This window comes from Sminthopsis crassicaudata, chromosome 2 (genome assembly GCF_048593235.1).
Source record: "Sminthopsis crassicaudata isolate SCR6 chromosome 2, ASM4859323v1, whole genome shotgun sequence".
Classification (NCBI taxonomy): Eukaryota; Metazoa; Chordata; class Mammalia; order Dasyuromorphia; family Dasyuridae; genus Sminthopsis; species Sminthopsis crassicaudata.
In genome coordinates, this window is record NC_133618.1 from 400,497,099 (window position 1) to 400,569,187 (window position 72,089).

Sequence of the window (72,089 nt, forward strand, 5' to 3'; positions counted from 1 at the left end):
TGAATGAGAGGGGAAATCCTCAGATTCTTTCAGGACCAGAAATAAAAGAGAACTTAAATCAATATAACTTAGACAAAAAACATTTTTTTATGAAGCAGTTGCATTGTAGCCAAGGACCCCACACATTTCCCTAGGAGAAAAGAGTAACTGGGGGAGGGGGGAGAAAAGGATGGACAATTTAGAGGGCTTTTGTGTCCTAGAGGACTTAGGGGAAGTTGTCTAGAAGAGGTACTACAGAATGGTTAGTTTATTCTTTTATTGCTCCTCATCTCTAAAGAAAGGCTCTTGGAGGATAAGAGAAATTTTATTTTTGTTTATATTCCTTGCCTCTAGTAAAGCAACTTACACCTGATGGATTATCTACTGCTTAATGAATAAACAATCATTTTTGATAGGGCTGTCCTATAGGTTGGTTAGAGAATACCTAGATTTCAGCTAAATGCTTGACAAAGTGTTTCTAAGTATCCTTGAGGAAAAGATGGAAAGGTTGAGTTGTATGATTAAAGCATAATCAGATGGATTAAAAACTAGTTGAATACCACAGTAAATGAGTTGTATATTTAGTAGCAAACAGATGTTAACTTGGAGAGAGGATTTCCATGAGTCTTCTCGTAGTTAACATTTTCGATCATTCCTTGGATAAAAACAAAGACAGTCCACTTAGTCTGCAGATGACAGAGCTGGGATGGATAGTTTAGTAGGATGTATTAGTCATCCAAAAACATCTGTACATGTAAGAACAATGAGTCAAAACTAATACACCTAAAGTTAAAAGGAGTAATAAATAATAATGCTACCAGATATTTATAAAGCATTTGAAGCTTGCAAAGCATTTACACACATTATCTCATCTAAGTCTCCCAATCACCCTATGAGGTAGGCACTTGTATTATTATTACCATTTTAATGTAGAGGTTGCTTTTCAAAGAAGCGAAGTGATTCGCCCACGGTTATACAATGTCAGAAAGCAGCATTTGAATCTAAACCTTCCTAACTGCAAGTCCAGGACTTTATTCACTCCATACTTATTACTTCAAAGTAATACAGCTGGGTTTAAATGTCAACTATATAAATACAGGATGGTTTTACAATAGTTTGCATGAAGAAAAAAAAGGAGGAAGAGGGAATATGGGACTTCAAGCTCCCTATGAACTAATATTATATTAGAGAATAGGCCAAAAAGTCCAATGCAACCTCAGGTTGTGTTGAAAAGCACAGTGTCCAGAGTGAGGAAGAGAACCACATCTGGAGTCTTATGATCATTCTGAGATACATTTTAGAAAGGTTATGGATAAATTGCAACAGAAGAGTATAAAGAATCTTGAAACCACGATAAAGAGTTGAAGGAACCAGGAATGTTAGCCTGGAGAAGAAAAAACTTAGGAGAAAGACAAAATGAATGGACTAGAACCAACAGATGAAAGTTGCAGGAGATTTTAGCTGAATAAAAAAGGGTAAAATATTTCTAACAATTAAAGGTACCTAAAAATGGAATGCACTGCTTCAAAACAGTGAACTCATTGGAAGTTTTCAAATGGAAACGGATTACCATTTGCCAAGGACACTGCTTACACACATACTTTGAATTTCCTTCCAACTATGAGGTTCTCTATGATTGAAAGGCTGGGGAGTAGAACCCAGGGCTGTTTAGAATTGAATGAATATATTACAAAAGATAAACTAAATCATTGGGACAGCATGAAACTGAAAAGCTTCTGTACAAACAAAATTAATGCATCTAGAATAAGAATGAATGGGACTGAATGGGGAGAAAAGAGTTTGTAACAAAGGTTAAAGTTTAGTGAGGTGGAGCCTAGATGATGGAGTAAAAGCAGGAACTCCCAGAGTTCTCCCCCAAATGATTTCAAATTTCTTTAAATAATTACTCTAAACAAATTTTAGAGTGTCAGAATACCAAAAAGATGGAGTAGAACATTTTCCAGCCAAAGAAAAGTCAGCAGGAAAGGTCTTTGACTCCAGAGGGGGAATCCAACACACAGTCCCAGTACAGCCCCAGCCCCACCCCTGGCTTGGACACAAGCAAAACAGGAACAGGCCATGGGCCTCTGAATCAGTGGCTGTATTGGTGATTTCTAGACCTCTCCACACAGAGACATCAAAGATGACTTGAAAAGTCAGCAGACAAGGTTTGTCACTAGGGTGGGAGGACCTTGGGAAACTAGAAGTGGATATGAGCTGTAGTAGCAGCCATAGCTTTCAGAGACTTCAACTCACAGGTCTCTTTACTAACACTGAAGAAAGACTCTATTGCTTTAGCACACTACATCTTACAGCACAGAGGGGAGGGGACCATCTTCACAGTTTCAGGGCAAGAAAGAGGGTTTGTGGTCAGGTACTTAAAAGGACCTCTAAAAACAGTTGCACAAACCCCTTGAAACTTGGGACAGTGTATGCTCAATCCTGGAAACAGAGCCTTACTTTAATAAAGAGTGAAAAGGGAAGTAATAGGGTGGGGAAATGAGCAAACAACAGAAAAAGATTCTGACCATAGAAAATTATTATGCTGACAAGGAAGATCAAAATACATGCTCAGAAGAAGATAACAAAATCAAAGTTCCTATATCTAAGGCCTCCAAGAAAAATAAGAATTAGTCTCAGGCCATAGAAAACCTCAAAAGGGATTGTGAAAATCAAGTAAAAGAGTGAAAAATTAGAAAGAAAATTGAGAGTGGTACAAAATGAAATACAACAAGCTAATGAGGAAACTGCCTTAAAAAACAAAATTGGTCAAATGTGAAAGGTGATACAATAACTCAGTAAGGAAAATAATTCCTGAAAATGAGCAAATGGAAGTTAATGACTGGAAAAACAACTGACTTGGAAAATAGATCCAAGAGAGGTAACTCAAAAATTATTGGTCTAACCAATAATGGTCTGAAAACCATAATAATAATAATAAAAATCTAAACATCATCTTTCAAGAAATGGAAAACTATTCTAATATTATAGAACCAGAAGGCAAAATAGAAATTGGAAGAATCCACCAATCATTTCCTGAAAGAAGTTTCAAGAATTCTCAGGAATATTACAGCCAAATTCCCAAACTCCTAGATCAAGGAGAAAATACTGCAATTACCTAGAAAGAAAGAATCCAAATATAGTAGAACCAGAGTCAAGCTAAAATAAGATCTAGCAGCTTTTTCATTAAAGGACTTGAAATATATTTCAGAGAGCCATGGGGTTAAGATTACAACCAAGAATCATCTATTCAACAAAGCTGAATGTAATCCTTCAGGGGAAAAGGTAGAAATTCAATGAAATAGAAAACTTTCAAGCATTCATGATGAAAAGATCAGAGTTGAATAGAAAATTTTCAAATACAGGATTCAGGAGAAGCATAAGGAGGTAATTAGGAAAGGAATATTATATAGGAGTTAATAAGGTTTATCTGTTTATATTCCTACATGGGAAGATGATACTTGTAATCATAACAACTTTCTCACTATTATGGCAGTTAAAAGGAATATATACAAAGAGGGCACAAGTGTAAATTGAATATAAAGAGATAGTATTTTTAAAAAATAAAATTAAGGGGCAAGAGAATGGGAAAGGGAGAGGTGGAATGGTATAAATGATCTATCATAAAAGAGGCAAGAAAAAGCTTTTACAATAGAAGGGAAGAAGAGGGGAGGAATTACTCTCTCATCAGAATTGTCTCAAAGAGGAAATATGGATGTAGAAATCTATTTTACCCTTCAGGAAAGTAGGAAGGGAAAGGGATAGGACAATAGAAAGGAGGGCACAATGGGGGGGGGGCGGTTTGGAGAAAAACTTTTGAGCAGGGTCAGGGTGAAAAGAGTAAATAGAATAAACAGGGCAGAGGAAGAAATATAGTTAGCAATAGTAATTGAGAAAAGAGTTTTGAAGCAAGTTTCTCTGATGAAGGCATCCATTCCCAAATGTATAGGGAACTGAGTAAATTTATTAAAAAAAAAAAAAAAAAAGTCATTCCCCAATTGACAAATGATCAAAAGATAGGAACTATGCACAAAGAGCTATAAAATCATACATATTCTTTGACCTAAAACTACTATGCTTACATCACAAAAAAAAAAGACTTAAAAAAAAGAAAAGCATCTACATGTACAAAAATATTTATAGCAGCTCTCTTCTCAGGGCAAAGAATTAAGACATTGAGGAGATGCCCATCAATTAGGGAATGGCTGAATAAATTGTGGCATCTGACTATGATGGAATATCATTATTCTATGGGAAATGATGAGTAGGATGATCTCAGAAAAACTCAGAAAGTCCTCCATAAACTCAAAGTGAAATGTACTTTGTATAAAATAATAGCAATATTATGGAATGATCAACACAATGATCCAAAACTACACTGAAAGACCTCTAATGAAAAATGCTATCTCTACTCAGAGAAAGAACTAATTATGGCTAAATACAGTTTGAAGCATACCTTTAAAAAAAAACAAAAAACTTATTTTCTTGTGTTTTTTTGGGGGGGAGGGGGGAAACTATGTTTTCTTTCAAAACATGACTTTTATGGGGGAAAAAAAGATGATATTTTGGCATCTAAAATATTAAACAACTAATAGACATAAATAATCTGTCAAAAATCTTGGTATAGTTTTCTGAAACTTCATTAAAACTTTTGGAAGGTTTTATATTAAAAATTAAAAGCAATTTCTCAATGGATTTTGGTTAAAGGATGGGAATAGATGAGAACAGCCAATGCTATAGAAGCTGTGGAAAGATAAGCTCAACCATTTTAGAAATCATTTTGGAATTATTCATATAAAGTGGATAAAATGTACAATCTCTTTGACCTAGAGATTTTCCTTCTGAGAAAATATCCCAAGGAGGTTACAGATAAAAAGAAAATGTTTTTATATAGCAAAATATTTATAGTAGCACTTTCTAGGATTGCAAAGGATTGTAAATAAAGTAGCTATACAGTGAATGAGGAATAGTTAAACAAACTATGGTACACAAATTAATGGAATATTTCCATATTCTATAAGAAGTGATCAATATGATGGAAAAATGAAGCATGCAAAGTCTTAATTGAACTGAGGCAGAATGAAATAAACGAAGCTAAGAAAACAATACATACAATGATTATAATTTCAAATGAAAAGAAAAAAAATCACAAAAAAATGAAAGTGATTTTTATAAAATTGCAAAGAATAAGCAAGGCCTTAAATTAGAGATTTGATAATTCCCATTCTTTTGTAGAAGTAGGAGGTCCATGGATATGGAACATCACATATAATTTTGAATTTTTTTAATGTACTGATCATTTTTGCTGGTTTTTTTTCTCATTTTTAATTAAGAAAAAAGATTTTTAAAAAATCTTATATAGGATAGCTTTATTATGGAAATAAAGAAAGAGATATAGGGAGAAATTTAGGCAAAATCAATAAAAACTTATTTAAAAAAAAAAAAGTTAGATGAATACATTTCTAAGTTAATTAACCTGGGAAAGATGTTGGATGCAGGCATGCTGACTGCCTGAGATAAGAAACCACGCAAGTTCTTCTAGTTAACATGTCTTTAAACATTTATCAAAAAAATGGATCTAAAAAAGTCATCTTTAACAGACTGATGCTTGACTGCTTCTATCTGTCTAGAGATTTTGCTCATAATTGGCAGAACGATGGGGGAGAAAAGACACTGGCTCTGGAGCCTGGGGATGTAGGTTCAAATCCCACTTCTGACATTTATTATCTGTGTGACATTAAGACACAATCTCCCTGGGCCTTTGTATCATCAACTATAAAATGAAGGATTGAACTAGATAGCCTCTGAGCTCCCTTCCAACTCTTGATCCTATGAAAATGAGGGTACTGATGAAGATAGTATGACAGTGAATTCAGGGCAGAACAGCCTATGTGCTAAGATGAAACGGATTGGATTAGATCTCTAGAATCTCTTCCAGTTTTAAAGTGAGGCAGTTACACAATCTATTTTCTCTCTCAAGCTCAGACTTTAGATGATAACCAACCAGGCTTACGGTAGTTACAGAAATGACCATGACCCAACAAAGACCTGGTGGGAACAGAGCCAAGGGAATGTGATAAGAAACCAAACCCTTCATGAAGAGACAGATGGGGATGAGGGGCTGAGATCAATGGATCAAGCAAAACATCTTGAATAACCACCAGCTGGGGAAGTCAAGGTCAATGTCTCTTTTATCCCATGATATCTCCTAAATGAACCAGGTACCATAGACAGCAAAGTGGAAAAATACCACCGGCTATTTGGATAATTCCTTTAAACAACTGTTCTGAAGGACCTCTGCAAACTTTTCTAGGGCTAAGGTGAAGGAGCCTGCCCCCTGGTGACCAAGAGAGGGACTGTTATGTGGAAGAAAAGATGTCTTGTTCCATTTGATCTCAGAATGGGACTCAAATGATAGGGAAATTATAAGGGGATAGACAGATTTCATCCCCATGTAAGGAGCATTTTCTAACAATATAAACTGTCAAAAAATGGAATGAATCCCTTCAGGTGGTAATGAGCTTACCATCAATAGAAATGTTCAAGCAGAGGATGAATCATTACTTGGTAGAGAGGTTATAGGAAGATTTCTGCTCAGATAAGGGTTACAAGAGATGCTCTCTGAGTTCCTATTACAACTCTGGATTCTATGAACCTAAATGCTGAAGGCTTAAGGTGCTCAAAAGTAAGGCAGGAGCCAGGGAAAAACTGTAATTGTTCTTTAAGGTCCAGGTGAAATCATGCTCCCAGCATAAAGTATTCCCTGTCTCAGCGCACAATCTCTCACTACTCAGCACTCCCAGATTTAGGGGCGATGATGCTCGGTAAGTACTTATTGTTTTGAATGTTTATCTTCCTTGCTTGACTTCATACCTACTTTTTACCTCAAATGCAACTTAAACTCAAATCAATAAGTATCTATATTATTCTTATTTCCGTGTATCTCAAATAGTAGATATTTTTCTGTCTCTATAAGTTTTTTTAAGGGCAGAGATTATAATGTGTCTTCTATCTCCTTGTTACCCCCAGGGCCTAGAATAGTACTTTATACAGAAGACATTTATTGCCAATTGACTTACTTGCTTTCATAGGGATGGCTAGATCATAGACTTCCATGCATCGGCAGGAACCTCTCCTGCTGCCTTTTACACTGGGGATATTGAAAGGGATATTTCCCTCATATCGGGGTTCTCTCATTAGGGACATGAGAAGGCTCCTAAAGATCAGTAGTAGACTGTCACCCAAATGAGCTTGTAAAAAGGTCTAGTTAAGCTCCCTGAATTGGATGGAACCATTAGGTGTGAGGGCATGAAGGAAGAACTATCAGAAGCCTACTTTGCGGGGCCAATTTTAGGGAGTCACTAGCTACTTTCAATGTGACTTTGACCAGCTACTCAAACTAAGGTTTATAAATATTCCGAGCAATGATAAAAATCTAGCTCTCTGCCCCACTGTACATTAGTATTAGATCTTCTCTGTGGTTTTTGATTTCAGAAGTAATCCTATCACTGGGTCTACACAATCAAACCCAAAGCACCACCTGATGACAGCAACTGGGCATACTGTTGGCATATTGCTGAGAAAAATGGGGGTAACTAGATGGCACCGTTATTCAGCACTGACTCTGGAGTCAAAACGGCCTACGTTCAAATCTGGTCTCAGATACTAGATTGTGATGCTTGGAAAGTCAAAATCCCAATAATGCCTCCAAAAAAAAAGAAAGAAAAGAAAAAGAAAAATTATTTGTTTCTAATTGGCTGCTAGATGCAAACAAACAATGGCAAAAATCATCTTTTCTACATTTTCCCCAAAACTCCTTGCTAAAAAATTTCTCTTACTCCCATTGTGGAAGAAGGGGCTGCCTTGATGCAGAGGCCACACTGGTGGGGATTTGAATCCTGGGGTAGAAGAGACATTGATCTTGAATTTTCTCTCCCCTCCCTTATTTCTGTTCCTTGCTCCCTCCCCCAGTCCTCTTCACTCCCACTGTTTATTGAATGACTGCATAGGACTGAGGTGGCAGAGAGACGGAAATCCTATCATTTCTGTCTCTGGGTCAGCCTGTAGGGAACCAAAGATACAGAGAAGAACTTTTCCAGCAAAAATCAGCTCCGTTTTATTAGAGGGTGGCAAAGAAAGAGGGATAGTGAGCCGAAGGGCTCCCCTGGAACACTGTGGGCTCCCAGTCACTGATGCGCTCTTTCCTCTCTTTCCTTTCCACTCCCAGGTCTCCCTTCCTTCCCACATCTGGCCAGAATGGGAATGGATCCTGGGGAGCCTGCCACTCGGGCTCCTGCAAGCAGAGGAAGGAGAGGGAAAGTTAGGCAGGGCAGGGGCTCCCCCTGCTGTGAGCAAGGCAACATTACAGTGATAGCAGAACTGGTTACTTTGCCCCTCCCACCTCCCCCAAAGAGGATTTGCTCTGGATCCCCTCTCACCTGGATTTCTAATACAGGCATTTACTCAACAGTTCAATCAACAAATACTTACTGAGGGGGGATGGGTACAGCACCAGGGAAATAAGAAGGGTAGTGTACAACCCATACCTCCAACGGATAAAATGGTAGAACCCTGGACCAGGAACTGGACATTATATATACCTACTGCATGTAAAACACTGTACAATACTGTATACACCTAAGCTTAGTTCTATAAAACTAAGCAGAACTCTAACCCAGTCTCTTCACCTTATGCTTTTTACAAGCTTATGAGGCAGCTACATGGTACAGTAGATAATGTGCAAGACCCTGAAATCACTAAGACCTGATTTCAAATCTCACCTCAGCCGCTAGCTGTTTGAAGTCATTTAATCTTTCTCTGTGCCTCCTCCTTCTTCTCTATAAAATGAAGATACTATTATCTACCTGCCTTAAGGAGCTGTTATAAGATAAAATCACATACTCTGCAAAGCACTTTGCAAATTTTAAAGTGTTATGTAAATGTTAATGTTAATGATGATGATGATAACGATGGTGATGGTGGAACTGTCCATAACCCATAGGCAATCATTCCACTATCTTCAAAGAGGGTAACATTAAGCAGGAGACAGTCTCCAAGATGGGCTTTTGTCCCTCTTTTCCAAGAAGGATGCTTTGCATGACTTTACATGTATAATCCATATCAAACTGCTTGCCTTTTCAAGGCAAGGGAGCAAAGAAGGGAGAGAAAAAAATTGGAAATCAAAATTTTAATGTTAAAAAAATTTGTAATTGAGAAAAAATGGAAATAGATAAATATTATTTGCCCTAATCCATGCTTCTGTCACTTCACAAGTCCTTTAAGAATTCCCTAAAACTGAGGCCCAAAGACATGAGTTGTTGAAGGATACACAATAAATCTGTGGTGGAACCAGGCTTAGAAGTTAGGTCCCCTTGTGTGTGCAAGAATGTTTGTGGCAGCTCTCTTTGTGGTGGCCAGAAACTGGAAACTGAGTGGATGCCCATCAATTGGAGAATGGCTGAATAAATTGTGGTATATGAATATTATGGAATATTATTGTTCTGTAAGAAATGACCAACAGGATAATTTCATAAAGTCCTGGAGAGAATGACATGAACTGATGCTGAGTGAAATGAGCAGGACCAGGAAATCATTATATACTTCAGCAACAATACTATATGATGATCAATTCTGATGGACGTGGCTCTCTTTAACAATGAGATGAACCAAATCAGTTCCAATAGAGAAAAATGAACTGAACCAGCGACTCCCAGCAAAAGAACTCTGGGAGATGACTATGAATCACTACATAGAATTCCCAATCCCTCTATTTTTGTCTGCCTGCATTTTGGATTTTCTTCACAGGCTAATTATACACTATTTCAAAGTTCGATTCTTTTTGTGCAGCAAAACAACTGTTTGGACATGTATACATATATTGTATTTAATTTCTACTTTAACATATTTAACATGTATTGGTCAACCTGCCATCTTGGCGGGGGGGGGGGAGGGGAGGGGAAGGAGGGGAAAAATTAGAACAAAAGGTTTGGCAATTGTCAATGCTGTAAATTACAATTTATATGGTAAATAAAAACTATTAATTAAAAAAAAAAAAAAAAGTTAGGTCCCTTGACTCCTACGTCACTACTCTCCCCACTATGTGACATCACAATGCTTTCTCTCAGTTGGCTGAAGTTCACTTCTTGACCTTTTCCACCTTCTGCCCGTACTCTTATCTTATTCTTATCCAGGTACACACCCCACCATTTTAGGAGTGATGAGAAAGATGCATGGATTAGGACACATCTAACACATCTTGGGAAAAAAAAAAGAAAAAAGAAAAAAGTGCCCCTGGTAACTACATTTTCTGCTTAGTTGAATGCTAGCACTTGTTGAAGAGAATGGGATAACTACCTATGGATTACAAAGATTTTGAAGTTAGGAGACCAGGGTTAGATCCACCCTCCTCTAGTCACAAGCCTCTTGGCCTAGAAAGAAGTCATTTGTATATCCTGAGCCTCAGTTTTCATCATCTATAAAATGTTGATAAGTAACACGCACCACTCACTTCATTGGACTATTGGGAGGAAAGTATTTTTTAAACTGTGAAGTACCATCTATTGTAAGTGTACAAACCAAAATAAGGGGATGAAAGGGTCAGAAATAGCTCTAGAATTCTTTACTTTTGACAGGGCTTCGGGCAAGTGTTCTTGCCCTTCTGATGGGGAAAGGGGGAATGTGGAAGAATTGTTCCCGAAGCCTCAGGGCTCAACTGACCTGCCCCCTTTGGTTCATCCTGCTGGCTAAAGGATGGAGCTTCCTGCTACTTGGTCCCAAGGAAGGTGGTGGTCTTTCCCGTTTTCTTCAGAGTCTCCAGCAGTGTTTCCACATTATGCTCTGAATCGATGCACACTTTCTTGTTGGGCAGGTCGATGTCAAACTGGACCCCTGCCAAGGGGTGGGAGGGAACAACAATAATCAGAACTCCCATTTCTATAGTGCTGCATAGTTTACAAAGTACACTCTCCTTACAAATACCATATGAGGTCAGTAAGGATAATTTTATAGGTAAGGAAACTGAGGTTCAGAGAAGGAAGTGACTTGCCTGAGGTCATACATATTATACACAAAGTTGGACTGGGAGTCAGGAGATCTGGACACAGGGACTACTCTGATAACTGGCTGTGTTAATGGGAGCAAGTTATTTCTCCTCTTTGGGACTTGCTTTTCTTTTTTTATAAAATGAAGGGGTTAGAAGTGATCATCTCTAATGTCTATTCCAGGTTTAATAGTCCATCATAACTTTAGGATTCTCTAAGAGATGGAGCTCAATCCATTTTCTTCCAATCTGTCTTCTAGTTCAGTGCTCTTATTCCATTTTTCTTGTGAGAATCCCATGAAGGAAGGTTTCCAACTATCTGTCTCTAGCATCTTTTAAGTCAACACTTTGTTCTTCCCTTAAGGTTGACATTCCAGTATTCCTCTTCTCAACATCACTGGCCTATTCTTGTGCTATCCTCCAGACTGAGGGATGCCAACTCTGCCCCTTGGCAACTAGTTGGTACAATGGTTAGAGTATGGAGTTGAAATAAGAAAGATCTAAGTATGAATTTTACTTCAGACCCTTACTATCTATGTGACATGGGCAACACTTAAATGTTCTCCACTTCAGTTTCCTCATCTACAAAATATGACTAAAAATAGCACCAATCTCATACGGTTATTATGAGGATCAAATGAGATAACATATATAAAGCACTTTGCAGACTCTGAAGTACTATGTAAATGTCAGTTATTATTATTTCTCTATTCCTCCCACCTGGTGGATGGGATCTGTTGATTCAACCTTGCTGCCTTAGGTTGCTGATACAAGCGTGTAATTCAATTCAACATGAATTAAAAACTTGCAATAAAAAGCATTATAGGAATCGTTGGGGCAAAAACAAAACTGGTTCTTCCCTCAAGAAGTCTACATTCCCTAAGGTGGAAGGGAGAAGAATACAATATATACACAGAGAAGTAAATTCAAAATATTTCAACACAATTTCAAGAAGTACAGAGATCTTAAAACCAGGACAAATCAGGAAAGGTTACATGTAGGAAGTGGCACTTTAGAAAAGAAAGGGATTCTTAATAGGCAGGGCTGGAGCAGAAATGAATTCCAGATGTAAGGGACCACCTGTACAAAGGCATTTCAGCGAAGATGAAATGTCATATACAAGAATAGTTATTATACTAAATAAACAAATGAGTTAATTAAATTAAATGTATTATATTAAATAAGACTAGAAAAGAAGGTAGGTATAATATTTATAGAGAACTTCAAATGCTAGGTCAAATACTTTGCATTTTATCTTAGAGGTAAAATTATATAGACTATAGAGAGGAGAAGCAAAGACAGATTTAGCAATTATGTGGCTAAAGGGCGATGTGCGTCTGAACAAAGGTAGAGGCTGTATCAGTGGAGAGAAGGGGATGTATGCAAAACATGATGTGGAAATAGGATTAATGAAACTGGCAAAGCATGGGAGAAGTGAGAAGAAAGCGGGAAGAATCAAAAATGATTCTGAGGCCATGAATTTGAGTGACTAGAAGAATAGAAGAAACTTCTTTTGCTTCATGAGAAATAGAGGAAGTTTGGGGATAGGATAGAGGGAAAGAGAATGGGTTCCATTTTGGATATGCTGAGTTTGAAATACTGATTGAATATTCTGGAAATGTCAAACAAGCAGTTGGTAATTAGGAACTACATTTCAAAAGAGAGACTGAAGCAGAATATAGACAGCTGGTAATCTCGTGGGGGCGGAGAGTTGTGTGTATATGTCTGTGTTGAGAAAGAAGGTGATGTAGGTTTAAGAAGAGAAAAATGTTGCATTTGTGGTGAAAACAATATGTACAACTTTCCCTAGGAGTTTTTAGCAGGACATAAACTGCAAAAGAGAAACTATATGGTTGATGTAATCTAAGGCTGGGGTGTTGCAAAGCCTAACTGACAAAAGAACAAGAATACAAGGATCAAATGAGACCAGAAGAAGGATGAGAATGACAGTTGAATAGGAAAACAAAAAGATGTGGAGGAACTGGAGGTCACTGTGAAAATGAACTACAGGTTTAGGAGGCGTGAAGCAAAGGGAGAGACACAAAGATAAGAGCTTATAATTAGAGCAAAGAGGTGTGAAGTGCTAGATCAAGGAAGTTGAAGAGTTATGTCAGAGCAAAGATGTGTGTGTAGCTAAGGTGGAAGGACATCACCCTATATACTGAAGTCCCCAAGCATAAGCACAGGATTTAAGATACTGTGATCCAGGTATGGAAAAGGCTTGAGAATCACCATTACCATGTAGTCAGCTACCAAGGAGTTCTGATATCCCAGCAGTAGAGGAAAAATAAGACAATAATTAGATCCTTTTGGGCAGAGCCTATCCCAAGATGGTGGGGTCAGTATTGCCCACCCCAAAGATACTCTGAATATGATGCAGGTTTCCTGTTCCCAAACCCTGAGTTCCTAGAGGCCAATAACTTCTACATTCTGCCTTCCCTCCCACCAGTTGCACTCCAGATATCTTGATGCTTTGAAGATCAAGATTTGCTACACTTTAACCCTCCCTTTGGAAGTAGGTAGGCTAGAGTTCCTTTCAAGGAAGTGTTCTACTTCCTCTGGCTTCCAGAAGCCAAGATCTCTTATAAAATGTTATTGTTACTCAGTTGGCAAAGGTATTAAAGTAGACTATTTTCTCCCCCGACTTATTTTACAATGAAGAAATGAACCAAACAGGATTAAATGGCTTGCCAATGGTCACACAGCTAATAAGTAACCGAGGCTAGATTTAAACTCGGGAAAATGAATCTTCCTATCTCCAGGCCCAGCATTCTACCTACTATACCACCTAGTTGATCTCTCATAGGATAGAAACCATGATATGCCTGAGAAATTGCTAAGACAGCAACTGTTAACAAAACCAAGACCTTTTCAAGAGACTTCAGAGGAGCATGCAAACTAGAAGGGATGAGATCCAGGCCCCAAGTAAGAAGTTCCTGGTTCAGGGTCAGTCACAGATTCTTATATCTAGAAGACATCATTTGATTTAACACTTTTATTTTGTAAATGAAGAAACTAAGGCCTACAATGAAATAGATTTGCCTAGTAATGCACAGAGCCTGGCTCCTATTGTGAGAGCAGGGTGGGACACTCTCTCCCAGGCAATCTCCTCAGCCCTCAAGAGCTCAGGGGGAAAAAAAAAAAAATCAAACCCAATTAGCTAGCTCCCTTTACCTAACAGGTTCAAGATCTGGGATAATTTGTTTGTAAAGTTCAGGTCTTATATTCTTATCCTTATTTCTAAAATTTCTTTATGAAAAAGAGGAAAAGAAGCTTTTAGAGACTGAGATTTTCAAGCAGCTTTGAATTGCATATAATAAAATACATAGATTATAAAGGAAAACAATTATGTTGAAATAGTTTTATACACATATACACACATTCATAGATCCCAGGTTAAGAATACCTACTCTCCAAGTAACTCAGTCTAGCTTTTCAGAGAGCCTCCATCAGAGGCAGCTGGCTGAGTGAGGGGCTAACTATGAAGATACACTTCAGGCTTTATAATTAGCCTCATGCTTGAATCTGATCAGTCAAGTGTCCTACTCTCTCAGGTGGTTTTCATCTCTGCCTAATGCAGAGTATGCTCCTTGCAGCTGTACTTCTCAAGTGGCAGGGTGAAATCACTAGTATATTTGTAAACATTGGCACATACATATACCATCCTTTTTTTCTCCAAAACTTTTCAAATGCACATTTTACTCTTCTCCTAAAAGTTGACATCCTGAGATTAGAATTCAAGATGCTGGAATCCAGCTGTAACAAAGGGAGGGACAGACTCCTGTCTATAGCTTAAGCCCCTACCCAGACAGCTAGTATCAAAGTTCAAGCCTCTATGAAAATGCTTAGAAAAAAGGAGAGCTCTATTTTTGTGTTTGCTTTCCTAATGCCCAGAATAATGCCTTGCATACAATCATACCTAATAAATGTTTATTGAAATGAAAAATTGCTTAATAAATGATTGTATAACAAATGAATCAGTAAATTATTCAGAATCATCTATTTTCCCTACTAGAGATACAATTTGAAGTATTTGTTACCCTGACAATAGATCTTTGCCTATGATAAAGGCAGCCTGGTGTGATACAAAGGGTAACTAAATGAAGCCTTAGAATTTCTGGATTCTAATCCTTTGCCACTGTCTCATATGACTGGTCAAGTCACCCTTCTCTGTATCTCAAAAGGGCTGGATGAGCTGATATTGGAGCTTTGTATACAAGAAGAAAAGGGACTCGGCTCAAAGCTAAGTAGAAGAGCATAACTTACTTGAAAGTGGTCTCCGCTACTTTTATTCTCCAACCTACCCCCATTCACACTGTCCAGGCTCCTTGGTCCCACTTACCACCTAGCTTGTTGAGGACTCGGGTGACTGCATTAGCACAGCCCTCACAGGTCATGTCCACAGAGAACTCATGTTTCTGAAATCAACAAAGGAGAAAGGTTAACATAAAAAGGCCCCCAGGAGAGGCACTTCTCACCTGATCAGGTAGCATATGGAAGTTAGAGAAAACCCAGCCTCGAAATTTTGTTTTTTATTTAAAACCAGTCAGCTGGCAAGCATTTATTAAGCATCTACTATGTGCCAGTCACTATGTTAAGGACAAAGATACAAAGAAAGGCAAAAGCAGTCTCTGCCTTCTAGAAGCTACTAACCAATGGGGGAAAACCATGTAAAAAACTATGTACAAAGAAGATAGATACAGGATAAATTAGAAAAAATCAATAAAGCATTAAGGGAGATAAGGAAAGATGAGGTGGATTTTGAAAGAAGCCAGGAGATGAAGATGAGAAGGGAAGGTATTCCAGACATGAGAAAGAAACAGTAGATATGTCCAGAGTCAGAAAATGGATTGTATTGTTCAAGAATAGCAAAAAAGAAGAGCACTGGATAGAAGAGTTGATGGGGGATAGCGTAAGGTATAAAACTGGAAAGGGGGCCAGATTGTGAATTGTTCTGAATTCCAAACAGACCATTTTATACCTGATCCTAGAGGTGATAGGGAACTACTAGAGTTTAATGAGTAGGGGTATGACAGTCAGATCTGTGCTTTAAGATAATTTGATAATCAAGTGGAAGATGGATTGAAGTAGGGAGAGAAATGAGAAAGACAGACCCACTAGTGGTCTATTGCAGTAATACAAGTGTGAAGTGATGACCTGCACTAACTAGAGTGGAGAAAGAGGAAAAAGTGGGCATATGATTAGAGATGAAATCAAAGGACTTGGCAAAAAAAATGGATAGGGTATATATGTGTGAAAGAAAGTGAAAAGCTGGGCAGCTAGGTGGCACAGTGGATAGAGCACCAGCCCTGAAGTCAGGAGGACCCGAGTTCAAATCTGGTCTCAGACACTTAAACTGTCCCAGCTGTGTGGATCTAGGCAAGTCACTTAACCCCAATTGCCTCAGGGGAAAAAAAAGAAAATGAAAAGTTGAAAATGATACCCAGACTGTGACTGAATGACTGGAACGATGGGCTCCTGGGGGCAGGGACTATCTTTATCTTTGTCCATATCCCCAGTACTGAGCACTTGTGCATGGCACATCAGAACTTAATAAATGCTTTCTGATTGGTGTCTGACAGTAATAAGGAAGTTCTGAAAGCAGGAAAGGTTTTGAGGGAAATATAATGATTTGGAAGTTTTTCCAAATTGTTTGTCTTTACAACATTGCTATTATTGTATCCATTCTTCTCCTGATTCTGCTTACTTCATTCTGTATCATTTCATACAATTCTTATGTTTCTCTGAAACCAGCCCCTTCATCATTTCTTATGGCACAAAAGTATTCTATCTTTGGCATTTTTTCAGCCATTCCCCAATTGGGGAGTACCTCCTTGGTTTCCAATTCTTCATCACCACAAAAAAAAAAACCCAAAAATTAATGAAATATTAGTGATTTGTATGAAATAATGAATGTGAGAATTTACAGAAACAAGGTATAATTGATAAAAATAAACATAGTAGAGGAAATTATATATACACTGTGCAGATCAGTTTAGCTGAGCCATGCCATGTCAGATGGAGCTCCATTATTTGCCAGGAGATCTCTGACAAAAGCTTCATGATAGTCTAGCTACATCCCTCCTATTTCTAAAACTGATAGCTACCTATTAAAATTATATATGTGACTACAATAATATAAATAAGAAACAAAAAGGGTAAAGATAAATATAATTATAATGACTAATCTTGGCATTAAAGTAATGAGAAAATGCACTGTATATAAATTCTGTATCTATCTATATATGACTAAGAGCTATTACTGAATAGATTAAGTGAACAAAAGCATAATGAAAGTTTTCATAAGGCTGCAAATTATCAAAAGCTATTTCTTCCTTTTGAAGAAGTGAAAGACTATGATTGCATGATATTACATATTTGATCATATGGAATTGTTAACACAACTAGTTTTAACTATTACAAAGACTAGTTTAGATGGTTTCTGATGTCCCTTTCAGCTTCATGTCTTAAATTCTATAATCTCAAGGGAAAGTGAGATTCTTGAATGGAAAAGGTGGGCACTGGGTATTTTTAGAAATGACTAGGATGAAGGAGTAAAAAATTTCATCAAAAATGTTTTAAAAATTCTTGGAAATTCAGTGATCATCAACAAAACAAAAAAGTATAAAACAAGAAGTAAACTCTTAAACAGAATTCTTAGAATTAGCGATTTTCAACCGGAGGCATATATATATCCTCAGAGGGTACAAGAAGCTTTTAAAGAAAGCATGGAGACTATTTGGTAAGCAACTATATTACCTTACAGAATATACCGCAAAAGAAAAAAAAAAAAAACAACAAACAAACCTATGGACTGTGAATCTGCGATGAGGAAACATAGAAAGGGTAGGAAAGGGTGGAAATGTTAAAATGTAGCTAAAAAATTTGAAAGAAACAGTTGAAGGAATAATTCCTTTTTTTTTTTTTTGGCAAGGCAACTGTGACTTGCCCAGGGTCACATAGCTAGGAAATGTTATGTGTCTGAGGCTGGATTTAAACTCAAGTCCTCCTGACTACAGGGCCAATCCTGTGGCATCTAGCTGCCCCAGGAACAATTCCTAATGATGACAACCAAATAAGTGAAATTTTAACATCTTCTTTAATATAAAAGAAACCCTTTTCATGTTGACCTAGAAAAAAAATTGAAAAACCACACAGTTGAAAGATGAATATAAACTGAATTCCAAAGAACCAAAGACTCTGAAATGATTTACAATGAAGTTACAAGACTTTTGACATACCCTTGAAGAAGCTCACCTCAAGAGCACCTTAATGATCACCAAGTGTGCTCATTAAGGTCTGGCTCCCATTTATGGCAACTCATCTCTGTAAATCAAGATTTTTCAGTCCTGTTTTCAGTCAAATCCAATGCAAGAAACAAACTGCTGGCTGAATATGATATTGGGTATCAATTTCAAAAAACAAATAAGCCAAAAAACTATACTAAGAATAAAACTATTTTTTGACAGGAAAGAGGATCAAAAGCTTTAATAATTAATTAGATTCTGTTCCTGATAAATATTTAACTTTATGTTATTAAAAATGTGTACTGAATATAATTTTCTTTATGAAAATTTCATCTATTTTACTTCTTGTTCCATATGTATGGTAAAATCTAGAATTTATTTTCTTTCATAATGAATAGGGACTGTAGGGTAAGCAGGCAGAAAGGCAACATGAATTATTAAGTACTTTATATATGCCACCATTGTACTATGTGCTTAGGATAAAAACACAAGCAGCCATCCCTTCTCTCAAACTTACATTCTAAAGAAAAAAATAATACATAAAGAAGGGATGAAGAGGGGATGAAGAAGGTGGGAAGGAGAAGGTATCCATGAGAGTACAGTGGTAAAATTAAAGTCAAAAGTAAGGCTGAAGGGGAATGAAGGTTTGGGCTTTTTCCCAAAATGAAGGCTCCAGAAGAATTCATAGGAAAAAGGGGACTGGCAGGATAGAGGGATATTCCAGAGTGACAAGAAAGGTGTGAAAGTCAAGATGTATGGGGACTGAAAAAACTGGAGAGCCCTGCCCAAATGAATTATCAAATAATAATCAGTCACCAAGTCACCAAATTACAGTGGTAGTTTTTTTTATTTGTTTCATCTTTACCATAAAATATCATGATTACTTCAATCACTCACAAGTAATTGGATATTTAGGTGGCTTCCTTTTTTTGTTTGGTCTTATGTCTGGATCAGCTATGATTTATACAGATACTTTTTTATTTTTTATGATTTGGGGGAAATCCCAATTTTTTTTTTTTTGTAATATGCAATGAAATCAAAGTGTCCAATGTACAACATGGGGATTTAAAAAACTGTCCAATCTGCAAGAAAAATCACTAAGGCAGAACTCTAAGCTAATAGCACTTTATAAAGGGTGCATGGTCCTTTCTAATGAGGTAGACTCCAGATCTTGCTCATAATCTGAGATGCCCCCTTCCTTCAGAGCTTTAGTTTTATAGTGCTTGATACCCAGATAATATAGGTAGAGCAGGCCAAAAATGGAGAGACTGACTGGTAGATAGATTTGTCCTTGACTCTTCAGGAGGGTCTACAAAAATACAGAATCCCATTTGTAGACAAAAAGGCTAGTGAGCAGACCTTAACAGATCTATCTTGACATTCCAGGAGATCCTACCAAGCCACTTATGAGGCTGTGCTGATGAATGGATGTCAAAATATTTACATGGGTCAATAGGCAAGTAGGACAGACTGAAGTCCAGCAACCAGGCTCACTCATTGGTTATATGTTCATGGTCATCTCCCCTTGTTGGGCAATAAAAGGGACGACAAGGATGACAAAAACAGCTGGGGGACTTTCCATGTAATTGAGTCCCCTGTCACAATGGTTTTTGTCACCAAAGAAAAGAAAAACAAGAATAGAAGTCTTTTAGTTAGCTTTCTATGATTAAGCAAGGGAACTTAAAATCTTCAATTCATAGCAATTAGGCCTGCTATCAGAATTTATAATCACCACCTTTATGGAGTCATATAAAATTGATTAATACTTATTGGAATAAAATAGGGGTCCAATAAATCATCTATTACTTATAGGTAATAATGTGTTTCTTATTATTAATTGTACTAATGCTCTCCAAAATGTCTGAAGCAATTGATAAGTGACACTATTAATAGAATAAAAATACTATTTTATCTTGAAGAACTTCCTAAGGCTTTCCCACTATGGGGTAGGCATCTTGTCCTGAATTCAGCAGATGAATACTATCTGTTCCATTGAACTCAGGACTAGTCCTCCAGATTGATAGAAAACAGGGGAGAGGAAGTAAAGAACTATTGTCTGATTAGAAAAGTTCCTTCAGAGTGTCTGCCAAGGGGCCTAATTCACCAATCAATCAACAAGATACTAAACACCTATCATGTACCATTGTACACTGAGGACACAAATACAAAGAATGAAACAATCCCAATTCTCCAGTGGAAGAAAATAATGGAAAAAACAACTAATATATATAAAATGTATGTAGTACAAATATAAAGCTAATAAATACACACCTATAACTAGTGGTTAAATACAAGGTAGTTTGGAATGGAGGACACTATTGGTTGGAAATGGAGGTAAGTGAGCTGTATCTTAAAATGGAAAAGAGGGCCTCTGGAAAGTAGAAGGAGGGAACACATTTCCAGGAAGGTTCCAGGATCAGAGCAAAGGCATGTATAAAAGAGATAAGAGTGTTATGAATGAGAAATAGAGAGGACAGTTTTGGCTGGGTTGAGTAAGTGAGAGAGGAGTAATGTCTAATAAAGCTGGAAAGTCAGGGTGGACTTTACCTAAAAAATTAAACATAAGAGTTTATATGTTATCTTACAAGCAATAGGAAGCTACTGAAATTGGTTAAGTAAGGGAGTCACATGGTCAAATTTCCAATCTAGGATAATTACTCTGGTAGGAGTGTGTAGGATGGAATGGAGAGACTTGAGGCAGAAAGACTAATTAAGAGCCTATTATAATAATCAAGGTGAGAATTTATAAAGATTTAAACTAAAGTGGAAGTGGTAGCTGTGTTAGATAGAGGAAAAAAAGAGGTTAGATATGATAGATGTTATAAAGATAGAAATGGAAAGATTTGTCAACTGATTGAGTATTGTGGAATGAGGGACAGAGAGGAAGTAAGAATAATGCTAAGGGAAAATAACAACAAACAAGGACAATTTGGAAGAAGGGAGGACTTAAAATAAGAATTCCTAAGTTGATGTCCTGGAACTTATTTATTTTTAAATTCTGGTAACTATTTTAAACTGGTTTATTTTGTAATTCTATGCATTCAAAAACATACTGTGAAGGAGTATATAAGTTTTTTTTTTGTTTTTTTTTTGTTTTTTTTTTTAAATCAAACTACCAAAGGAGTTTGTGACACAAAAAGTGAAGAACTTCCAATATAGGAGGAAAGATCATCCATTCAGTTTTAGACATAATGAGCCTGAGATATTTATGGTACATATTTTTTGAAATATCTAATAGGCAGCTGGTAAACTAGGGCTTAAACTTCAGAGAGAGACTAGGATATGATAAATAAACCTGAGAGGCATCTATATTAAGATAATAGTTAAATCCATGATTAGGGTCCCAAGAGAACAAATATAGAAGGAGAAAAAAAGAGAGTACAGATTAGAATTTTGGGAAAAATCTCAATTTACAGGATATGATAAACCAACAAAGAAAACTGAAGTCAGTCAGATAGGAAATTCACCAGAAGAGAGAAGTTAGGAAAAGTCGGAGAACAAAGAGTATCTAGGAAAGAGAAAGTTGGCCAACAGTATCAAATTCAGTAGATCAGTTGAAAAGGTTTAGGATGGAAAAAGGACTACCAGATGTAGGAATTAAGGGTTTACAGGTAATTCTAGAGAGAGCAATATCAGTTGAATGATGATGTCAAAAGCCAAATTTCAAAGGGATGAAGAGTAAGTGAAAGGAGAGGAAGTAAAGGTAATATATACAGGCAAATTTTCCCACTATCTGTCCTTTTTCTGGACCAAGGTGAGAGCTAATCTACCTATTGGTTTATAAATCATAAATAGCTGGTCAAGTAGAGACTACATAAGACAGAGAGACATACTTTGTTTCATTGTGCTTCACAGATTTTTTTTTTTAAACAAATTAAAGGTTTGTGACAACCCTGCATCAATGTGGCAACCAATCTACTGGTGCCATTTTTCCAATAGTATGTCCTCACATTGTGTCTATGTCACATTTAGATAATTCTTGTAATATCTCAAACTTTTTCATTATTAAATATGTTATGGTGATCTGTTGTTACTATTGTAATTGTTTTGGGAAGCTATGAACTGTGCCCATATAAGACAGTGAACTTAACAGATAAATGTAGTATGCGTTCTGACTGGTCCATTGAATAGTTCGATTATCTCTCCTTCATCTCAGGTCTTCCTATTCTCTGAGACACAACAATTAATGAAATGAACTCAATCAATAACCCTACAATAGCCTCTGAGTGTTCATGTGAACAACTCTATGAGTGAAGCAAACTTATCTTAAGAAACTGCCACAATTCCCACATTCCATGTGCTAATGGTAAGTGAAATCATCTTTGTAAAAGTTTTTGTACATTTTTTTTGTGCTTCTACCACAGAGTAGAATCCCCCACCTGCTATGGTGAGCATGCCAGGGTTAGCAGACAATTTTAGGGCACCCTTTCCTTATGACAGGAAGTCATTATAAAGACTGCTCAGATACCCAAGGGGCTATTGAATCCCTTCAGTCCAGTGAGATGATCCTATGACCTAATCTGCTCAATTGTAGGATTGTGACTATAGATCCCAGGATATCTGCATCTCCTTGCTTCATTACTTACCTGTTACCACAAGACTCTGAGGTAGGTAAAAATGGTAAAATGGTATGGATAATATCTTTTGATTGCGAATAAATTGGAATTAATTGAGGCAGAGTTGTGCAAAGTCTTCAGTCTCACTATCTCTTCCAGAGTCATCAAAATCCAGTGACAAGACAAAAGGCAAGAAGATTGATGATAGCTCAGGATGCAGTGGAAGACCTTGGCATCTTTGATGTCTGATCAAACTCCAAGAACTCCAAAGCATCTACTTCAGTCACTTTCATGGCCTTTGGGACAAATTGTTTTTATTCACTCATTATACTGGGAGATGTCTTTACATGCTTAGAATAGATAACGCCACCCCCCCCAATTCACTGATGAGTTGAGGCCCATTGGTTGCCCTTAACCTGGTTTAGCTATCTGCCAAAATACTTTACCAAGATGTGGCTGCTATGCATGCTATAATTTCTTTTCTTTTCTTTTCTTTTCTTTTTTTTTTTTTTTTGGTGAGGCAATTAGGGTTAAGTGACTTGCCCAAGGTCACATAGCTAGGAAGTATTAAATGTCTGAGGCCAGATTTGGACTCAGGTCCTCCTGATGTCAGGGCTGGTGCTCTACCCTCGGCACCATCTAGCTGCCCCCATGCTATAGTTTCATGGGAGTCACAAGTGATAATGGGGTAAGTGGTGGAAGCTCTGAAAAGGGCAGGCAGCCCTCACACCAGAGATACTAATTTTCCCTGAACATTTATACACCCCACAACCACCCCCAATCTTCAACAATTACCATCCTGATCAATAGTAATCATCAACAGGGAGGCAAGACCCTTTATCAGGAAAAAGATTATTCCACTCTTTCTAACTAAAGACCTAAGCTATTTTTTTTGCCAAAGAAAAAGGGGCCAACCCTAGCAACAAAATATTTGCTTATTCTAATTCATTCATTCAACAAAATTTTATTTGATATCTACTACATATGCTGGTGATTTAAAGATAAACCTTTATGTCCTAAAAGAGTTTATAAAAAATATAGCCTGCCAATCATTCTGGAGAGCAATTTGGAACTATGCCCAAAGAGCTATCAAACTGTGCAAACCCTTTGACTCAGCAATGCCTGTACTAGGCCTATAACTGGAGATTATAAAAAAGAGAAAAGGACCCACATGTCCAAAAATGTTTGTAGTAGCTCTTTTTGTAGTGGCAAAGAACTGGAAACTGAGTGGATGTCCATCAGTTGGAAAATGGCTAAATAATTTATGGCATATAAATGTTATAGAATATTATTGTTCTATTAAAAATGATCAGCAGGATTTCAGAAAGGCCTGGAGAGACTTACATGAACTGTTGCTAAATGGAGTAGAACTAATAGATCATTGTATACACCAATAACATGTAATCAATTCTAATGGATGTGGCTCTTTTCAACAATGAGGTGATTCAGGCCAATTCCAATAGACCTGTGATGGAGAAAGGCACCTGCAGCCAGAAAGAAGACTATGGATCACAACATGTTTTTTTTTTGTTTTGTTTTGTTTTACCTTTTTTGTTGTTGTTTGCTTGCTTTTTGTGGGTTTTTTTCCCTCATTTTTTTTCTTTTTTTGATCTGATTTTTCTTGTGCAGCATGATAAATGTAGAAATATGTATAGAAGAATTTTACATATTGGATTACTTGCTGTATATGGGAGGGAGTGGAAAAAGGGAGGGAGAAAAATTTGAAATGCAAGGTTTTGCAAGGGTGAACAAACGTTGAAAACTATCATTATATGTATTTTGAAAATGAAAAGCTATTATTCACTTAAAAACAAAAAAGTTATCAAAAATATAATCAGAAGGATAAAAAGATTAAAAACATGTATGCAGATTAAAAAAAAGACTGTTATGAGAATGTAAAGGGTAGAGGGAACTCAAAAAAGATATCAATCAGCATTTATTAAGCATCTACTATGTGTCAAACTCTGGGTTAAATGCTGGGACTACAAAGACAAAAGTGAAACAAATACTACTCTTGAAAAACTCACCATCTAGTTGAGTATATGTGTGAGTATGCATGTGTGAGTGAGTGAGTGAGTGTGTGTGTGTGTGTGTGTGTGTGTGTGTGCACGCGCGCACGCGCACAAAGGCTTCATGTATAGTAAAAGCACTTGAGCTGAACTATGAAGGAAATTAGGGATACTGAGAGGAAGAAGTGAAGGAGTGATTTCAGCCATGAGTGATAGCCCAGAGATGGAAGAGGAAGGAAAAGGAATAAGGTTTTATATGCTATCTACTCTATGCCAAGCATTGTACTATGCATTTTACAAATATTATCTCATTTGATCCTCACAATAACCTGGGGGAATAGGTGCTGTCATTCCCATTGTAGAGATGAAGAAACTGATGCACAGAGGTTGTGACTTTCCCAAGGTCACACAATAAAATTTGGTGTACATTGTAAAAGGCTTTAAATATTAAGCTGGGGAGTTTGGCAAAATTCTTACATATAAATCCTTATATACAAATATATTAAATTTGCAAATCATTTCAGCTTCTCTCAATCACATTCATTCCTTCCTTTCACTCATCTCACAAGTGGAATTAGTCATTGAGTCTTGTTGATTTTCTCTCTCTAATTTCTTTTCTTCAACTCATATACCTAACATCTAGTCCAGTTTTTCATTATGATCACCCAGACTATTTCATCAGCCTTCTAACTGGAGTTCTTATCAGCTAGTTAGGTGACACAATGAAGTTAAGAAGACTTGACTTCCAGAGTTCAAATCTGGTTTTAGACACTTAAAAGATGTGTAACTCTGGGCAAGTCACTGTTTGCCTCAGTTTCCTCATTCTATAAATGAGCTGGAGATGAAAATGATAAGTCACGCCAATATATTTGAAAAGAAAACCTGAAATGAGGTCATGAAGAGTTGGACATGACTAAAAAATGACTCAACAACAAAATTGGTCTCCCTGTGTCTAGTCTCTTCTCACTTTAGTAAATCTTTTACACACATAGACACAAGTAATTTTCCTAAAGCATAGGTCTAATCATGTTACTTTCCTCTAAATAAACTGAAGTTTTTTTTTCCCCCTAAGATAAAATATAAACTCCTTTGGCATTAAAACTCTTTATGATCCAATTCTTTCCTATGTCTCTAGTTTCCCTACCTGCCATTCCCCCATGCTTTATATGACCTATTGTTCTCCATACTCATCTCCACCTTGATGTTCACACCACCTTTTATCTCTGTGGCCTTGTCCTGGCTGGTGGACCCCAGACCTGGAATGCTCTCCTTCATGGATTCCTTCAAGATTCAGCTCAAAGTGTTACATTCTATAGGAAGCCTTTCAAAATTTCTTTAACTGCCAAAACCTTTCTATCAAAAGTTATCTTGTGTCTGCTTTGTATATGCTGTTTCTCTTAGTAGCATGTAAACTCCTTGAGGACAGATTTTTATTTTTTCTGTATCACCAGCATTCAGGATAATATTTGCCACATAGTAGGCTATTAATGCATGTTTCTTGATTGATTTTAATAAATCACAACATACAGTAAATGCTTGAAAATATTTGCTGAATGAATATATTTATCTTTGATCTTGATATAGATCAGTGATTATAAATGTATGATATGAGGAAGGAACTCTGGAGATCCTAAGACTCTTTCAGGATGTCTTAAAGGTTAAACCTATTTTCATAAGAATATTAAAATGTTTTAATTTCCAATATGGTAAACCTCCTGGGGATCTTCAATTTTTTTTTAATTACAGCTTTTAATTTTCAAAATATATACATGAATAATTTTTGACATTTACTCCTACAAAACCCTGTGTTCTAATTTTTTCTCTCCCTTCCCCTCCATGCCCTCCCCAGTTTTTAAGAGTGTAAAAATATCCTAAGACCAAAAAAAAAAAATTGAGAACCACTAGTCTACATCAGAAATGTTACACAGCCATGTGTGACCCATAATACTATGGGTCCTAGTATGAGTTCCTAGTAGAACCTGAACGATATTAAAATGTAATTGGGAAATATTTAATAAAATAATAAAAATACAATCAAATATAAAATAACATTAATACATAGTTCTCTAAGTCAATATGCTCTCACAAGGATGCTTATATATATTTTTGTGGTCCTGTTTTTATTTGAGCTTAACATTCTTGATCTACATAATACTCCTAAAAACCAGTCTTTTCTCTCTTCAAAATTTCAGAAAAATTAAAAATTTTTTTATTAAAGCTTTCTATCTTCAAAACATATTTATAGATAAATTTTAACATTCCCCCTTGCAAAACCTTGTATTCCCTTCTCCCCACTCCTTCCCCTAGATGGAAAGTAATACAATATATGTTAAACATTTCAGAAAATATTTAATGAATACTCATTATAGTTATTGTCTAGAACTTGCCCCTAGGTCTTCTTTCTTTAGGAAGGCATTGGAATGAGAGCTGTATATCAATTATAAGATTTCAGTTTACATAGAATCTTAGAATTGGAAAAGTCTTTCTTAAATATTACATTTGGATGTTCTATTAAGTAGAAAATTTATGTTCAAGTGAAAGTCCACTCACACTATAATCTACTTTTCATAGAAATCATAAGAAAGCAGACTCAATATAAAGAATAGCTAACAACCTGATGGAGCCCTACTATAAATGAGTTTGTTTCCATATGGAGTGAGCCCCCACTAGTGGGAAACTTAAAACATAAGCAAAGGGATCCCTTTTCAGGGAGGCTGTAGTTGGAAGATATTAGATGATCTTTAATATTCCTTCCAATCTGGGGATTTTATGTTCTCTGGGGAGGAGAAGGGAGGAGACAGAACCATTCCAAACCCATACCCTGCTTATTCTAGGGATGAGGGTTATCTTGTGTTCAGCATCATCACGACAAGGTCATGAGGTTCAAGAGAATAATAAACACAGCTAACATTAATACAGTGTTTACTATATGCCAGGCACTGTGTTTATGCACTTTACAATGATCATCTTCAACATGTTATCCAGTATTTATATAGCATTTAACTATATGTCAGCCATGGTGCTAAGAGCTTAACAGGTAATATCTAGTTATGAAAAAGTAGATAATAGCTAACATTTATATAGTAATTATTATATGCCAGGCATCGTGCTAAGTGCTTTACAATTATTATTTTAGTAATAATTATAAAAACCTAACATTTATATATCTCTTATCATTGTGCCACTGTTAAGTACTTAACAATTATCTTCTTAATAATAATAGCTAACATTTTTCCCCTTGAGGCTGGGGTTAAGTGACTTGCCCAGGGTCACACAGCTGGGAAGTGTTAAGTGTCTGAGATCAAATTTGAACTCGGGTCCTCCTGAATTCAAGGTTGGTGCTCTATCCACTGCGCCACCTAGCTGCCCCTAATAGCTAACATTTATATAGAACTTACTATTTGCTAGGTACTGTGCTTATTGCTTTACAATTATTATCTCATTTGATCCTCACACAATTACCCTGAGAGATGTGTATTATCCCCAATATATTTTATATATTGGGAAACTGAGGCAAACAGAAGTTAATTGACTTGCCCAGGATTATACAACCAGTAAGTATTTGAGGCCATTTTTGAAGTCAGATCTTCCTGGCTCCCAGCCTAGTGTTCTGTCCACTGCCATCTAACTGCCTATTTTGCAAACTTTAAGCTACTTAAGGATATCATATATACTTTAATCATATTAGCTATGACTCCTATTATTGATCAAGAATGCTTTCTTCTAGCCTGACATATACCTTTCCCCATCCCCTTCCCTCTTTAGTGGAATTGTACACAGGCAAAAACTACAAGGACAGGAAGAGCAACGAACAAGGAGTCAGGTGATTGTTGTCCTAAATCCCGGTTCTGTCACTGATTCACTAGAAAAATCACTTCCTTTCTCTGGGCTTCAGTTTCCTCCTCTGCAAAGTGAAAAGTTGGGTGAAATGATCTCCCAAGTCATACTCCAATATTTCTTTTGTCTAATAGAATGCATCTTTCACATAAGGGCAGCTAGCATTTAAACAGCGCTTTAAGTTTACAAAATGCTTTATCTATATAAACTTATTTGGTAAATGACACATAGCAATTCTTTTAGAAATATGAAGACTAATCATGCCTACCCCTCACAGTCCCAGTTTCCTTAAAACTTCAGTTCTTTCAAAATATCTTACCCAATACAATTTTGAGTTTCTTCGCCATCCTGGCCCTACTTAAGAAGGCTGTCCAGAAGTTAATCCAATATACACCAAGACCAAAAGCCACTGCCTACGGAAGGCAGGACCGGGAAGAGAAAGGTTCTTCCTTGTGGCCAATACATCACTGGGTGGATCTCTGCCTGTCCCAGGGAGATGAACACCACTGGGAACAGAAATATAATGCTGCCTGCTTTCTTTGATTCTGGGGGGCCTAATCCAGGTGAGGAGGAAATGGTTCTCCTTTCACCAAGCTTCTGAAAATAGGAGAGCGGATGGGGCCGGCTATTCAGCCAGAGAGAGCTCCGCCTCTTTTGTTTGTGTTTTCTCCCACAAACCCTACTTAAATAGCTCGGATTCAAGAGATAAACACCTGGGTAGACAAAGGTCTTCTTGGAGTACTTCCAAATTGCTCAGTAAGTCTCCAAAGACCGGCTGCTAGGATACAGAAGTCTGAGGAACATCACCTGACACAGATTACCTACCGTGGGCACAATACTGTCTCTGGCACTTTCCTGAGGAACCAGATATAAAATAATGATGAGAACTAATCATTTTCTCCTCTCGGTGAGATGTGCGCTGCAAATATTATTTTGGGTAAAACTTATTTCGCTGAGGAAATGAGTTTTTGGGGCCAGATCTGTTGTTCTAGCCCAACCTCCGCCACTAGGCAACATAAATTGATGTTCATTTACCACCCACCTTTCTGAGCCTTATTTTCCTCGTTTAGTTCAAATGTATTGAAAAGTTAAAACTCTATATAGATGCAGCGTTATTAGCTCCGTTTCTACTCTAGGAAAGCTTTCCAGAGCCCTAAGTGGCAGAAGAGCGGTATGAGGAACCCTCTGGGTAGAGCAGGGGCCTAACCTTCTCAAGAAGAGAAACAGGCCAGAGATAATACCGATTTCATGTCCCAGCCAAGCCCCCGCGTTCGTCTACATCAAACCAAGGGACGTTTCTAAAAGCAAGTGTCCCAGGGCCCGGGTGCGCAGAAGCACTGGAGAAGTGCTGGCCGCCGCGTCCCGAGCCCCTCCGTCCCGTTCCTTTTGTAACCTCTGCGTATTTTCTGAAGAGTTTCTGGACCAGGGTTCAGGGACCCCAGCTGGTTAGAAGCTATGGACCGCACCAGAGCGCCAGGGTTTGAGAGTCCTGGATTGGAAGAGCTCGGAGGGGCCAGAGGCTAGGCGGGAATTACGGGGCTCCCCGGAGTTTTCCCATCCGTGGCCTGGGTGTGGCGGGGCTACAGGACGTAGGAAGCTCGGGAAGAAAAGCCGAGCCCTTTCCCGTGCCCCGCTCTCGCAGCCCTCGGAACCCTTGGGCGGTAGGGAAGCTGGCAGCGCCAGGATCGCTTGCGGAGGAGGGCCGAGCTGAGGTTGGGTACGGGCAGGCGGCGAGGTATGAGACGGACCCGCTGAGCCCGTTTTCATTGCCAGCGGCCGCAGAGGCTCCCTCGGACCGAGGAGGCCCCGGACAAAGAAAAGCTGCACGGAAAAGCACGACTCACCGGCATGACGGCGGAGGCTGCGGCTGCGGGAAGCGGCAGGCTACGGGGCTGCAGGCTGAAGGCTCCTTAAGCTGGTACTGCAGACTCGGGGACGCTTCCGGATGCCCTGCCACGCGGGCCTCTAGCCCCGCCCCCGCCCGGGGCTGGGCCGCCGCGGCCTTCCCCGGTGCAGGGCGCGGGGAGGGGCTGCGGCGGGAGGCGGGGCTTCTCTTATGGGCGGCACCGGGCGTCGGAGGCTGCGGGCCTTGATGCGGCAGACTCAGAAACCGGGAATGAAGCGGGTGGATTCTCTGCGTGCGCAGAGGCGCCCAGAGGTACCAGGGCAGGCCGAGAGACGGACCGGGACCGGAGGAGCAGAGGCCGGAGCAGCTTGACCCGGGCCACAAAGCCAGGCAGGTACACAGAGGCAGAGACCCCTCCTCCAGCCTTCGCATCCCTCTGACAACAAAGATGCCTCCCAGCAAGCCCCCCTTCTATTTCTCTATCTGCCATTATCAAAGAGCCCCAGGGTGAAGAGGCAACCACCAATGAACTTAACGCTTCTCATAATGTAAGAGCTTAATAAATGTTAACGGACTGGCACAGCCTCGCCCCGCCATCCTGAAACACTCTTGGCCCTACCTAAATCCTTTCAAGAAGTGGCTCTGGAGAGCTTACTCCAGGACCCACTGCCATTAAGGAAAGAAATGCCCACTCTGACAAGCTCGGAGAAAGTGGCGCTGCTTCAGCCCTGCACATGCCCAGTAACGTTACTTAGTTCCTTCCGTTGTTCCAGTAAATGTGGGTTACGTTTATTAGCTGACTACTCTGTATTAAATGGGAGGAGGGAAGGGAGCGCTAAGGACCAATCCTAAGTTCGAAACCCTGAAAGCCTGTAAAGAACTAAAGGGATCTCTACCACAAAGGGATGGCTGAGTTCTCCGAAAGCCCCCACAGCTACGAATCACAGCACACCTGAACGAACTGCACGTCAGCCTTTACTGACGCAAGTGCTGCTCGTGAATTTGGGGGATGAAATAAATTAGAGGCAGGAGAACGGTCAGAGAACACAACGGCCTCTCAGCCTCCTTGTGTCATCATCATCCGCTCACAGGAAGGGATCTATCTGAAGGGAATTCGATCCCGGCCGCCACTAGCTGGTGGCTCCCATAACAAGGGAGGGCCATAAAGTTAAAAAGGAAACAGTCCCTCTTCTCAAGGAGCCTATATTCTACTGCCAGAACTAACAAATACGTAAATACAAAAAATATACAAAATAATTATGGGAGTCACGGGCAACTGAGGCTGGGGGTGGGGATGGGGGTGGGGATGGGGATGGAGCAGGACGAACCGTATGAAGGAAACCACTGAAGCAGAGTTTTAGGGGAAGCTAGAGGCTCTTCAAGGCAGAGGTGAGGTGGGAATGTAATCTAAATATGGGAGGCAGGTCCTATAAAGTGCATAGACTCGAGATGGAATGTTCCACACAAAGAATAACAAGCAGACCCATTTAGCTGGAATGTGGGTTGCAAGAATAAGTCTGGAGCCAGATTGTGAAGGATTTTATGTGGGAAAGGAATAAAACATTTCTATAACTTCTTATGTGTGCCAGGCACTGTACTAAGTAGATGTTCCCATTCTGTAGGTAAGAAAACTGAGGCAGACAGAGGTTAAAGAACTTGCCTAGAATCACACAGCTATTAAGTATTTGAGACTAAATTTGAATTCAGGTCTTCCGGTCTCCAAGTCCTGGCCTCTATTTAATGTACCATTACATTGCAGGCAGCTTGAAAAGTTTGCACTGTAGTCAAAAGGAAATATGAAACTTATTGAATGGAACATGACATAGTCAGAAAATAGCGACTTTTTCAAATATCAACATAGGTGCAGGGTGGAAGATTGGAATGGGGAGAAAAGAGGTTAGAAACAGGTGGGACAATTAAGTTATTTTAGTAGTCTGAATAAAAAGTAAAGAGGGTCTGATGTAGGTGAGATTGGAACCTTTTTTGAACAAATTCTGGGGTGACTTGCTATTTCTTTCTCCAGTTCATTTAAAAGTGACTTGCCCAGAGTTGCAGCCAGGATCAGGCCAGATTTCAACTAAAAAAAGTTGGGTCTTCTTGACTCCAGGCCCACCTACCTTGTCTCTAAGCACAAACAACAGAGAATGGTACAATCCTGTGGCAAGGATAATAAAACTCAAAATGAGCTAAGGCTGAAAGTTAATAAAGAAAGTTGAAGTTAACAAAAAAGAATATTATAGCAGTAATCAGTCATTTCCTACCTGTTAAAATATAATCAGCTTTATTTCTTTTTTGGTGATGGTATACAGTGATTGCCATGTTTATCATCTACTGATTTTTTTTTCTTGAAGAAAGTATTCAAGATATATATGCTTTGGTGCGAATATAATTATTTGGCTTCTCTCATTCTTTTTCTTACTGATCTATATTTTCTAATCTCCTTCTTGTCATCCTCAACTAGTCCCATCATTAAACTGAAGTTACCAGGTATTAAAAAGTATATGTTGACTTAATTTGGCAGGTCTTAAATTTTTCATGGAATTTCTCTACCTCTTAATTCTCTGCAACAGATATTGGCTCATAATCTTTTTGAAAATAATTATTATGAATATGACCATATAAAATGGCCATGTGTCTCATGAAATGATGTTTTCTGTTGTTTTGGGGTATTTGCTGAAATAAATTCCTCTATTTGTCTCTTGAAAAAGAAACTACCTCCTTCTATTTGGCTGTAATTTCCTTCTCTTATTTAATAATCAACTGATTTGATTTAATTCTTTTGGTAGAATGTCCATCTAGATGGAGCTGTGGTGCAATGTCCAGTGAGCCTTGAGTCAGGAAAATTTAATTCAAATCTGCTCTCTCACAATTTGGAACTATGTTCAAGAAGTTATCAAACTGTGCATACCCTTTGATCCGGCAGTGTTTCTATTGGATCTATTATCTCCCAAAGAGATCTTAAAGGAAGGAAAAGGACCCACATGTGCAAAAATATTTGTGGCAGCCCTCTTTGTAGTGGCAAGAAACTAGAAACTGAGTGGATGCCCAGCAGTTGGAGAATGCCTGAATAAGTTATGGTATATGAATGTTATGGAATATAATTGTTTCTATGAGAAATGATCAGGAGGATGATTTTAGAGAGAATCGGAGAGACTTACATGAACTGATGCTAAGTGAAATGAGCAGAACCAGGGGATCATTGTACACAGAAATATCAATATTATATGACAATCAATTCTGGTGAAGGTGACTCTTTCTAACAATGAGATGATTGATGCCAATTCCAATGATCTTATGATGAAGAGAGAGGACTGTGGGAATTGAATGTGGATTACAACATAACATTCTCATTCTTTTTGTTGTTGTTTGCTTGCATTTTGTTTTCTTACTCATTTACTTTCTTTTTTGATCTGAGTTTTCTTGTGTGGCAAGAAAATTGTATAAATATGTTTATACATATTGGATTTAACATATATTTTAACATGTTTAACATATATTGGATTGCTTGCCATATAGGGAAGGGGATGGGGGCGGAGGAGAAGGAAATCTGAAACACAAGGCTATTCAAGGGTCAATGTTGTCAAATTATCCATGCATATGTTTTGAAAATAAAAAGCTTTTAAAATTAAAAAAAATATCTGCTCTCTCAGACACTTACTAGCTATGTGACCCTATACAAGTCATTTAACCTCTGCTTGTTTTAGTAAAATGGGATAGTACTTATCTCACAGGGCTGTTATAGGACTTAAGTGAGATATTTATAAAAATTTCTCGTGTGTAATAGGCATAAAAATGCTTATTCTCCTTTTCTACTCTTCTGTGTGGTGATGGAAAACCTTTTAAATGGCTCGGAGTTGAAAATGAGTATGGATACAAAATATCAAATGGATGAATAACTCTTTTCTCTAGCCTTTTTCAAGAAAGAAGAAATGTTGTTAGTCTATAGATGGAAACAGAGGTAGAAACCAAGATAGAAGTAGCGAGCTGCCAACTCTCCCCACATGACCACTGCTATCTGATGCTACCTCTATTTCTATTTCCATTGGGCTTATTTTCAAAAACACCTCTTACATCTGTCCCCTTATTTCCACCCACACAACTACATGTCTAGTTCAATCTCTCATTACCTTTTTCCTGAATAATTGCAGCAGTTTCTTAATTGGACCCTGCCTCAACTCTCTCCATTCCAATTCTTCCTCTAAATAGTTGCCAAATTGATTTTCTTAAAACACATTTCTGTTCACATCAGTCAATAACTGATTCAACAGTCAACAGACTTGCTATATGCTAGAAGTAGTGCTAAACATTAGGGATACAAAGAGACAAAAATACAGCTACTATATTTAAGGAGCTCACATTCTACCTGTGAAGACAATATGTAAATAATTATATACATATAACATATATGAGGTGAGAGGTTGAGGAGGTCAAAAAGGATATGGTGGGATTTGGAAGGTGGAATTTGACCTGTCTTTAAGGAAACCAGGGAAGCTAAAAGGTAGAGGTGAGGAGGGCATTCAAGGAACATGAGAGAACCTTTTCAAAATAAATTCTAGTGGCTCACTAGTTTTTCTAGGATAAAATATAAATTCCTGTGTTTATCATTTAAAGCCATTCACAATATGGCCTCGACCTACCTCTCCAACCTTATCATACATTGCTCTTCTTCTTTGGCTGCACTCTATAGTCCAGTAAAATACCTTGATGTTCTTCATATATCATGTTTCATCTCCTCTCTGTGCTTTTGGCTTTGTTGGAACCCAGGCCCTCCGAACACCTGCCTCTTAGTATCTCTAGTTTCCTTCAAGATTTAGCTTAAATGTCACATTCTACGGGAGACAGTTTTTATTCCTGCCAGATACTAATGTCATTCTCAATGACCTTATATCTATTTTGTACACACACACACACACACACACACACACACACACACACACACACAGTTCAATTGAGTGGTAGGGAAATCAGGTTACAATGGGTTGAGAAATAAATGGAAGGGGAAGATGATGACATAAGCTGTCAGAGAAGACAACTTTTTTCTTGAAGTTTGGCTGTAAAAGGGGCATAGCTTAAAGATATTAGATACAAAGAAAAAATTTTTGAGTATGGAAAAGATTAGGACATGTTTAGACTGCAGGGGAATAATGGATAGTAAAGACAAATTAAAGATGGGGAAGAGGAAGAGAGTAATTAAAAAGATAAGATATCCAAAGAGATGGAATAATTCAACTTTGCACTTCTTGCTCATGGAATGATCATTAACTCAACATTATTTTTGTAATTGGGAAGGTTGAGACAATCTATTATGTCTATGGTTCCACTCAAAATTACTATGATTCAGAGTCCTAGACTGCTAGTTAAAAATCTTCATCTGGCTACACTCTGATTTCTCATATTCATCCATTTCAGACTATTCCTTTTTTCCTATCCCACCAAATCCCTACCTCTGTCCCCTCCTCCCCCTACAATTCCCTTCTGAGCTCACATTCTTTATTAACAAACTGGTTCTTCCTCTTACAATTCTTCCCATCTTATTTCACCCACAGATTCTTAATTTCCCCCATAGGACACTGCATTCCTGGTTACCCTCTCCAATAGTAGGTATATGTTTTGCTTTTTTTTTTTTTTTTCATGCACACCAACACAATGGGCCAGCAAGAGGAACATGCTTATTCTTTACTGCCACTTCCAAACTCCCTTTATATCACTGTCACTAAGTGACTTCTCTTCCTTTGGGGCATCCAGATTTATGATCCTCTGAAGTTCTTAGTGAGTGAGTATCATCTATCAATTTCCTGATTATTCTCTCATTTTTCCCTAGTTCTTTCAACATAGCTCTCAAAATTTTAAGAGCACATCAAACTGAATTTTGAGTGGGTTAAATATCAAAAAAGTCACAATGAGTCATTTTCCAGCTGAAATCACTAGGGTAGGAGCTGAGTGGGAGCAGACCATAAAGAAAATGGCTTTGGAGGTAGCACTGGGAGCTCCTGGCCACAGAGAGGATAAGGGAATTTAATATCTGGTCGGAAAGAAATTCTGGGGAGACTCTGTGCTAAGCACTAGGCATAGGACCAGCTAGCTCCAATACCAATTACTCAATTCCAGCTTCAGTACCAGGACAAAAGGAGCAATTGTGTTTGTGGAGAAGCAGGGGCCTTACCTGGATAAGAATCAGATCACAAACCAGGAAAGCAGTGTCCAGATTTCTCCCTAGATCAAGATTCATCAACATAACTATTCCGAGTCCAGTTGCCTTTATGGTGGTATTTCCATTTGCATTATTGTGGTTGATTTATGTTTTTTTTTTTCTTCTGTTTCTTACTTCACTATGCATCAATTGATTCAAGACTTTCCTGTCTCTGAATATTTCATATTCAGTTTTTTTAATGGAATAACAATGTTACATTTGTATATCACAATTTGTTCAGTCATTTCTCAGTTGATCACTATGTACTTTGTTTCTAATTACCACAAAAAGTACTACTATGAGTCTTTTGAGATAGGCATATAGATGCACTTTGACATCCTTACAGCATAGTCTCAGTTTTAGTATCACTAGACTAATAACTTAATGTTGTTTTTAAAAGGTAGTTGGGATTAAGTGATTTGCCCAGGATCATACAGCATGTAAGTGTCAAGTGTTTGAGGCTAGATTTGAACTCAGGTCCTACTGATTCCAGGGCCAGATGTTCCTATGCTGTGTTTTCCTAGGTCTGCTTCTTGGGTACCCCTGCTAACCACCCCTATTTTCCTGCCTCTTTTTGTGTGTTGGCCCCCTCTATTAGATTGTGAGCTGCTAGAGGGCTGAGAAGACTTAATTGTATCCCCAGTGTAATCACTGTACTTAGCACACAATATATGCTTAATAAATGTATATTGGATTCCTTTGGAACTCCTCCTCAATTTTATCTATTCTCACGCCTGTTTAAGTCTTTAGATGAATATTTGGTTTAACTTTACTTCACAGAGTAGAGGACTAACGAGTTTCTTAATTACCCTCAATATCTTTCTTTACATTTGTCTGTTCTCTAGTTTTGTTAGTAAAAGGCAAAACTTAAACTACTTATCACCTCTCTCTGATATTTTTATTCTTTTCTCTCCTACAAGCTCCTTTGCTTCTCCCAAGCATGTATAAATATTAGAAAAAACAAGTATAGGTGGTGGGAGGAAATTCTAGAACTACTTATCATTTGAACCTGTTTCTCCCTCAAGCTACTGTTCTATTTCTTGCATTCCTTTTTACTATAAACCTTTTTGAATTAGATGCTACCATGTACCTACATTTCTTTTCCACAAAGTTGTACAGAGAATTTTGTATTAATGAAATAACAATAATAACAGCACATTCAGCAGTTGACATTTAAATGAGGCTTTAAAGTCGATAGAATTTTATTGGCATGTTAGCTGTAGAGCACAGAAAATATGTAGGAAAAAAGTGACTACTTCCTTTTTCCGCCAATGTAATTAGATGACAAAGTTAATAATCAGTACCAGGAGAGATATTTCAAGAACCTGTGACTTTATCAGTATGAATTCTCACTCCAAACAGAGATCACAACATTTCCACAATTTAGTAGATAGTTCTTGAGAGTTCTTGTGACTGAACAATTCATTATCCTGTAGCCCACCTAATAATGAGCTTCTCTAAAGTTAGCTGAGTGGTCCTTGGACAACAGACTTGGTCTGTCGTAAGATCTATACCAGAGGTTTTTTTTTTTGTTTTTTTGTTTTTTTGTTTTGTTTTGTTTTGTTTTGTTTTGTTTTGTTTTGTTTTGTTTTGTTTGTTTGTTTGTTTTTTTTTGCTTGGTAGGACCTTTCAGAGCTTGTTTTCCACAACATACCTTTTAAGAATATGGGGGCATCTAGATGGTGTAGTGGATAGAGCACCAGTTCTGAAATCTGGAGGACCCGAGTTTAAATCCAACCTCAGCACTTTAATTCTTTCTAGCTGTGTGACATGAGTAAGCCCCTTAAGTCCAACTATGTCAGCAAAAAAAAAAAAAAAATAATAATAATAATAATAATAAAATATACTCCATCCTCCAAAAATGAAAAAAAAATCTATTGTGGTTCAAAAGCATAATGTCTGACTTTGATGTAGAACTTCCCTATATCTCTAAAAGATAACATCATCCTCACAGTTTTTTAAGGTCAACCTCAGATTCATACTTCTCAATCACCCTCTGTATCTAACCTTTTTCTAAGTTTCCATTAGGTTTCCTAGAACTCTGTCTCCTCATTCCATCCCCGCTGCTTTTAAAGACATTTTATTTTTTATATTATAAAATTGATAAATATTTTAAGTAGTAATATTTCCTAATGAAAAAAACAGAGGATTGTATATGAATCTATAAATTACTAAGACATGCAGAGAGGGTTTTTTTTTTTTTTTAAAAGTAAGTATAACTTTAACATATTTATCATGTATGGGACTACCTGACATCTAGGGGAGGGTGTGGAGGGAAGAAGGGGAAAAATTGAAACAAGTTTTGCAAGGGTCAATGTTGAAAAATTACCCATATATATGTTTTGTATATAAAAAGTATAATTAAAAAAAGAGAAAAAAAGCTGGAGCATTTTGGTTTATCAAACAATAAATTATTATAGTCATCTAAAAAAAAGTAAATATAAATGTGTGTGTATGTGTGCATATGTGAGTGTGTAGAGCTAAGATGATAGAATGGTAGTAACTGGTGAGGATGAATAAATCTCTATATAGATCAGACTGAATCCTCATAGGGAAATCCAGAAAACATCACAGTGAGTCTTCCATGCAGCCCAGCTTGGTAGAGGGAGATAGGCATAGAGATCTTCTGATCCTGGGATCAGGGTCAGTCTCATGCTGAATACTCCAGTACCTATAGAGTGGCTGTATAACAAGATCTAGCCATATACCATCACTCCATTTGTAACAGGTACAAATTGGCAATTTTATGTCCTACTATAATGCCAGAGAAACTGAGGCAAGACAGACATTGGTTTTTAATCTTTTAATGCGGAGAGTTTAGACTAGCCGACCAAATGGAACTCATGTTCAAAATCATTCAGCATAGAGTGACTGAGGCACAGCATTTATATAGGATTGTAACTAGTAAGACAAGCAGGTAACACAGAAGCAAAAAAGAATGCATTTAGGCAGATCATCAGGCAAATGTTATACAAAAAAATTATATTTCTCACAGCCTAAAGCAATAACTGGATACATACAATGATGGGAATGGGCTTAGGATGTATACAATGCCAAGAATAGACTTAAGGAGACCTTCCAGTATTCCTTCAGCACTTTTGGAGAACAATAACTGATCTTATCTATAGAAGCACCTCACAAGTGTGATGTCCAAATAAGTAGAAGAACAGAAATTGTCAAGGTCACTCTATGGTCATGCTTATCACTTTGATCTAGTATGTGAGACTAAGTTCAGGTTCTTGTGAGAAACATACAGGGTCCCTTTTTGGTTCAGCACTACTACCAATTTCTGAGTCACAAACCTAGTTTGCACAAGGGAGTGAGTGACATTCCCAGGTAGGGAATGGATGAAATACCAAGAAAGAAGGAAGTTCAGCTCAGAAGCAAATGGCAGCTGGCAGGAGCGGTGTGGCTCAGATATCAGATTTAGAGTAGAATTTCATTTCCAACATATGATCCATCCTTCAGGGAAATAACCAGAACATGAATCCCAGACCAAAGGAAAGCCTACAATTTTGCCTCTTTGAATCAACAGATTTTTCTACCTAGTGAAGAGGGGCTGAATCATCAATACTTTACTCTTGTTCAGACCCAAACTCAGGTCAGGAACTTGTAGAACTTAGAATAAGAGGCTAAGCAATCAGATTACTCTGGGAGCACTGAAAATCTGAAGCTCCTCAACCTGTCTCTAAAATCCTGGAATAATACAACATTCATTATACCAAGAAAGCAACAACAGGACCAACTCAGACCTTCCCTCTGGAAGTGCCATAGAACCTAGCCCTCACAACAAGTTCAAAGTCAGGGAACAGACTGAAAGAATGAATAAAGAAAAGGGAACTATTATGATGGCAAGAAACTCTAAAAAACAAATAAAAAAGAAATGGCTCCAAAATAAAGGCAAAGCATCAGAGGAAACTATTTGAATAAAAATTCAACTAGACTTCCTGAAAGAGATGAAGCTAGAGTTTTTAAAAAGTTTAAAAATGTTTTTATAAATTAAATGAGATTGGAGAAAAAAATGGGAGGGAATGGAATGAAAGAGAAAAAAGAACTAGAAAGGGAATTAATAGCATGACACATATAATTCAAAGTCTTACAGTAAGTTCCCTGAAAATTAGAATGGAACAAATAGAAGCCAATGGCTGCATGAGGCAGTAAGAACTATTGAAGTCAAAAGACTAGGGGAAAAATAGAAGAAAATCTAAAGCAGCCTATAGCAAAGAAAACAAAACAGACCTAAAATACAGATCAAGGAGGAAAAATAATTAAGAATCATTATTGTAAGGGCCCTTTAAATGGGCGGACACGGTGCATCTGGAGATTGAGGCCCAGAAGTAATTTCTGTGGATATTAGGACTGCCCTTGGGTGGGATCTTGGCCATGATGAGATAGCTTCGGAATGGGTGACTCTCTCGCTGATTGGCTGTGTGTGTGACCTCACAGGCCCTTTATAAGCCCACTGTAGGCAGCTGGCGCTCTTTTTAACCTGGCGCTCTTCACCCTGGCTCCCTAGCCTGGGTGGCCAAGCCGAGATGGGTAGCCAAAAGAGGTAAGGATTTTGGTAGTGAACACGTGGGTCTTCTGACCAGGTGTTCACTCGGGAACCAACAAGTCAGGGCATCAGTCAGGGCATTATGTGAGTAGGTATAATAAAGGCTTTTAAGATTACATGTGGCTGTTCTTGAGTGCGCTACCGGTTATTAAGCTATAGATTCAAGAGATTGTGGCCAGAGACTTTTGAAGGCCTCAGAGGAGGCGAGCCGGGTAGAGTTGACACTGCAAAGGACAGTGGTCAGAGGTATTCTGTTGGGTCTAGGACAGACTAGTAATTTTAACTGCCAGGAGGGCACATTACACATTACACTATTTGAAAACCATGAACAAAAATTAGTCTAGAAATCATGTTTCAAGAAATCTTAAAAACTGCTCAGATCTCTTAGAACTAAGGGTAAAGTGGAAATAGAAAGAATCCATTTATCACCTGAAAGAAACCCCCCAAAACTTAAAGGAATATCATAACCAAAATTGAGTTTTAAGATAAGAGAAAAAAATTGCAAGCAGCCAGAAAGAAAGAATTATCATACTGAGAAGCCACAATCAAGATCAGAAAAGGTTTAGTGGCTGACCTACAAAGAAGCAGAGAACTTGGAATAAAATATTCTAGAAGGAAAAGGATCTAGGCTCACAATCAAGAATAATTTCTACAAAAAAACTGAATATTATACTCTGGGGGAAAAATGAATCTTTAATGGGATAGAGGACTTCCAAACATTTCTGATAAAAAGCAAAGCTGTGTAGAAACTTTGAAATTCAAATACAGGAGTGAAAAGAAAGAAAATTCAAAATATGGGCAGATGATACTATCTCCTGATTCTCTCTATATATAAATAGCCTTTCCTTGTCATTTAGCTGGATCCTCATCTAGATCATGCCCTCTAAACATAGATTCTCAGAGTTCTATACCAGTCCCTTTCCCTTTCTTGGTGATCACATCAGCTCCCATGAATTTAATTATTATGATTATTTTATTAGTAGTAATTACTTAAATGTTATGCTGATGACTCAAATCTTTCTTACCCTAAACTTTTCTGCTTACCTCCAATATCACATCTCCAACTATCTTTCACATATCTCAAAATAGTTATCCCATAGACATCTTCCCACCCCCCCCCCCAGGCTGGGGTTAAGTGACTTGCCCAGGGTCACATAGCTAGGAAGTGTTAAGTGTCTGAGACCAGATTTGAACTCCGGTCCTCCTGAATTCAAGGCTGGTGCTCTATCCACTGCGCCACCTAGCCACCCCCATCCCGTAGACTTAAACAAAACATATTCAAAATAAAATTCATTATTGTTATTACTTAAATCAAACTCATCATCTTTCCCTCTAAAACCCTGCCAATCCCCCAATCCATATTTTGATTATAGTAGAGGGCAACACCATCTTCCCAGTTCCTGACTCATAAACTAGGAGTCAGTCTTGTCTCACATCCAATCCACTTCTTCATAGTCAAGCTTTTATTGAAGTACAATTAGAGAAATTTATCTCACATAATCAGTGTACAAATAGACTTCTGCACAAACAAGGAGTGGGGGTGGGGGAGAGTGGCTGACACTTGAACTTCCTCTAATCTGAAATGGTCAAAAGAAGGAAGACCCCCCCACACACACACACACATAAAGTTGGGTTCAAAAATACATTTCATTCAACTGGGCAATAGGAAAGAAAGGGTAGAAGAAAGTAAGAGAAATTTTAGGGAGAATAGATTAAGGGAGGGATTCGTTTTAAGCAAAACAAAATTTAAGGATGCACAAAAATATTTATAGCTCTTTGAGATTAAAGTAGGGGGAATCTGAAGGGGTGTCTATAAATTAAAAAACTGAACAAGCTTAGGTATGTAAATGTAATGGAATACTACTGTACTGATCTTGTATCAGCTTGATGACCACCATGATTCCAGAGGACTAATGATGAAACAGGCTTTCCACCTCATGACAGAGGTGAAGAATTCAGAATGAAGAATGGGCAAATATTTTTTTTTTGGACATGGTTAATGGTGAAATTTGTTTTGATTAAATATATAAGCCTGTAATGGCTTTGTTTTTCTTTTGTCTCAGTCTCTGGTGGAGAAGGATGGGACAAGAAAGTGAGAAGGCAAATTTTGGCTTATTAAAGCAAATACAATTTTTTTTAAAGCAAAAGAAAAAAAATAAAACATATGTAGCACTTTTTCTAGGCTGCTTCCCCAACTTCCACTTACAGTGGTAAGCAGGATTCCTAGAAGACATATGTTTACTACTCCCTCAGGGTTCTCAGCATAAACCTGATGGTCTAGGCCTTTCTAGTATGGTTAAGGACCTAATGGTGTGCTCCCCATTCATTATCAGCCACAGTTAAATGGCTCTTAGAAAAAGTAATAAGTAATTTAATAGATAAAAACAAGTTGTTACAGAAATATAAAGCCCAAACTAGGGGCATATTCTTCTCTGCACATATGAGGTTTCTGAGGAGAGTGGAATCAAACTTAAAGAGGATTTAGAATCAAAGAGTAAAATCACAGCTTGTGGCTACTAGAAAGTCTTTTTTCTTCTCTCATGGAATCTTCATGAAGTTTTTTTTTAGGTGTGGTTTTCTGCTCTGAGCTCTGGGGTTAATGTCCTTGTAGAATCCTGATACTATCTTTACTTAGTATATCTAGTTTGTTTTCAGTGTGTCTCCTGATGTACTCACTACTTCTCCAAGGATTATACAACTGGCTATGGTGGATATTTCTACAAACTCTAGATTTTTTAGATTGCCTCATATTATGTAGAAAAAATTGAGGTCATTCACTATAATTTCCTTCTTTTCTGTTCCTCCTCATCATCATTTTTATTTAAATACCTTCAGTCATGGCCTTTTCTACTCTTCCATAAAGTGGCCTTACTCTATACCAAGAATGAACATTATGATAAATAGTAATCCTATTCTATCCCATCTCTTCCAACATATCCCCACTCTTTATTTTCAATCTCGCATGTCTATTGGTTCATTCCCTACTGCCTATAAATATGCCCATCTTTCCCTCATTATGAAAAAAGAAAGTCACTTGATCTATCCATTCCTGCTAACTACTGTCCTTTTTTTCTTCTGCACTTCACAGCTAAACTCCTTAAAAATCCATCTACAATAAGTGCCTCCACTTTCTCTACTCTCACTTATTTCTGTACCATCTAGTTTAGGACCATAATATTCCAGTAAAACTGCTTTCTGCAAAGTTACTTATGTATTTATTTGCTAAGTTTATCTCTTCTTCTCCCTAGTTTCCTACACTGTCAATAACTCCTCTTTCATACTCTATTCTAAGTTTTCATGACAGACATGACTCTCTTCTGGGTCTCCTCCTACTTATCTGATTGCTCTTTTTACTAGATTCTCTTCCATTTTATTGATTTATTATTCCAACCTTTATAAGTTTACAAAGTGATCAATGTGGTTGATAAGCAAAGACAATACTATTCCCTTCCTTTCTCCTTTTTCTCCCTCTTCATATCCCTCACCTATCATTACAGAATAACACTTTCTCAGGAATATTTCACCCTTGTATTCAACCACCATTGTTGGAATTTTCTATGGCAAATGTGCTGATTGTGTTATTTTATAGGCCCAGAGATATATCTGATTTTTTTCATACACTCATAATATACTTTTGCATGATAATACCTACACTCATCCTATTACCCAAAGTCCTTATGTGTTAGGATTACTAAGTGAGAACTCGGGTTGTCTGGATAGTGACGAGGTGAGAATTCAGGTTGGACAATTACAAGGTGAGAACTCAGGTTGACTTGATAGAGGGGGCAAGCTCATTGGCTGGGGTGGTTCTTCCCAGAAGCCCTTGCATTATCCCACGCCCATTCTCTGGGAGGATAAAAGAGACAGCACTGGGCGCAGAGAGCAGATCGGCCTGGAGAAGGATAAGAGCTGGAGGAGATTCAGAGCCAGGATTCAAGAAGAAAGACTCTGAATTGCATCAGGCTTGACGGGGCTCTCTGCAGGAAGGGAAGTCACTTCTTTGGACAAGAGTTAACAGCAACTGCCTGGAGACAACGGTTCGTTACAGGAAGAAGTATCTGTCTGAGAGATTTGAGTAGTAGACACAGCAGATCTCTTCCCAGAGAGCGATCCAGCAGCTTCTGGAGACGACAGCTCGCTACAATTGGCGCCCAACGTGGGGCAAGGACTTTTGCTTATCCTGACAAGAGGAGCTAGACCAGACCTTCGCAATTTGGCGCCTGAACAGGGACAGACACGGTCCTGATTCCAGTGGAAAAGCCTCCCATCCAGACCTCAGTCTCTCTAACCCAGAACCGTGAGTAACGAGGAAACTTTGTTAAAGATTAAGTGAGCGTGCTAATAGATAAATAAGGAACTTAACTTAAGGGCTAAACCAGCAATCTCTTATAGTGAAATGGGGCAAACACCTTCTGTTCAAGGAAAATGTTTAGAGAGCATCATCAAGGTTATGAAAAGCCAAGGATTGATTATAATTTTAGAGGAGATTACTGAACTTTTAAGAACTGTGAAGGTCATATGTCCTTCTTTTTCTCTGGAAGAAGAATTGGATCCAGATGAGTGGAAATTAGTAGGAGAGCAATTAGGTGAACACTACAATTGTCTTTGTGACATTTTACCCTTTGGTTCCAGACCAAACTCAGTTTCCAAAGATACAATTCATACTTACAATTTAATCCAAATGGCTTTAAAAAATGTTATTCTAAAGGAAGAGATGAAGGAGCAAAATGGGGAAGTGTCAACTAAACTAGGTGAAAAGGATGAATCAGATAACAATGAAGTTAAGTACAATTCTGAGCAACAGCAACAGGAGCACCTCCCATCTCCTCCCTCAATTAACCCTTCATGGGTGGAGCAAGAAGGAGGAGAGGAAGAGGCAGAAACACAAACAGAATTGCCTGTGAAGCAGCCTAAGCCTATGACAAGATTAGAAAAAGCATTGGTTAAAGCTAAGAGAGAAGGACAGGATATAAGTGATTTTATACATGCATATCCTGTGATTGAAAATACTGACTCTGTAGGTAAAAAAAGGAGAAGATATGCACCTTTAGATTTGAATACAATTAAGGATTTGAAAAAAGGTTGTACCCTTTATGGGGCTACATCAGCTTATGTCAAAATGTTACTAGATGGTTTGTCTTATGAAGTCCTAACCCCGAATGATTGGAAATCCATAGCAAGGATATGCCTGGAACCTGGAGAAAATTTATTATGGCTTGCGGAATTTCATGAATTATGTAAAATTCAAGTCAGATGCAATTTGGAAATAGGAGTTAACACACAATTCACTTTTGAGCACTTGGCTGGTGAAGGTCGGTATGGAGAGAATTCAGAACAGACTGATTATACCATGACAATATATGAACAAATTGCTAAGGCTGCAATAAAAGCTTGGGGTATCCTTCCTGGACAGAAAGATCGCGGAGAGGCTTTCACTAAAATACAGCAAGGCCCCAATGAACCTTTTGCAGATTTTGTGGGACGTTTGCAAACTGCTGTCAAAAGAACTATTGGAGAAAATTCAGCTACAGAAATAATGACCAGACATCTGGCTAAGGAAAATGCCAATGAGATTTGCAAAAGAATTATATGGGGATTAGACAAAGATACTCCTTTAGAGGAGATCATAAGACGCTGTGCTACAGTGGGAACAAATGCTTTTTACACCCGGACAATGATGAATGTGGAAAGACAGGGTCCCTCCTGGCAAGGGCCTTCTAGAGAAACTCGGCAATGTTTTCAATGTGGAAAAATTGGGCATCTAAGAGCTCAGTGTAGGTATGGAGATACAGTGAGAAGACAGGGTGAAAGAAGACCTAAAACCCCATGTCCAAAATGCAACAGAGGACTCCATTGGGCATCAGAGTGTAGAATAATTCAGGGAAATGGGATGAGGGGCCCAGGTCCAGGGCCCCAGGCAAAAAAGACTTGGGGCATGATGGCAGCTGATGTTACACCCAAAGAACCTTTAGAAGGCCAGGACTCTGATTTGATCAACCAGCAGAAAAGCAATCACATGGCAGAAAGGGATTACCTGATAAGTCAGTCAAAAGGCAATCAGATTGCAAAAATGGATTACACTTGGGGAGAATACAGGCCTTTTAAACCAACAGGGCTGTGTCCAGTGCAAACAACTCCAATGTAATTGCCAGATGATGAGAAGAGATTTAGAAAGTGGTAAATAGAATGTAATAAGATAGGTTAACTGCCTGGGAGAGAGGGTTTGCTTGTATTTCTTCAGCAGGAGAAGGAATCAGATGGGTGCCAACAAGTCATATTCGCCTTGTCCATCAGAGAGAGACAGAAAAAGAGAAAGACCTCAAAATAAAGGAGAAGATCTAAGAAACATCTGACACTGAAAGAGCATGGATAATAAGAAGACTGTTAAAGAACTTTAAAAACCAGCAGGAATCATTGGACTTCCTCACACAAGATGAGACTAATGGACAATGGACTTATGGACATTTATAAATTTTCAATTTATGATTATGTTATATACTTCTAGCATGTGTTATGTTACTATGTTACTATGTGCTTATGTAATTTATGTAATTATCTGTAATACTTCCCATATTGATGGATTTATGTTTCAAGGTCATGACTGTCCTATGTTCTAAATCAAAAGAAAGGGGGAGATGTTAGGATTACTAAGTGAGAACTCGGGTTGTCTGGATAGTGACGAGGTGAGAATTCAGGTTGGACAATTACAAGGTGAGAACTCAGGTTGACTTGATAGAGGGGGCAAGCTCATTGGCTGGGGTGGTTCTTCCCAGAAGCCCTTGCATTATCCCACGCCCATTCTCTGGGAGGATAAAAGAGACAGCACTGGGCGCAGAGAGCAGATCGGCCTGGAGAAGGATAAGAGCTGGAGGAGATTCAGAGCCAGGATTCAAGAAGAAAGACTCTGAATTGCATCAGGCTTGACGGGGCTCTCTGCAGGAAGGGAAGTCACTTCTTTGGACAAGAGTTAACAGCAACTGCCTGGAGACAACGGTTCGTTACAGGAAGAAGTATCTGTCTGAGAGATTTGAGTAGTAGACACAGCAGATCTCTTCCCAGAGAGCGATCCAGCAGCTTCTGGAGACGACAGCTCGCTACACTTATGATCTTTTCAAATTAATTAAGAAATCATTCATACCTAATTTCCTTTAGATTGATTCAAAATTATATGGGCCCTTTGTGAATAATTGAGGTAATGCCCCTAAATCATTACATATATGTAATGTATAATGTACATAAATGGATCTCTTTCTTCTTTCTTGTTCTCATTCTTCTCAATATCATGAATCCCTATTATTCCCATAATTCAAAATTGTGGGTTATAACCCCATAGTTGAATGTGGGGGCCATGAAAAATCTGGCAACAGTAAACGGCTTCTGAATGCAATGACCAGAAACTTTTAAAATAAAATAAATAATGAATCTGAGGTGTTTCTGGAAGTGTCTGACCACACAACTTTACTACAGCCTTGGTTCTGAACTCACAACATGCTTTGCACTGTGCATGCATGAAAATTGCTAGAAAAACCTCAGCTCAGATCAGAGACAGGATCTTGGAAAAATTTCTTAGGCAAAAAGGGGTTGCAAATGGAAAAACTTTAAAAAGCCTTCCCATAAAGTTTCCCTTTTCCCCATAATAAAGTATCTCCTTTGTAACAAATAAATGTCAAACAAAACAAATTCACCCATTTGTTGTTTCTGAGAATGTATATTTAATAATAATGTGCCATAAAAAATGATAAATACCGAGAAACTTGGAAAGATTTAGATAAATTTATATAAAGTAAGCAGAGCTACACACATACACAAGGATTACAATGACGTAAACAGAAACAAGAGTCACACGTGAATGTTGAAAATTTACAGAGAATAAGCATGACTCAAAAAAAGATTTATGAGAAGACACTTTCAATTTATCCCTTTGCAGAGATAGGAGGTACATAGGTATAATACATTGTACATGTTCTTCCATTTAAAAAATGTGTTAATTAGTTTTGTTGATTTTTTTTCCCTTTTTTTCTTTTAGAAATATTATATGTACAGTATATAGGATGAATCTCTGGGAGAGGGGAAAAGCATTGGGAAAATTCTTTTTATGTAAAAACTGAAAGATATCAACAAAATTTATTTAAGAAAAAAAAAAAAAGAGGAGATACATGTAGATCATGGATTTAAAGTTAGAAAGTACCAGTAGTCCAATGTTCTAATTCTATAGAGGAGGAAATTTGAGATCCACAGAGTCTAAATGGTTTGCCCAAGATCTCACCTTTGATACTTTACTAGCTACACAAGCATCAATAAAATGATGTTAGAATAGGTGGCCTTAGCAGTGTCCTCAAACTTTTTAAACAGGGGGCCAGTAGTTCACTGTCCTTCAGACTGTGGGAGGGCCAGACTATAGTAAAAAAAAAAAACTCACACTGTCTCCGCCCCTCAGCCCATTTGCCATAAATATGTGGCTGCATAAATGTCCTCAGCAGGCCGCATCTGGCCCTTGGGCCGTAGTTTGAGAACCCCTGCTAAAGGTTCTTTTCCAGCTCTAAATCTAGGATCTTGAGATCTATTTTTATATCTATAATCCGACTGGATCCTTAGAACAATCTTATGAAGGAGTCAGAACTAACATCGTTATTATTCTGTTTTAATTCTTCTGTTCGAAAATCATTTCTGAAGGGAACATTATATTGTGCAAAGATTATGAGACTAGAAGTTAGAAAATTCCTTGGTTCAAGCTCAGGCTTGGCCACTTACTATTTGGCCTGGGGGAGATCACTTCCTTTTTCTGATTTTTAGTTGTCACTTGTGAAACAGAAAAATAAAGTAAAATGAAATAATAAAATGAAGCAATTAGATAGCATAGTGAATAGAATGCTGGGCCTAGGGTCAGGAAAATCTGGGTTCAAAGTTAGCCAAAGACTTATGTGACCCTGTGCATGTAATCTCAGTTTTCTCATCTGCAAAGTAAGGATAATAATAACGCGCGCCCACACATACACACACACACACACACACACACACACACACACACACCTCTTGTGAGCATCAAATATGAGTTGACCTGGAATAGCAAACAGAGACCTTTTTGAGTAATCTAAGAAGAGTTGATGCCATAGTTATCTGAGTTTCTTTTAGGGCTGTAGAACCCAGATGAAAGTAGTAGAAATTTAAATAAGCCAGTCACCTAGTGCTGTGAAAGTAGCAAAAAGCTACAGGACTAATAGCTAAAGCTTCATTATATTTGCTTGAGCTGCTCAAAAGCTGGAGACAAATACTATCTGCAAGAGGAAAACTAAAATGTAGAATTAGGATACAAGTGTCCTTTTGTGTCCTTTATTATGCAAATAAAAATGGTCTATTTTGAATTCTGATGAATCTGATTGTTATAGGGAACATTAATGGTAACATGTGAGGAAAATCCAAATATGTAAGTTCCCCAAGTGGGGCAAAAAGTCAGAGCTCCCCCAAAAATAACCATGTCCTTTATTCCAGGAAGGCACCTCTAACACAAAAAGTTGCATAAATGTGTAATATTATTTACTATTAGGCAAGTGTTAATCACTGCAATTTTGGCTAGGCTTGGGATTCAAGTTCTTTTTAACTTTAAAACTTTTGTATGTCAAAGATATTTCTCTAATATGAATTTAAAAAGAACATCTTTATCAAGGGCTTTAAAGTTTAGAAAGTACTTTCTTCACAACAAATGCGTGGTGTAATTATCATTCCTATTTTATAGAATAAGAAGCTTAAAGGGAAAAAATTGTTGAGCAATTATGAACATAAACAAGCAAGATGATGTTCATTTAAAATTGGGGAAAAACAATATATATAAGAGAGCTAGAAAGTAGAGAAGAGGAAGGGAAAAGATGGGGGGCAAGATGGAAGACAAGGAGAAAAAATTCAGGGAGTAAGTTAAAGTGTGAGTGAAACATGTCTGAGACACTTCCTACTGTAAAAGTGTTGTGTTGATTGAATAATTCAATTGAGTCACTGCTTAAAATAAGTGACAAAATGTCTTCATATCTTACTAAGGTTAACAAGAAGTCTCAATTAATATCAATCATGGACTTTTGTTTCAACCAAAAAGTTAATCATGGACTTTAGACTACAAGTCCAAATCCTAGGAACTAGAAAAACACTGCATAGGAATCAAATTTGAATTAACTAAGGAAATTTGGTCATGTCCTAGGGGTTGCTTATCAAGCTAATTTAGAACAGAGATCATTCTGGGAACTGAAGCAAGTGTAGCATTCTAGCACTCCCATCATCCCTCCAGAGGAAATGTATGCTAAAGAAGAAGGTTTGATCCAAGTCTCTACTTTTTTTTAACTACCTCCCCTTTGGCCAAAGGAAAACCTTTCTAGCTTTGAAGGGCCTAGAGAATGTTGAATCTTCTCATGGTGTCCTAATGACATCACCAGATCAGTCAAAAGACATTTTCTGCATTTATTAAGAGCCAAGGACACGATTCAGACAAGGACACCGAAACTACATTATGCCTTAGGAATACTTCTTGAACTCCCCATAAAGAGAAGAAGACTCTAATTGCCTGTTAGGTTCTTACTAAGTGCTAAGTCAGTACTTAACAATTCTCTAGTTCTGGTCTTTACTAGGAGTTCAACCCCTTTGAATTTCTGGGGAAGAGCTTGCAGACTTAGGAGGAGCAAGTGAAATTATTCTTTAATTCTTCCCAGAAGCCCTTGCATTATCCCATGCCCATTCTCTGGGAGGATAAAAGAGGGCAGCTCTGGAGGAGAAGTGAGTCTCTGCTGTAGACCAGACTTGAGGCAGCTCTCTGCAGGAAGGGAAATAACTTCTCTGGACCAGAGTTAACAGCAACTGTCTGGAGACAACGGTTCTCTACAGGAAGAAGAATCTGTCTGAGAGATTTGAGTTGACACAGCAGATCTCCTCCCAGAGAGCGATTGGTAGCTTCTGGAGACAACAGCACATTACAATTGCCTGCAATGGTAAGTTGCTTTTTTGCTGTATATACTCTCTAAACTCAAGATTATGTTCCTCTAGCCTTTGCATATACTTTTGGGAGAGAGCATCACAAAGAATTGTTCTCACCATCTTAATGCTTTTAAAAAGCTGTTTAAATTTAATTAATTAAACTGATAATCTTGTCAGGGAGCACAATAGAATGATGGCTTATGTGAACAGTATTAGAAAGACATACTCACACTCAAATCAGGGTATCCCTAGGATCATAAAGAAGAGAGAGAGAGCCAGCCTAGCTCTAGGAACCCAATATACTATTTACTTTTAGAGACTAAGTCCAGTCTTGCTATATAAAATGGTGGTCCAGAATAGGAGTTCACTAATCAGGAAAGCAGTTTTTCTACCTTGCCTGCAAGGTGGCAGACAAGAAGTCCTGAGATCACTCTAAGCATGAGCTAAGCATGAGAGCAGCGATGTATGGTTGAGATCCTTTCTAACATGGTGCTTCTGGAAAGGGAACAGAATGTGCTGGTAAATGTTTAACAACTGATATACTTAAGTTTAATTTGCATTATTAATATTCTCTCCATCATTTTCAAGCCCTGATTTGTGAAAAATTTAACAATGTGTTTGTACGTCTGCCTGTTCAGGCTGACTGTAGTATAGCTCTGAAAATGAGAATCACCAATCAAGAGAATGGTGTCAGGATGAAGATTTTCCACCAGTCCAGAAGTGTGACCAAGTATGAGAGGAGGAAACAAAGATTAAATGAGTTGCCAAGAGTGCCTAAGGAAGGGTTGAACTGCCACTTGAACTTTTTCTTGTGTCCTGAATTCCATGAACAATTTGAAGAAAAGTTTCTTTTTAGAATAATGTTTTAAATACATAAAATAGGATTACAAAGAAAACCAATTATAAATACAATTATCAAAATATTAACAAAAAAAAGTTTATCAACTCCATGTTAAGAACTCCTGCTACATACTATGCTAGGAAGCAAGAGGTAAGAGCAGAACTCATGGTTATGTGAGAAGAGCAGGATTCTTGCTGAGATGGGTAGAAAAGTAGAAAGATTTCAGCAACAGGCAGGAGACCTGTTGTCATAGAGATGGCTAGATGCCAAGGAACAAATGCTCTGCCAGGACTTTACAAGGAAAAATTGCTTGTGTATGAAGTGTCTGGTTTACAAGAACAAAGACACTTGTTTCTGGGTTGAGGAGAGAACAGGAGTGTTGGTAACAAGTGCATCTGGAGATGAGTGGAAACAAGTCTGATTTTGTTTTTAAATCTAATTTTTTTTTTTTCCTTTTTCAGTAAAAGAAGAATGGGACTACTTTTGAACTGCGGACTTTTCTGAAAATGCACATTTGCTTTGGGATGGAAAGCACTATCTTATGATCCAGAAAACTATTCTAACAGGAGAAATAACTGTCCACATGTCAATAGCCCTTATGATGAATTGTAAAATAAGTCATCTCTAAGTATTAGAATTTTCCTTTTATAGATAAGGAAACAGGCTGCTGAGTTATTAATTGGTTCAAGTAAGCAGTTTAATAATTGGTCTTGAAAGGTTGAATAAATCATTAAATATATGCTAACTAGGAGGTTTCTTTAGGGGAGTTCTGCCCCAAACAACAAATATGAATGACTTAGATATGGAGTCAGAAAGATTTGGGTTTGAATACTGTCTTTGATCTTGGGCAAGTCAGGGAATCTCTCAGAGCCTGTTACTTCATCTGTAAAATGGAAATAATACCCATAGTAGCAACTTCATACAATTGTTGCGAGGGGATAAATGCATTAAAATTCGCAATGTATTATAAAGCATCTACAAGTATTTTTTTTTTTTAATTTTTTATTTTATTTTATAATTATAACATTTTTTGACAGTACATATGCATGGGTAATTTTTTACATTATCCCTTGCACTTACTTCTATTCAGATTTTTTCCCTTCCTCCCCCAACCCCCTCCCCCAGATGGCAAGCAGTCTTATATATGTTAAATATATTACAGTATAATTTAGATACAATATATGTGTGTAGAACCGAATTTTTTGTTGCACAGGAAGAATTGGATTCAGAAGGTAAAAATAACAGTTTACATTCATTTCCCAGTGTTCCTTTTCTGGATGTAGCTGGTTCTGTCCATCATTAATCAATTGGAATTGGATTAGTTCTTCTCTATGTTGAAGAAATCCACTTCCATCAGCATACATCCTCGTACAGTATCATTGTTGAAGTGTATAATGATCTTCTGGTTCTGCTCGTTTCACTCAGCATCAGTTGATGTAAGTCTCTCCAAGCCTCTCTGTATTTCTCCTGTTGGTCATTTCTTATAGAACAATAATATTCCATAACATTCATAAGCATCTACAAGTATTAAAGCAATACAAAAATATCAGATGTTATTAAGTCAACATGTGAATTGTTCAAACTAATGTTTAAAATAATACTTATGTCACACACATTCTCTTTCCATTTTTTTATTATTCATTTGCTTAGTCATTTCTTTATCGTGCTACCTTTCATTTGTATAGTACTTTATTTTTCTCAGATAACTTTCAAATACAGTTTTTTGCACAATGGGATTCCTTCTTAGGTGTGGACTATGGTTCTTTGGGGTGAAATGCATGATTTCTAAAGTCTCTTCTAACTTCAAGATTGGATGACACTGAATGTTATTTCATTAAAATCTTGTGAAACAGGCAAGGCATCTATCTGTTCCTCCATCTTACAGACTTGTCTAAGTCAACACAGCTCCTGACAGAGCCAGGGCTAACTCTAGGTATCCCGAACGCCACTTCAGTTACCTAACTCATAGGGCTGTTCTGAAGAAGTCACTTGGCAAACTATTATTAATGCTCAGACTTTTTTCCATTACATTCAATGGTGTATAGGTAGAGGGGACAGATAGGTTTGTCACCTTAGCTTAGTAGTGTTCTAAGGAGATGCTTAGGAAATAGGAAATAATCATTTTAATAGTCTTATAGATTATTGAGCTAGCAGAAAACTTAAAAGTTATCATTTAGCCTAAACCCTTCCTTTTGCAAATGAGGAGAGTGACCTGCCCAAAATCTCAAAACTGGAACTTAAGCCCAGGTACTTTTGCATGTGGGTTTCTTTTGGGTTCTTGTCTTTTGTGCTTTTTGGACACGAAGTCTGAGCCTCTAAATTTATAAGCAGCTAACAGCTGGTGATATGGTGGGGACGTGCTCCAGTTCATGTATAAATAGAATGCAGCTAGGATAGTAATACAGAAGATGGCTTAATGCCATCTCAAGGCCTGTAAAGCTTAGGAAGAAAGAAGGCAGACCAGAAGGCTGCTTGAAAGGGTGGCAGTTCTTTCTGGGAGGGCATGTAAAGGGAAAGTGCTGTTCTCACTGTCCTCTTTCATCATTCTATTTATTTACTGGTATGTAGAACCCGGTGACAGATTCCATGGGAAACACCGGAGGAGGTAGGGGAGGTTCTCACATTATTTCCTTCTTCACCTATGCCTCTCTTCTCAGTATTCTGGGAATGGCCCCCAGGCCACAATTTCTCAGGACCTTGAAAGGTTGTGGCTGCTACCATGAAGAATCTCAGTCAGCCTCACATACCATTCATGTTTAGGTAGGTTCATAGACCTAGTAAATGTAGCAGTGGGACTCCCAGAAAAGCTTCTTTACTTTTAAAGCATTGAGTTCACACTTTCTCAAAAAAACAAAGCTTACAAACCTCTGTGTGTACTCTTGCTAGTTAGAGTGTTTAATATTTAAATTTATTTTAATTTAATTTAGTATTAATTCAAAGTAAAAGCATTTAATGAAATAAAATAGCAAGAATAGATCATTTCCCCACAAATCTGGGGGAACATTTTCTCCCACAAATATAAACACAATCAAAAGAAAGGTAGGTAACACTCTTCCTCAACTGGAAGGTAGAACACGTGAATAGGGTTCACACTCACAGAGAACAAGCACAGCTACCAGGATGCATGTGAAGGGTTATGCAGACTGGAAATACGCGTTGCTACTGCATAGTCCTGTGCTGGGTGACCCCTAGCTCTGAGACAAGGCTCCAGGACTTTCTGGGCCTGCTCCCTGCTCGTATCGCGGCGTGCAGTCTTGGACAGGTATCCATCCAAATATGGCTCCTTCCCTTTGCTCTGTGGCTTTGCTGTTCCTATAAGCCGAGCGTAAAGTCACGGAGCGTTTTTGTGTCTCTAGCTGCATTCCTCAGTTGCGGTGTTACCTCTTCTATGGTCAGGAGTGAGTTCTGCCTAGAGGCCTAAGCTGATTGCAATTGTATGCTGCTTTCAGGGTTCTGAGGGACCCGGAGTCCGGAAAGCGAGTTCCAGAACTTGGGGACTTGTCCGAGATGAGTGGGCCGGTGAACTCAGTTTGTCTCCCTCCCTCTCTGTCTCCTCCATATCTACATCTGTATCTGTTCCCAATGCCGCGCTCTCACCCTTTCCCGTTTCCAGCATTCTTTTCTTTTCCCCCCAGCCGTTTTGTCAGTTTGTTTTTTTGTTTATTTTGTATTGTGTTCTCAAGGGTTAGTACAAGGCCTTTCACAAAGTAGGAGCAAAGGCAAACACCGGATGCTTAAGGACTTCTGGAGTGGATTTTTAAAAAAAGTACATACGGCCGACGCTATGGAACTGGGAGTACTGGACAGTCAAAATAACACACAGACGTAAAAAAAAAAAAAAAAAAAAACAAAAAAACCTGTTCAGCGTCAGTCTCGTTTGAACAGCTCCGGTTGGAAGAGGCCACACTCATTAAGCTGGCTGGCCACACCGAGCTACATTTTACTAACGCGAAAGCACCGTGCTTTAGATATTAAGCGTATCCGCGGTGACGGGTTCAGAGTGATGGGTGAAGTTGGTGGAGAAAATAGCGAGGTTGTGAAATCCAAATGAAACACTTTGCAAACCTTAAAGCATTATGTAAATGTTTTCAACGCAGCTGAAGCGCACAAGAATGGGGAGGGGGACTGTGGGGGTGTGTATACTACACGCGCACGAATTTGAGGGGTGGGGCGGAGATCGCTCGGACCGTGCTTTAGGTCGGACTCGGGGTGCTCAAGCCCAAAGGGCCCGGCGCGTGGAAGAAGATTCTGAGGGTTCGCGAGCACTCAATCCTCGTAGCTAGCGCTCCGCTATGCCTCAGGCCCCTGTTACGGCACTTCCTACCCTTGGAGGGGCCGTTCCGACTTCTCCCTCACTTTCCGAAGAGCCCAGGCCGGGAACGATCTCGAGCGGCAGGCCCACAACGCCGTGGCCTTCCAGAACTTGGGGGAACCTGGCACTACCTCGCCGCCCACCCCCATGAAGATGTCAATCATCTACTGCTCGAACCTCAATTGGTTCTGAAGGCGCCATGGCGCCCCCTTGTCTCCGCCCCCTGGTATTCAGGGTTTCCTACGCCGAAATACACGGGTCCCACATTGCGGAGCAACCGCTCCTGCACAAAAAACAATCTCCGCCCCAGGGGAGACGTTACACCTAACAAGGTAAGGTTTATGAAGCCATTGGCTAAGAAGAGTGTCGGTCGAGTCTCATCCCACCTTCGTTTCCGCTCTGTGCCTCAGCTACTGGTTATTATCAGTGTCAATCTGTTACTAGGGAAACCACCTTCTCCTAGTGTCACAGGCTACTCCTCACGTCCATCAAAAGCTGCACCGCCTTCCTGGAGCTGTGACCAATTGACACTCGCAGAGAATTGAGGGCGGGCTCCAGATTGGCTATCGAGTCGAACGACCCGGCAGCAACAGGGTAGGCTGAGCCCTAGTATATGTACCGGCGGCTGAGCACGCGTGTGTGCGGACGCCGTTGCGTGAGAGAGTTTTGCTACCCGGCCTGCTTCGGAGTGAAGACTCTTCCTCTCCCGCTCATCCTTGCAGGTAGGTGAGGGCGGGCCATTGAGGAGAAGGTTACTGAGGAAGGGATGAGCGAGCTCATTTTCACTTGGAGCTTCGTTGCTGCCTATGTTTAAAAAAAAAAAAAAAAAAAAAAAAAGAAGAAAAGGAAAGGAAAGGGGGTAAACTAGTGCGGTGAGGGAGCAGCAGCGCGAGCGCCGTCGCGAGGCGCGTCCTCTTTTCCCAGCTTCCCCCACTTCTTCCCCCACTTCATTCCAACGGCCACGAGCGCGCGACTCCCCCCACCTTCTACCCCGCCCCCATCAGCCTTGCAGCTTCCAGTGTAGGGAGTGCGCGTCTTTTTCTCGGCTTGCTTTTGGAGCTTCCATCTCTTTCCCGGGGGACCCATGTGGCCTCTTCAGGCACTTGCTCCGCTGGCTTGCCCCTTGGCTTTGGCTTTTTCGGGCCCGAGGAACGCGGAGGAGGGAAGGGGAGGGAAGAGGGAGTGGACTGAGTGTGTGTGTGCGCGCGCGCGTGTGTATATGTGTGTGTGAGGTGTTGGAATGCCGGGATTTCCCGACCTTGGGCGGGAAAGTGGGGGGCGGCCCCCGGTAAAAACCTTAGGGTTTCTTCCCGGAGGCTTCGAGGATCCCGTTGTTGGCTGCCCAGCTGTCCCTTCTTTTCTGGGCTTCTGAGCAGAGCGTGACTCTTAAGATGGGTGCTGAGCAGCGCCGCTTCCGGAGGGGTGGAAGCGGCCCCTTCTCGGACTAGCCCGGCAACGCCGCGGGAGTTACTTCCTCTCCTCACGTGTGCTAATGGAAAAAGAGCCCGGTTCGGAGATGGAGGCCCCCGGCCCGCGCGTCCCTGCGGGAGTGGCGGCCAAGAAGAAAGTCTCCAATTCCCCCGCATGACTCGAGGGGAAGGATAGGCTTCCCCGGAGTAGATTAGCTGGAAGGTGCCGTTAGGGAGGAGGCTCTGCGGGGATCCCGGAGAAGAGTTAATTCTAGCGAAAGGAAGGGGAAAAAGGCAAATTAGGACATAGCGTGGATTCGTTAATTTTGAGGTGTATTCAGCGTGGGTAAGGAGGAAAGAACCCGGGATCCGGCTGTTCCTTTGTATTGTAGGACTGTTAGACACTTCCTTGGAGATCGATTTCCCAAGTTACAGCGATAGGGGGAGAGAAGAGGAAGATACTATCCGTCTTGTGCTACTTAGTACCAATATAAACTTGGGCAGGCCAGTTAACATCTCTGGGTTTCAAGTTTCCTCGTTTGTAAAATGAGGGACTTGAACTAGATAATAGTTATTTTCTGGATCTCCGTCTCTGGTCAATTGGGAAGGAAGAGCTTTTAGTCGAAGGGAAGTATGAAGAGACACGTGAGAATTTCAGAAAATGGAACTTAAGAATTTCGAATGTATAGTTCACAGCAACTTAAATTTGTCTTAATTTATGGTCAGCTAAATGCATATGGAGGATACCTTGTAAAGTTGGTGTTAGTGAGCAAATAAAAAACAATTCTTAAATGCAAAACCTGATTATTGGATTAGAAATCCTTCCTATGTTCTTTCAGAATCCATGGATATTGGTTAAGGAAAAAAAAATCTCTTTTTAAAAAAAATAATACAAAGACCATTTCAACCAGCATCTTCAAAGAATTTGAGTGTAAACCTGATCTACTGAAAATAATATTCTATTATTGGGCAGTAGAATTTGCCTTGAAGACAACCACATAATGTAGCTAGCACAAAGATTCTTCCTAGTTTTCAAATGAAAAATTGAATCTTAGAGACTTAACTAGTTTGACTTATTTGATCAAGGGACTTGAACCCAGGTTCTCTAACTCCAAATTTGATAACATGTTGCTTATTTTATAACATGTTGCCTCCTTGATTTAGCAATATTTGTAAGGCTAAAAATTCTTGGATTGTCTCTTATGATTGGAATAGGATTTAATACATTTTATTTGGAAAGAACTGTTTTATATTTGGTAGTAATTTTTGACAGAGAATTTAAAATAAGTTTTTCAAAACATCGAAAAATATACATGTGAAGAAGCTAACAAATTTACTGTAGAAAATACTAGATGTAGCAGCCCTATCATGTTCATTCTTATACTGATTTTTAACTTTAGAGCAGCTATTCTTATCTTTGAGGTCTGGGAATTTGGTTTTTAATGGCTGTGTAACCCCTGTTTCATGCATTTAAAAACATTCTCCATTCTTAAAAACTTCCCCAAGACTGCCAAAGGGAATTTAAGATACTGTTTAATAAGCTGGTTTAGAGAGAGTTGCTTTAGGAAATAACGGTACTATTAAGTTTATAAATGCATTGATTTAGTATAAAGATGCTCAATATTAGTGAATTTGCTTCAAATTGCAACATTAGAAAGTTAAAATGCTTTAGGTTAACAGATGGCAATCAGCCTCAGGTCCGAGTTCATTTACATCAATTTTAGCATCTCTATTTCTATATGTCTAATCTTCAACTCTTTTCCCTTACAATGAAAACTTTTTGAAGGCAGGGATTTTATCTTTTTAAAAATCCATTTTTCTATGCATAATTCAGTACATTGGACTGGATACTTAACAAGTTGGAATATTAATAGAAGTAGACTTAGCCTGAAGATATTAAATATTTCCATTATTGGTCTGGGCAAGTGGCTTATCTGCAGAATAACTGAACCTTCAATCTTCAAATAATAATTTGTTAGTAGGCAAGCTTTCTTAAAACATGATAGGAAAGTTGCTTAGTGCACATTCCACAAATTTTATCAAACTGGGAGAAAGCCCAACATAATGCCATTTCTTTGAAGAATGGTAGAGAACTTCCATCTTTTTTGTGATGTGAATTGTGACTTGCAACATTATAAGGATTTCCTATAAAATTTTGTGAAAAATAGTTTGGCAGCTGAAGGATAAATTCTGCGGAAGTAGAAAAGAGAGGGTTAAATTGGGAGTGATTTCTTTGTTCTATATATTTTTCCCCCCCTAAGGCTGGGGTTAAGTGACTTGCCCAGGGTCACACAGTTAGGAAGTGTTAAGTGTCTGAGACCAGATTTGAACTTGGGTCCTCCTGAATTCAGGGCTGGTTTCTTTGTTCTATATTGAACTCATATTGGGTCTCTCAGGGAGCTGTAGGATATTTTAATAATGTTTTCTTTATGACCTCTTTTTGGCTAACTTTTGAACCTGTGTTATGGGTTTTTTCCTTTATGAACCAACCACTGCTGTCCATCTAAGGGTTTTAAGGATATGCCAATGTTAGATTTATTTTCAAGCATGAAGAATAGTGAAACTAAAATGATGGGATTTTAATCTAAAACTCGATTTGTGATGAAAACAAGTTCTCTTACACTCAATAAAAGTGTACTTGTCTTTAAGAGTTTTAACAATTGTTTTTTTTTTTTTTTTTTTTTTTTAACTAGTCTCATCTTGGTGTATTCATTTTCTTGATATTGGAATGCTTTCAAGGTTTCATTGAAAACAGAAGTCTTGACTATATAAAATTTTGTTTTGCAGGGATAGTCTTGCTGGTAGTAGGAAAGTATGAAGCTGGCTAATTTTATCTTACTGGTTAACCGTGAACTGGTGAGAAAAATTGTTCGCTTTGAGTCCTTCCTTCCTTGTTGTTAAATTTCCATGTTTTTTTTTTTTTTTTTTTTCCCCAAGCCATAAAACCTGCAGTAACACAAAATAGCCAGTGTTTTCTATTTAGGCGTATTTTTTTAAAATAGTAACTTTATGCTTGCTTATGGTATAAAAATGAGTGGTTATTCCCTTATTTATTCCGAGGAGCAATGGGATGTATAGTTCACATATACAACAGTGTTAAGCCTTAACAGTTGTGACAAAACTTTGTCATGGAGCTGTGTCACAGGTGTCATTTGAACCTGGAGCAACTGAATCTTTCTGATCCTAAATTCCAACCAATACTTATCTATTATACCATGCTGCCTATTCATATGCATATATGCAAAATGCAACTTGTTAGTAATAGCAATTTGCCATGAATGTCTTACATGAAGAATAAAAATTTAAAAATTTTAATTTTAATCATTTATAGAAACTCTTAAGAGGCCCTCAGAAAATGAATAGTTTTTCAGGTCAATTAGATAGTTGCGGACAAGAACTGTTTTCCTATTGCCCTAGCTCAGTATTTTTACCATATCACATTGCCTCTTTATATTTGAAGGCTCAACTTTTTTAGTGCCAGAAAAAAAGCAGAAATTAATGGGAGAAATTAAAGGGAGGAAATCGGACATCTTGGGATATTTTTTAAAGGCATGTTCGTTTTCCTAAATTAACTTACTTGAAAATGGAAAACTGCATTGTGAAGCTAATCTTAAAGATTGTTATGTTTTTAAAGGATGAGGAGAGACAAAGATTGCTTTTTAAAAAAAGAAAGACATTTTAAAAGATAGCTGACAATTGTTATCAGCCTGGGGTTCACCAAGCATTATCCTACTAAATTGATGTAGCTATCTTATTCCCTCTTTCAAATTAATTCTGTCAGGAAAAAAGGAATGAATTTGGCAAAAGTGTAAGTTTGAGAGGATTAAAAATGAGTTAAAATGAAGTAAATCCATATTATGATGCTGTGTAATGCTTTTGAATCATGAGTCATCAAGTTCTCCTCCCCCCTTCCCCATCCTCTTATTTTTTTTTTTTTTTGTAGACGTTTCCACCACAATTTAGGCATCATATGTCTGAAACAGAATGTTAGTGTTGGAGATCAGAACATACTATATCAGTACTCGATGCCCTAGCTTTGTAATTTAGAAACTTTTTGAGTAAAGTTTGGTGGTAATATGTAACTCAAAAAAGTAAATTGCTATTATTATTCCATACTGTAGCAAATGATTATTCTATTGAAGTCATCTTTGTCATGGAGGCTTTTTGAGATAACTTTTAGTTTTTGAGGACAATATGTACTTAAATGTGCCATTTTCATTTTACCCTTTTTTGGTAAAAAGGTGGCTGAACTAATCTTTGCTTCCTAGCTTCTTTTATATTCAATGAACCCCTTTTAAAAAGGAATTATAAATCTTTAGGACAATTTAATATATAATTCAGGATTTTAAATCTATTAAGTGCTTATAACATTTGCAAAAATAGATTTTTATTCTCAAGTTCCAAATAAAAATTTATATCATATAATTGCAAAATAAACTATAAAATTTTACTCTGTCTATAATTAGGAAAACTTCAAATATGAAGTTACAAAACTAATTTAAAATTAGTATGTATGTGGTACGTTTTATAAGTAATCCAGCAAAACTTTGTGCTTTATATGTACAAGACTTCATATTAAATTAATTTTACAAAATATGTCTTAATATTTTAATGTTACAATTTAAAAGATTGTTTAAGGTAGTATAAACAATTTCAGTGTTAAAACTACTTATTTGAATACAATTTTAAAGTATTTGGCCCAATGCCAAATAGTCTTTCCTGGCTTTGCATCAAGTTTATTTCTATATTTTGATTTAAAAGTATAAAGTAAAAATGGTTGCTTACACAAATGTGGTGGGAATAGTAAAAATTTTTAAGTTCTTCCTAAGAAACCATTTATTTTTAGCCACCTAACCAAATTAAAAAATAATAATAATAAAACCATGGGATAAAGTATTTAGTATTCCAAGTGTAATATTGCTTAATAGATGTGTTGTATTCAATTGTGAATATATTATTTCATTTTAAACAATGTTTAAATGTAAACTGACCTTAGTAAGGAAAGAAATTCTTAAAATGTGATTTTTCTAAGCTTATGTAAATTCCAATTTAGTGAACGGACTGAGAAGTGTCAACCATTACATGTGAAAATCTGTCAGAAAATAGTCTTAGTACTGCAGCAATGTGAGATTTGTCTCTGAAAAAGTATCTAATGGTTTCGAGATGAATTGTATGTATGCCCAGCAATCATAGTTTTTAAACAACTTATTATTTGTGCTAACAAAATGCAAAGTTAGTAACATCCTGATTGAATTATTATGTAGCTAATGAGGTACAATTACAGGCTAATTAAAACAGTGACTTCTGATGCTTCATATAGTATACCAATGAGGTAGGCATGCATTTGACCATCATCATTATACAGAATAGCGAGAATGTGAATGCTTTTGATTCTCTCTTTTGCACATGTTGTTAAACCCTTTTTTGGGGGTCAATTTTTTAGAATTCAATTTTATTTTCAGTTCCAAATTTTCTCCTTCACTCTATTCTTTCTTGCCCCACTCATTATATATTTACAAATACATAAAGATATAAGTCAGATTTCTCCATAAGCCTTTTTTGTAGTAGGTTGGAAATACTGTTTGCAAAATTTCTGGGTGTGATGGTGATGATTTTGAATTGCTGCAGAGATAAACTTGTACTTAAAATCTGCACGTAGGGGGCAGCTAGGTGGTGCAGTAGATAGAGAACCAGCCTTGAATTCTGGAGGACCGGAGTTCAAATCTGATCTCAGACACTTAACACTTCCTAGCTGTGTGACCCTGGGCAAGTCACTTAACCCCAGCCTCAAAAAAAATCTTCATGTACTTGTCAGAGTAAAAATATTTTTATAATATGGATATTTACTGCTTAAAGTACTTCTGACCAATATCACAAATACTCCACAAATCCCTGATTAGGAGCCACTGGGCTAGATAAAACAGCTAAATTGTATCAGTCCATAAATTGAGTCAGGAGATGTAAGTTTCAAGTTAGTTACCTTGTGCAATGATGGGGGTGTAATCCTTGCCCTGAAGTTTTCCTCATTTGTAAAATGAGTGAAGGCAATTTAGATCTTTTTCATCTTGTAATAAATCTGTGTTCCCTAAGAAATAATACTAACATCCTTTTAGGTGAAGATCTCGTAGAACATGAAATTCTTTATAGGTGGTTAGTGTTATAGTTATTTTCATGGCAATAGCTATTTCCAACTCAATATTGAATGTTTTTAAAATATATTAACTCTTTGGATCTAAGGCTGAAATTATAGTTAAGTAAAGTGGAGTGATAGTGCTATGTGCATGTTAAGTCATTTAAGAGTACATTAAATTGCCATTAAACTTTGAGTTTATGAAGATTGCTGGGGGGGGATCATTTCTTAATAGAGAGGACAAATTTTGAGCAAAAAATAACTAATCATGGAAACTTGTTGCATATTGGAAAGATTTGGGTTAGCCAGTATTGTAAACATAGAACATACAGTCAGGAGAATTGTGAAATGTTTTGAGTATAGTTTCCATAAGTTTGGATCATCTGGTCTGTCTGACCTTCATTTTTGTATATGAAAAAAAAATGAGTTCAAAATAACACAAATAGTTAATATCAGCTGGAATTTGAATCTCAGGCCTTTTTACTGGAAATTCTTTTTTTCTTTTGCACTATACTACATAGCCTAGTAGGTTAAAAAGTATAGCTATGATAGATTTGTTAGTTTCTACTATTAGGGTTTATGGATTTCAGTGGATTGATTCAGCCTCTGCAAGATGTCTTCAAACATTGTGAGTTTTACTCTCAGAAAGTCAGATACTGAGAAATTTTATTCAGAATCTTGGTTTATGTTATTTATTGAAGTGGTTGATTTGAAAAGTAGGAAAGGTATAGTGAATAATGATTAGGTGGCCAAGTTTTTATAATTCTGAATCTATCCCTCATTCATTTCCAATGAATCATCCCTTTTAAACAAAGGTTAAAAAACAAAGAGGAAAAGCTGTTTAGCAAAACTAAATATTAATACTAAAACTAAAAACTAATACTTTTGCTAATCTAACAAATTTTACAGAATTCTACTTCTTCACCTCTGCTACTTGCTGGTGAATTTTCTCTTAGTTTTTTTTTTTTTTTTTTTTTTTTTTTTTTAAGCATATTAACAACAAATTAGATTGTCCTGTCTCCTTTTATGTGCCTTTATGTTATGACCTTTCCCTACACCCCTGTAAATCTTCATTTCTAACAAAGGGGTTAGGCATAACCAGCTAACCACGACTGACCTTGGGTGCAGCCTTATTCCCTCACCTTTACTGCAAGGAAGAAAGTTAAGTGACTTTTGATTGGGAAAGGTTACATTTTATTCATTTACAAGATTTCTTTTGGGAGTAGGGAAGATTTACTGTTACTTTGCATATTTTTGGGAAAATTTTGGACCTGATTTCAGGGCAGTTCTGGTTATTTAAACTGATAAAAGCATTGAAAATAAGTATTGAAAGAAAATTTTGGGATAATTTAAAAATAAAGCCAGAAACTTTATAGATCCATTTTTTAAACAGCAAACTCTTTAATTGTATTTAACATAATTATTTGTTAAATCCTGAGTTTAAATAACCACAATGCCTCCTGATTTTATGTATTATGGAGTCTTACAATATTCCAAATGATTTTGTACAGGCTAGTGGTGGGATAAGATTGGTATCAGATTCATTTACAAAAGTTGGAAAATAAGTATGTAAAATTTTTTTTCTGGTTTTTAAATAAAATGAAATTTCTGTAATTAGCCATACTTTCCTACTAGTATTAAATTTAAATCACCAAGATCTTGAAGTATACATTCTATATTCAAGCTTTTGTTAATCCATGACATTGGCAAGTAATGTCTTATTAGGTTTTGTCTTATTCTTGTGACTTTTCTAAATAAGAGATTTTCTATTTGTATGGCATTTAATTTATAGGTCAATTTGTATTACTTGACTAATATGTAAGGGAAGCCTGTATAAAAGTAATAATTAATGCTTAGTAGATATGAATTAGCTGTCATGTTCCAAGCTTTATAGAATCTCTGGGTTAATTTAGGTACTGTGGGAAATTCTTATACCACATTTTTTTCTTATTTAATCCAGAATAGGGCCACCTTTAGTACAATAAAATTTCAGTTGAATTCAGAAGTTATTTGACTTAAGGTAACATATGAATGAGAGCCTCTGGTAAATGACGGTTGGGATTTGTTCGTTCTGGTTCGTCTTTGCACTGTTGAAATCTACGTTGAAAACATGTCTCCCAAAATTTGCCCTCTTTAATAATAAAATTAGATGGCCTTATTAAAACTCATCTGTCTACTTTTAATTAGCTCCTTAGATTAAGGCAGTTTGCTTTGAGTTCCAGTAATGTACCTTTTGCAGTGGTGGTTTTGTTTTACAGAATTAGGAAATTGGTGGGCAATTTATTTTGCAAAGAAGGATGCATATGTAGTCTTACTTTTATCAGGTTTCAGATTCTACCTATTTCTAAATTGGACAGGTAGGTGGTGCCAGTAGATAGAATGCTGGACCTGCAGTCAGGAAGACTCATCTTCCTGGGTTCAAATATGTCCTCAGATACTTATTAACCGTGTGTACTTAGGCAAGCCATTGTAATCTTGTTCCATTTTCTTCATCTGTAAAATGATTTAGAGAAAAATGTTAAGGTACTTCAGTATTTTTGACCAAAAAAACCAAAACAAAACAAAAACTCCAAATGGAGTCATGAAGAAGTGGACAAGATGATTTCTAAATTTAGGGTTATGTGGTTTAAACTGAGTCTAGTGATTTTTTTTTTTTTTTTTTTAAACAGTGTGTCACTGGTAAAAGAATAATCACAAAAGTAGAATCTGATTTTGAATTTATCTTTTGGAGGAAGCCAATAAATGACTTTTTCAGCTGTACATATATCTTTGGACTAAGTTTCTGTCCTTCACAAAAGTAGCTACAAGAAGCTGAGAAAGGAGTAAAGGCTTAGTTTTTTGCCATTTAAACTAGAGGTCACTTGTCATATTTGATATAACTCAGTCCCTTAGAGTTGTCAGGAACACTTGTTCATGTACAATTTGGGGAAATTTCTGTAATATGGCAATGCTACAGGAGGGTAGTTTAGTTTACTTACCCTACTGGGTGGAAGAAGATGAAGTTCCATATAACATTTCTGAAGACCAAATGAGGCTTTTAATGTGTTTTGAAAGAAATCTTAATAGAACATTGAAGTGATATATAACATGCTTGCAAAATGACTGAATGTTGCTTTGAATGTTGCTTTTATTTTTTTTTAATCTGGTCTTCCAAGCAGATATTTTAAGATATAACTTGATTTTCTTACTCTAGCACACTGTCTACCTAATAGGAAAATCTATTAGGTGATAGGCATTTAGACCAAAATAGCCTTAGCAACTACAAGGAGACCATGGGCTTTTTTTTTTTTTTTTTTTTTTTTCCTTTTTGCATCCTGATTCCCCTAAGTTGTTGGTTCTTTATATCATCTTTAATACCTGTCATTTTACCAGTTACTTGTTTAGGTATTTTATTCCTTTGGTATAATGTAAATTACTTGAGCTTCGCAACTTTCACTTTTCTATTTGTTTTCCCAGTGCCTCCCATCAGTGCCGGTGCCTGATACATAATAGACATCTTAATAAATGCTTGTTGATTATTTAAAGAACTCGAGTGCAAAAATTAATGTAACCAGAAAATCAAGTAATTTGTAGTAATGGTATAAGATGCTTATACAGATGATTGATACAAGTCTTATTTAGAGAATACAAATGTAAGACTTCTTTCCTTTTCCCTAACATTTTGAGTTAAGTAAGATCAATTTATCTAGAACCTGACTAGAATTTTTTGCTTTATACTTTGGAACTAGACTGGTTGGGGGAATTGTGGTATAATGGGGTAAAATACTTGTTTTGGAGTTAGGAGAGTTTAAATATTTGGTAATAAGAAACAAATTGGCCTTAGGAAGGCCAATTCGTCTCTGTGGGACTTTGATTTTGTTAAATTTGTAAAATAAGATTGTGATATATAATTTTCTCTAGCTTTTTTGAGCTGTTTAAATTTTATAAATTGTGTAGGACATATTTAGTCAGGTATTTTGGTATGTTCTTCTGTCTACTGGCATTAGTTTACTGGCATTAGTGAGCCATACAGGGTGAGGAGTCACTGTTTACTTGGAGCTGACAGAAGGGTGATTTTCCTTTTAACAAATTATTTCAGAGGAGGAAAAACTTGTACTTTAGCCAGGGATACTTACTTTCCAATTGGCCAGATGATTGGATGGAATTTGGCCCTAATGACATTCACCTTTTCCTTCTCATACACTCAACTCTTCAGCCAATTGTCACTGACATAATACAAAATAATTCAATATTTTACCTTCGACTTCCTTTTGAGGTGTTTTATCATCTTATTGATCACTTTCAAGGGAAAAGAATTGGCACATACTTAATTGACCATTTGAATTTTAATTTATGCACATAGGAAAAAATATTTAACAAGAATGCCAGTTTTAAAACTAGCTACAGTATTAGTACCTATTAGGGAAAAAGTAAAACAAAAGGTAATAAACAGGAAAGAAGGAGAAAATTGTCATGGCATTTCACTAACTACCTTATTCCTGTGTGCTTATTCGATATATGTGGATCATACCTGATACCTTATTTGATGGTGCTTGCCAGCTGGAATTTTGTGCCCAATTTAATAGGGCTCGCCCCTCTGGTCATTGTTATTCAGTCGGATGAATTCCATAGGAAGACTCCAGCTGGGGTGCTTTGCTCTCTCTAATCTTGATGTTCTCCTTATCCTGCCAATGTTAAAGTTTCCTATTTTCTGTCTCCTTGACTTGACTTCTAGCCTTTGCTACCCACAAACTTCTAGGGTCAAAGAACCTATAGGTACAATAAAGTATTCTCCCACTCTACTCATACCTTATTTCACCCCTATCTCTTTGTGTGCAAGCCTTTTGACAGAGCTCCAAAAAAAATAGCGTTTACATATATAATCTATAGTCATAGTATTAAATGAGAGACATCTTGGTGTGGTAAATAGATAGACCTTTGGAGTTGGGAATGCCCTGGTTCAAGTCCTATTTCTGACACATGGCTCTGTAATTCTGAGCAAGTCATTTAACATTTCTGTACCTGGGCAATTCTGAGATTAAGTTGTAGAGGTCCTTAGTTCCTTGGTTAAAAAAAAGAATAAAAAATGAGAAACTCACTCCAATCACTGATCTGTTCTCTTTCTCCCCTTCCCTCCCCCCAATTTTTCTACTTAATGAATTTTTTTTTTTTTTTCCTGAATGCTTTTTCTTACACAACTCATTTTGAGAATTTCTCTAGCAAATAATACATTTCCCTTTGGCCAGTTTGGTGATATGTGGTAGGTGGCTCTGTACTTAGCTTCTGACAAAACTTTTCTAGTTTTGTAGAACCTGAAAGTAAAGTACCTGTGTTTTGCTGAATAGGTTAGGATCATCTCCACATATGGCAAGGCAAGTTGGGATAGATACAGGAGCTACCTGCCAGTGACTGCTGGAGGTCTAATTCAGACCTGTAGAATGGATCTCTTCATGTAAGAGGATGATGACGATACAAGGAGACTGAGAGGAAGTTGCATTCTCTGACCTCTCTCCTCTTCAATTGCCTTCAATTTATTTAATTTCCAATCCACAAGGAACATCTGTGAAGGCTGCTTTGCAACGCCTTCAAGTTTGATTCACAGCTGTGGAGGCTCTCGGAGAATTGACCTGCCTCTTCATTTAGGTAGCACTTTAGGGAAGAATGTTTATTTGCCTTTTTAAATTAAATTTTCCTTTTCATTATGAACTCACTAAGCATAATGTTTTTATATACAAAGAACAGAAAAGAAAATTGTATATGAAAATGAATTGCTTTTTACATACAGCTTATTTTTTAAAATATGAAATACGGTGTTATTCACCTTTCTTATTTATACTTTCTGACTTTCCACTATCTTCATATTTTTAAAATGTTTCAGGTTTTTTTTCCTCTCATCACTATTATTCAACTTCATCTTTAATACTACCTCTCTTCCAAGTTAGTTATAAGTAAGCATGGCAAAAATTAAAAAACAAAAAATCTTCACAAATACATACAGAATGAATTTCATTCTGCAGCTCATAATTTTATCACTTTCGTCCAGAGGTGCTTTGATTCATTATCAGTTTTCTGGTGTCACAATTGGTTGTTAAATTGATCATAGTTCTTAAATTTTCCATACTTCAGGTAATAGTTCTTTTATAAATTGTTTTCCTGGTTGTTTATTTCACTGTGTATTAATTACTTCATGTAAGTCTTTGCAGATTTGTCTGAAACTATTCTTTTTGTCATTTCTTAAAGTGCTCTAATATTCTATTACATTTTTACACTATTCCGAAATGACATGCCCACTTTGTTTCCAGTTCTGTTAAAGCAAAAGTTCTGCTTTCTATGTTTTATATATATCAATTCTTAGTTCCTTTTTTGGATTTCTTAGAGATATACCTAGATAGTGGCATTACTGTTTATATGTTTTAGTAATTTTAGTTTGTTTTAAGCTTCGAATACTTGTTTCACTAGTATTAGCTGTTTGCTCAAACTGGCACAAACTTAAGGAATTAAACCAAAAAGACCTAGCCATTCCTCTTACCATATCTACATTTTGCATAATGAGCAGAGGCCTTAGCTGACTTGTCTGCTGTTTTGTGGATCTTGCTTTTTATTAAGTTGCAATGGAAATGATGAAGGTATTTGAAGGAAATCTGATATAGACAAGAAGTTAAAATAAATGCTTTATTGAAGAAAAAAATTGATACATGTTTATTGCCTATTTCAGGTATAAACTGATAAAGCAAATGTTTGCTAGAGTTAAAAATGCTAATAAATTTGGTAAATTTGAATCTTGATTTGTTTAATATTTTACTTGCATTATTAAACATTTATATAACTGCAATTTGCTAACTTGATGGATAGATTATTGATTTTTTTCCCAAGCTTAAGCATTATAATAGATAGTAGAAAATTCTACAAAGTGAGTGAAAATTATTGTAGCATAAATATGTTAACACTCATCTATATATCTTTAAAAAAAAATAAAACTAGTTTAATGAATGATAATGCACTTTACAGGTTTATGTTTCTATTGTTTAGATTGATTACTCTAGTAATTGGGAGAATGGGCATGGTGATATTAACAAAGAGTAAATAGAAGTTTTTAGATATTTATTTCATTTAATCTTTTAAATTGTAACTTGATGGGTTAGATGTGAAAGATGTTTTTATGGAGGCATTGGGCTATTAAAAAAAAGAAAAAGACAAGCAAACAATAA

At 37.5% G+C, this 72,089-nt stretch overlaps 2 protein-coding genes and 1 long non-coding RNA gene across 4 annotated transcripts in view; 2 read left to right on the forward strand and 1 right to left on the reverse strand.

The window, feature by feature from the left end:
* Window positions 1-8,070: 8,070 nt before the first annotated feature.
* Window positions 8,071-30,643, reverse strand: ATOX1 (antioxidant 1 copper chaperone). The gene is made up of 4 exons (XM_074291860.1): window positions 30,511-30,643; window positions 15,360-15,435; window positions 10,696-10,866; window positions 8,071-8,272 (listed from the first exon to the last, which is right to left on the reverse strand). Exons 1-3 carry the CDS (start codon window positions 30,514-30,516, stop codon window positions 10,742-10,744), a joined length of 207 nt encoding a protein of 68 aa, XP_074147961.1. The 5' UTR covers window positions 30,517-30,643; the 3' UTR covers window positions 8,071-8,272; window positions 10,696-10,741.
* Window positions 30,644-30,724: 81 nt separating this feature from the next.
* LOC141556912 (uncharacterized) lies at window positions 30,725-54,787 on the forward strand. The gene is made up of 4 exons (XR_012486657.1): window positions 30,725-31,060; window positions 51,949-52,224; window positions 53,513-54,032; window positions 54,577-54,787. It is a non-coding gene; the product is annotated as an uncharacterized LOC141556912 (long non-coding RNA).
* Window positions 54,788-57,937: 3,150 nt separating this feature from the next.
* The window catches only part of G3BP1 (G3BP stress granule assembly factor 1), a 31,398-nt gene continuing 17,246 nt past the window's right edge, over window positions 57,938-72,089 (forward strand). Inside the window, exon 1 of one of the 2 annotated variants that reach the window (XM_074291855.1) lies at window positions 57,938-58,085. The gene's annotated coding sequence lies outside the window, so the exon portion shown is untranslated. The remainder of the gene's footprint in view (window positions 58,086-72,089) is intronic. The other variant, XM_074291856.1, reaches the window with a different exon arrangement.

Coding starts and splice junctions, on each gene's coding strand:
- ATOX1 (XM_074291860.1), bottom strand. Junction 10,867..15,359: donor AGTCCTCAACAAGCTAGGTG/GTAAGTGGGACC, acceptor ACCCCTTGGCAG/GGGTCCAGTTTGACATCGAC.